The sequence below is a fragment of the Struthio camelus genome, chromosome 15 (assembly GCF_040807025.1).
Source record: "Struthio camelus isolate bStrCam1 chromosome 15, bStrCam1.hap1, whole genome shotgun sequence".
In the NCBI taxonomy this organism is placed as follows: domain Eukaryota; kingdom Metazoa; phylum Chordata; class Aves; order Struthioniformes; family Struthionidae; genus Struthio; species Struthio camelus.
Window position 1 is genome coordinate 22,662,025 of NC_090956.1, and position 72,089 is coordinate 22,734,113.

Sequence of the window (72,089 nt, forward strand, 5' to 3'; positions counted from 1 at the left end):
CTCCTTTCCCTCACCTCCTACAACTTACCACTGCCCTCCTCACACTTTCGGACTGGAGACGCCACTCTCCTCCAAAGCCTGCCTAACACGTACAGGCCCACACGGGGAGCACCATTGCCTCCACCCTTTTGGCCCTGACATCCACACGGCTCTCCCACAAGCACTCCAATCCTCCTTCCCCTCACCTCCTACAACCTACGACAGCCCTCCTCACACTTTCGGACTGGAGCAGCCACTCTATTCCTAAGCCTGCCTAACATGTGCAGGCCCACATGGGGAGCACCATTGTCTCCACCCTTTTGGCCCTGACATGCACACGGCTCTCCCACAAGCACTCCAATCCTCCTTCCCCTCACCTCCTACAACCTACGACAGCCCTCCTCACACTTTCGGACTGGAGCAGCCACTCTCCTCCTAAGCCTGCCTAACATGTGCAGGCCCACATGGGGAGCACCATGGCGTCCACCCTTTTGGCCCTGACATCCACACGGCTCTCCCACAAGCACTCACGCCCTCCTTTCCCTAACCTACTCCAACTTATGACTGCCCTCCTCACACTTTCTGACTGGAGCAGCCACTCTCCTCCAACGCCTGCCTAAAATGTGCAGGCCCACACGGGGAGCACCATTGCCTCCACCTTTTTGGCCCTGAAATGCCTACGGCTCTCCCACAAGCACTCCAATCCTCCTTCCCCTCACCTCCTACAACCTACGACAGCCCTCCTCACACTTTCGGGCTGGAGCAGCCAATCTCCTCCAAAGACTGCCCAACATGTGCAGGCCCACATGGGGAGCACCATGGCGTCCACCCTTTTGGCCCTGACATGCCTACGGCTCTCCCACAAGAACTCCAATCCTCCTTCCCCTCACCTCCTACAACTTACCACTGCCCTCCCCACACTTTCTGACTGGAGCAGCCACTCTCCTCCAAGGCCTGCCTAGCATATGCAGGCCCACACGGGGAGCACCATGACGTCCACCCTTTTGGGCCTGACATGCCTATGGCTCTCCCACAAGCACTCAGGTCCTCCTTTCCCTCACCTCCTACAACTTACCACTGCCCTCCTCACACTTTCCCATTAAGGCAGCCACCTCCTCCAACGCCTGCCTAGCATGCACAGGCCCACCCGGGGAGCACCATGGCCTCCACCCTTTTGGCCCTGACATCCACACGGCTCTCCCACAAGCAGTCACGCCCTCCTTTCCCTAACCTACTCCAACTTATGACTGCCCTCCTCACACTTTCTGACTGGAGCAGCCAATCTCCTCCAACGCCTGCCTGGCATGCACAGGCCCACCCGGGGAGCACCATTGCCTCCACCCTTTTGGCCCTGACATCCACACGGCTCTCCCACAAGCACTCCCGTCTTCCTTTCCCTCAACTCCTACAATTAACCACTGCCCTCCTCACACTTCCTGACTGGAGCAGCCAATCTCCTCCAACGCCTGCCTAACATGCACAGGCCCACCCAGGGAACACCATTGCCTCCACCCTTTTGGCCCTGACATCCACACGGCTCTCCCACAAGCACTCCAATCCTCCTTCCCCTCACCTCCTACAACTTACCACTGCCCTGCTCACACTTTCGGACTGGAGACACCACTCTCCTCCAACGCCTGCCTAACATGTGCAGGCCCACATGGGGAGCATCATTGCTTCCACCCTTTTAGCCCTGACATGCACACGGCTCTCCCACAAGGACTCCCGCCCTCCTTTCCCTACCCTACTCCCACTTGTGACAGTCCCCCTCAAAATTTCGGACTTGAGTAGCCACTCTCCTCCAACGCCAGCCTAACATGTGCAGGCCCACAAGAGGAGCACCATTTCCTACACCCTTTTGGCCCTGACATCCACACGGCTCTCCCACAAGCACTCACGTCTTCCTTCCCCTCACCTCCTACAACCTACGACAGCCCTCCTCACACTTTCGGACTGGAGACGCCACTCTCCTCCTAAGCCTGCCTAACATGTGCAGGCCCTCCCGGGGAGCACCATGGCGTCCACCCTTTTGGCCCTGACATCCACACGGCTCTCCCACAAGCACTCCAATCCTCCTTCCCCTCACCTCCTACAACCTACGACAGCCCTCCTCACACTTTCGGACTGGAGACGCCACTCTCCTCCTAAGCCTGCCTAACATGTGCAGGCCCTCCCGGGGAGCACCATGGCGTCCACCCTTTTGGCCCTGACATCCACACGGCTCTCCCACAAGCACTCACGCCCTCCTTTCCCTAACCTACTCCAACTTATGACTGCCCTCCTCACACTTTCTGACTGGAGCAGCCACTCTCCTCCAACGCCTGCCTAAAATGTGCAGGTCCACACGGGGAGCACAATTGCGTCCACCCTTTTGGCCCTGACATGCCTACGGCTCTCCCACAAGCACTCCAATCCTCCTTCCCCTCACCTCCTACAACCTACGACAGCCCTCCTCACACTTTCGGGCTGGAGCAGCCACTCTCCTCCCAAGCCTGCCTAACATGTGCAGGCCCACATGGGGAGCACCATTGCCTCCACCCTTTTGGCCCTGACATCCACACGGCTCTCCCACAAGCACTCCAATCCTCCTTCCCCTCATCTCCTACAACTTACCACTGCCCTCCTCACACTTTCTGACTGGAGCAGCCGCTCTCCTCCAAAGCCTGCCTAGCATGTGCAGGCCCACATGGGGAGCACCATGACGTCCACCCTTTTGGGCCTGACATCCACACGCCTCTCCCACATTCACTCCCGTCTTCCTTTCCCTCACCTCCTACAACTTACCACTGCCCTCCTCACAATTTCCCATTAGAGCAGCCAATCTCCTCCAACGCCTGCCTAGCATGCACAGGCCCACCCAGGGAACACCATTGCCTCCACCCTTTTGGCCATGACATCCACAAGGCTCTCCCACAACCACTCACATCCTCCTTCCCCTCACCTCCTACAACTTACCACTGCCCTCCTCACACTTTCTGACTGGAGCAGCCACTCTCCTCCAAAGCCTGCCTAACATGTACAGGCCCACACGGGAAGCATCATTGCCTCCACCCTTTTTGCCCTGACATGCACACGGCTCTCCCACAAGCACTCCCGTCTTCCTTTCCCTCACCTCCTACAACTAACCACTGCCGTCCTCACGCTTCCTGACTGGAGCAGCCGCTCTCCTCCAAAGCCTGCCTAACATGTGCAGACCCACACGGGGAGCACCATTGCCTCCACCCTTTTGGCCCTGACATCCACACGGCTCTCCCACAAGCACTCCAATCCTCCTTCCCCTCACCTCCTACAACCTACGACAGCCCTCCTCACACTTTCTGACTGGAGCAGCCGCTCTCCTCCAAAGCCTGCCTAGCATGTACAGGCCCACACGGGGAGCACCATGGCGTCCACCCTTTTGGCCCTGACATCCACACGCCTCTCCCACATTCACTCCCGTCTTCCTTTCCCTCACCGCCTACAACTTACCACTGCCCTCCTCACAATTTCCCATTAGAGCAGCCAATCTCCTCCAACGTCTGCCTAGCATGCACAGGCCCACACGGGGAGCACCATTGCCTCCACCCTTTTAGCCCTGACTTGCACACGGCTCTCCCACAACCACACCCGCCCTCCTTTCCCTACCCTACTCCAACTTGTGACAGTCCCCCTCACACTTTCTGACTTGAGTAACCACTCTCCTCCAACGCCAGCCTAACATGTGCAGGCCCACAAGAGGAGCACCATTTCCTCTACCCTTTTGGCCCTGACATCCACACGGCTCTCCCACAAGCACTCACGTCCTCCTTTCCTTCACCTCCTACAACTTACCACTGCCCTCCTCAGAATTTCCCATTAGAGCAGCCACTCTCCTCCAACGCCTGCCTAGCATGTACAGGCCCACACGGGGAGCACCATTGCCTCCACCCTTTTGGCCCTGACATGCCTACGGCTCTCCCACAAGTACTCCAATCCTCCTTCCCCTCACCTCCTACAACCTACGACAGCCCTCCTCACACTTTCTGACTGGAGCAGCCACTGTCCTCCTAAGCCTGCCTAACATGTGCAGGCCCACATGGGGAGCACCATGGCGTCCACCCTTTTGGCCCTCACATGCCTACGGCTCTCCCACAAGCACTCACGCCCTCCTTTCCCTACCCTACTCCAACTTATGACTGCCCTCCTCACACTTTCTGACTGGAGCAGCCACTCTCCTCCAACGAGTGCCTAAAATGTGCAGGTCCACACGGGGAGCACCATTGCCTCCACCTTTTTGGCCCTGACATGCCTACGGCTCTCCCACAAGCACTCCAATCCTCCTTCCCCTCACCTCCTACAACCTACGACAGCCCTCCTCACACTTTCGGGCTGGAGCAGCCAATCTCCTGCAAAGACTGCCCAACATGTGCAGGCCCACATGGGGAGCACCATGGCGTCCACCCTTTTGGCCCTGACATCCACACGGCTCTCCCACAAGCACTCCCCTCTTTATTTCCCTCACCTCCTACAACCTAGGACAGCCCTCCTCACACTTTCGGACTGGAGCAGCCACTCTCCTCCTAAGCCTGCCTAACATGTACAGGCCCACCCGGGGAGCATCATTGCCTCCACCCTTTTGGCCCTGACATGCCTATGGCTCTCCCACAAGCACTCACGCCCTCCTTTCCCTCTCCTCCTACAACTTACCACTGCCTTCCTCACACTTTCCCATTAGAGCAGCCAATCTCCTCCAACGCCTGCCTAGCATGCACAGGCCCACCCGGGGAACACCATTGCCTCCACCCTTTTGGCCCTGACATCCACACGGCTCTCCCACAAGCACTCCAATCCTCCTTCCCCTCACCTCCTACAACTTACCACTGCCCTCCTCACACTTTCTGACTGGAGACGCCACTCTCCTCCAAAGCCTGCCTAACATGTGCAGGCCCACACGGGGAGCACCATTGCCTCCACCCTTTTCACCCTGACATGCACACGGCTCTCCCAAAACCACTCCCGCACTCCTTTGCCTACCCTACTCCAACTTGTGACAGTCCCCCTCACAATTTCGGACTGGAGTAGCCATTCTCCTCCAAAGCCTGCCTAGCATGCACAGGCCCACACGGGGAGCACCATTGCCTCCAGCCTTTTGGCCCTGACATCCACACGGCTCTCCCACAAGCACTCCCGTCTTCCTTTCCCTCACCTCCTACAACTTACCACTGCCCTCCTCACACTTTCGGACTGGAGCAGACACTCTCCTCCAAAGCCTGCCTAACATGTACAGACCCACACGGGGAGCACCATTGCGTTCACCCTTTTGGCCCTGACATCCACACGGCTCTCCCACAAGCACTCCAATCCTCCTTCCCCTCACCTCCTACAACCTACGACAGCCCTCCTCACACTTTCGGGCTGGAGCAGTCAATCCCCTGCAAAGACTGCCCAACATGTGCAGGCCCACATGGGGAGCACCATGGCGTCCACCCTTTTGGCCCTGACATGCCTACGGCTCTCCCAGAAGCACTCCAATCCTCCTTCCCCTCACCTCCTACAACTTACCACTGCCGTCCTCACACTTTCTGACTGGAGCAGCCGCTCTCCTCCAAAGCCTGCCTAGCATGTGCAGGCCCACATGGGGAGCACCATGACGTCCACCCTTTTGGGCCTGACATCCACACGCCTCTCCCACATTCACTCCCGTCTTCCTTTCCCTCACCTCCTACAACTTACCACTGCCCTCCTCACAATTTCCCATTAGAGCAGCCAATCTCCTCCAACGCCTGCCTAGCATGCACAGGCCCACCCGGGGAACACCATTGCCTCCACCCTTTTGGCCCTGACATCCACACGGCTCTCCCACAAGCACTCCAATCCTCCTTCCCCTCACCTCCTACAACTTACCACTGCCCTCCTCACACTTTCGGACTGGAGACGCCACTCTCCTCCAAAGCCTGCCTAACATGTACAGGCCCACACGGGAAGCATCATTGCCTCCACCCTTTTGGCCCTGACATGCACACGGCTCTCCCACAACCACTCCCGCCCTCCTTTCCCTACCCTACTCCAACTTGTGACAGTCCCCCTCACAATTTCGGACTTGAGTAGCCAGTCTCCTCCAACGCCTGCCTAACATGTGCAGGCCCACAAGAGGAGCACCATTTCCTCCACCCTTTTGGCCCTGACATGCACACGGCTCTCCCACAAGCACTCACGTCTTCCTTTCCATCACCTTCTACAACTTACCACTGCCCTCCTCACACTTTCGGACTGGAGCAGCCACTCTCCTCCAAAGCCTGCCTAACATGTACAGACCCACACGGGGAGCACCATTGCGTCCACCCTTTTGGCCCTGACATCCACACGGCTCTCCCACAAGCACTCCAATCCTCCTTCCCCTCACCTCCTACAACCTACGACAGTCCTCCTCACACTTTCGGACTGGAGCAGCCACTCTCCTCCGAAGCCTGCCTAACATGTGCAGGCCCTCCCGGGGAGCACCATGGCGTCCACCCTTTTGGCCCTGACATCCACACGGCTCTCCCACAAGCACTCACACCCTCCTTTCCCTAACCTACTCCAACTTATGACTGCCCTCCTCACACTTTCTGACTGGAGACGCCACTCTCCTCCAACGCCTGCCTAAAATGTGCAGGCCCACACGGGGAGCACCATTGCCTCCACCTTTTTGGCCCTGACATGCCTACGGCTCTCCCACAAGCACTCCAATCCTCCTTCCCCTCACCTCCTACAACCTACGACAGCCCTCCTCACACTTTCGGACTGGAGCAGCCAATCTCCTGCAAAGACTGCCCAACATGTGCAGGCCCACATGGGGAGCACCATGGAGTCCACCCTTTTGGCCCTGACATGCCTACGGCTCTCCCACAAGCACTCCAATCCTCCTTCCCCTCACCTCCTACAACTAACCACTGCCGTCCTCACGCTTCCTGACTGGAGCAGCCGCTCTCCTCCAAAGCCTGCCTAGCATGTGCAGGCCCACACGGGGAGCACCATGACGTCCACCCTTTTGGGCCTGACATCCACACGCCTCTCCCACATTCACTCCCGTCTTCCTTTCCCTCACCTCCTACAACTTACCACTGCCCTCCTCACAATTTCCCATTAGAGCAGCCAATCTCCTCCAACGCCTGCCTAGCATGCACAGGCCCACCCGGGGAACACCATTGCCTCCACCCTTTTGGCCCTGACATCCACACGGCTCTCCCACAAGCACTCCAATCCTCCTTCCCCTCACCTCCTACAACCTACGACAGCCCTCCTCACACTTTCGGACTGGAGCAGCCACTCTATTCCTAAGCCTGCCTAACATGTGCAGGCCCACACGGGGAGCACCATTGTCTCCACTCTTTTAGCCCTGACATGCACACGGCTCTCCCACAAGCACTCCAATCCTCCTTCCCCTCACCTCCTACAACCTACGACAGCCCTCCTCACACTTTCGGACTGGAGCAGCCACTCTCCTCCTAAGCCTGCCTAACATGTGCAGGCCCACATGGGGAGCACCATGGCGTCCACCCTTTTGGCCCTGACATCCACACGGCTCTCCCACAAGCACTCACGCCCTCCTTTCCCTAACCTACTCCAACTTATGACTGCCCTCCTCACACTTTCTGACTGGAGCAGCCACTCTCCTCCAACGCCTGCCTAAAATGTGCAGGCCCACACGGGGAGCACCATTGCCTCCACCTTTTTGGCCCTGACATGCCTACGGCTCTCCCACAAGCACTCCAATCCTCCTTCCCCTCACCTCCTACAACCTACGACAGCCCTCCTCACACTTTCGGGCTGGAGCAGCCAATCTCCTGCAAAGACTGCCCAACATGTGCAGGCCCACATGGGGAGCACCATGGCGTCCACCCTTTTGGCCCTGACATGCCTACGGCTCTCCCACAAGCACTCACGTCTTCCTTTCCCTCACCTCCTACAACTTACCACTGCCCTCCTCACACTTTCTGACTGGAGCAGCCACTCTCCTCCTAAGCCTGCCTAACATGTGCAGACCCACACGGGGAGCACCATTGCCTCCACCCTTTTAGCCCTGACTTGCACACGGCTCTCCCACAACCACACCCGCCCTCCTTTCCCTACCCTACTCCAACTTGTGACAGTCCCCCTCACAATTTCGGACTTGAGTAGCCACTCTCCTCCAACGCCTGCCTAACATGTGCCGGCCCACAAGCGGAGCACCATTTCCTCTACGCTTTTGGCCCTGACATCCACACGGCTCTCCCACAAGCACTCACGTCGTCCTTTCCTTCACCTCCTACAACTTACCACTGCCCTCCTCACAATTTCCCATTAGAGCAGCCACTCTCCTCCAACGCCTGCCTAGCATGTACAGGCCCACATGGGGAGCACCATGGCGTCCACCCTTTTGGCCCTCACATGCCTACGGCTCTCCCACAAGTACTCCAATGCTCCTTCCCCTCACCTCCTACAACCTAGGACAGCCCTCCTCACACTTTCGGACTGGAGCAGCCACTCTCCTCCTAAGCCTGCCTAACATGTGCAGGCCCACATGGGGAGCACCATGGCGTCCACCCTTTTGGCCCTGACATCCACACGGCTCTCCCACAAGCACTCACGCCCTCCTTTCCCTACCCTACTCCAACTTATGACTGCCCTCCTCACACTTTCTGACTGGAGCAGCCACTCTCCTCCAACGAGTGCCTAAAATGTGCAGGTCCACACGGGGAGCACCATTGCCTCCACCTTTTTGGCCCTGACATGCCTACGGCTCTCCCACAAGCACTCCAATCCTCCTTCCCCTCACCTCCTACAACCTACGACAGCCCTCCTCACACTTTCGGGCTGGAGCAGCCAATCTCCTGCAAAGACTGCCCAACATGTGCAGGCCCACATGGGGAGCACCATGGCGTCCACCCTTTTGGCCCTGACATGCCTACGGCTCTCCCACAAGAACTCCAATCCTCCTTCCCCTCACCTCCTACAACTTACCACTGCCCTCCCCACACTTTCTGACTGGAGCAGCCACTCTCCTCCAAGGCCTGCCTAGCATATGCAGGCCCACACGGGGAGCACCATGACGTCCACCCTTTTGGGCCTGACATGCCTATGGCTCTCCCACAAGCACTCAGGTCCTCCTTTCCCTCACCTCCTACAAATTACCACTGCCCTCCTCACACTTTCCCATTAAGGCAGCCACCTCCTCCAACGCCTGCCTAGCATGCACAGGCCCACACGGGGAGCACCATTGCCTCCACCCTTTTGGCCCTGACATCCACACGGCTCTCCCACAAGCACTCACATCCTCCTTTCCCTCACCTCCTACAACTTACCACTGCCCTCCTCACACTTCCTGACTGGAGCAGCCGCTCTCCTCCAAAGCCTGCCTAACATGTACAGGCCCACATTGGGAGCATCATTGCCTCCACCCTTTTGGCCCTGACATGCACACGGCTCTCCCACAAGCACTCCAATCCTCCTTCCCCTCACCTCCTACAACTTACCACTGCCCTCCTCACACTTTCGGACTGGAGCAGCCACTCTCCTCCTAAGCCTGCCTAACATGTGCAGGCCCACATGGGGAGCACCATTGCCTCCACCCTTTTGGCCCTGACATCCACACGGCTCTCCCACAAGCACTCCAATGCTCCTTCCCCTCACCTCCTACAACCTACGACAGCCCTCCTCACACTTTCTGACTGGAGCAGCCACTCTCCTCCTAAGCCTGCCTAACATGTGCAGGCCCACAAGAGGAGCACCATTGCCTCCACCCTTTTGGCCCTGACATCCACACGGCTCTCCCACAAGCACTCCCGTCTTCCTTTCCCTCACCTCCTACAACTTACCACTGCCCTCCTCACACTTTCCCATTAGAGCAGCCAATCTCCTCCAAAGCCTGCCTAACATGTACAGACCCACACGGGGAGCACCATTGCGTTCACCCTTTTGGCCCTGACATCCACACGGCTCTCCCACAAGCACTCCAATCCTCCTTCCCCTTACCTCCTACAACCTACGACAGCCCTCCTCACACTTTCGGGCTGGAGCAGCCAATCTCCTGCAAAGACTACCCAACATGTGCAGGCCCACATGGGGAGCACCATGGCGTCCAACCTTTTGGCCCTGACATGCCTACGGCTCTCCCACAAGCACTCCAATCCTCCTTCCCCTCACCTCCTACAACTTACCACTGCCCTCCTCACACTTTCTGACTGGAGCAGCCGCTCTCCTCCAAAGCCTGCCTAGCATGTGCAGGCCCACATGGGGAGCACCATGACGTCCACCCTTTTGGGCCTGACATCCACACGGCTCTCCCACATTCACTCCCGTCTTCCTTTCCCTCACCTCCTACAACTTACCACTGCCCTCCTCACAATTTCCCATTAGAGCAGCCAATCTCCTCCAACGTCTGCCTAGCATGCACAGGCCCACCCGGGGAGCACCATGGCGTCCACCCTTTTGGCCCTGACATCCACACGGCTCTCCCACAAGCACTCACATCCTCCTTCCCCTCACCTCCTACAACTTACCACTGCCCTCCTCACACTTTCGGACTGGAGACGCCACTCTCCTCCAAAGCCTGCCTAACATGTGCAGGCCCACACGGGGAGCATCATTGCCTCCACCCTTTTAGCCCTGACATGCACACGGCTCTCCCACAACCACTCCCGCCCTCCTTTCCCTACCCTACTCCAACTTGTGACAGTCCCCCTCACAATTTCGGACTTGAGTAGCCAGTCTCCTCCAACGCCTGCCTAACATGTGCAGGCCCACAAGCGGAGCACCATTGCCTCCACCCTTTTGGCCCTGACATGCACACGGCTCTCCCACAAGCACTCCAATGCTCCTTCCCCTCACCTCCTACAACCTACGACAGCCCTCCTCACACTTTCTGACTGGAGCAGCCACTCTCCTCCAAAGCCTGCCTAACATGTGCAGGCCCACCCGGGGAGCACCATGGCCTCCACCCTTTTGGCCCTGACATCCACAAGGCTCTCCCACAAGCACTCCAATGCTCATTCCCCTCACCTCCTACAACCTACGACAGCCCTCCTCACACTTTCGGACTGGAGACGCCACTCTGCTCCTAAGCCTGCCTAACATGTGCAGACCCACACGGGGAGCACCATTGCCTCCACCCTTTTGGCCCTGACATGCCTACGGCTCTCCCACAAGCACTCCAATGCTCCTTCCCCTCACCTCCTACAACCTACGACAGCCCTCCTCACACTTTCTGACTGGAGCAGCCACTCTCCTCCAAAGCCTGCCTAGCATGTACAGGCCCACACGGGGAGCACCATTGCCTCCACCCTTTTGGCCCTGACATCCACACCGCTCTCCCACATTCACTCCCGTCTTCCTTTCCCTCACCGCCTACAACTTACCACTGCCCTCCTCACAATTTCCCATTAGAGCAGCCAATCTCCTCCAACGTCTGCCTAGCATGCACAGGCCCACACGGGGAGCACCATTGCCTCCACCCTTTTAGCCCTGACTTGCACACGGCTCTCCCACAACCACACCCGCCCTCCTTTCCCTACCCTACTCCAACTTGTGACAGTCCCCCTCACAATTTCGGACTGGAGTAGCCACTCTCCTCCAACGCCTGCCTAACATGTGCAGGCCCACAAGAGGAGCACCATTTCCTCTACCCTTTTGGCCCTGACATCCACACGGCTCTCCCACAAGCACTCACGTCCTCCTTTCGTTCACCTCCTACAACTTACCACTGCCCTCCTCAGAATTGCCCATTAGAGCAGCCACTCTCCTCCAACGCCTGCCTAACATGTACAGGCCAACACGGGGAGCACCATTGCCTCCACCTTTTTGGCCCTGACATGCCTACGGCTCTCCCACAAGCACTCCAATCCTCCTTCCCCTCACCTCCTACAACCTACGACAGCCCTCCTCACACTTTCTGACTGCAGCAGCCACTCTCCTCCAAAGCCTGCCTAACATGTACAGGCCCACACGGGGAGCACCATTCCCTCCACCTTTTTCGCCCTGACATCCACACGGCTCTCCCACAAACACTCACGTCCTCCTTTCCCTCACCTCCTACAACTTACCACTGCCCTCCTCACACTTTCGGACTGCAGCAGCCACTCTCCTCCAACGCCTCCCTAACATGTGCAGGCCCACACTGGGAGCACCATGGCGTCCACCCTTTTGGCCCTGACATCCACACGGCTCTCCCACAAGCACTCACGTCTTCCTTTCCCTCACCTCCTACAACTTACCACTGCCCTCCTCACACTTTCGGACTGGAGCAGCCACTCTCCTCCAAAGCCTGCCTAACATGTACAGACCCACACGGGGAGCACCATGGCCTCCACCCTTTTGGCCCTGACATCCACACGGCTCTCCCACAAGCACTCACGCCCTCCTTTCCCTAACCTACTCCAACTTATGACTGCCCTCCTCACACTTTCTGACTGGAGCAGCCACTCTCCTCCAACGCCTGCCTGAAATGTGCAGGTCCACACGGGGAGCACCATTGCGTCCACCCTTTTGGCCCTGACATGCCTACGGCTCTCCCACAAGCACTCCAATCCTCCTTCCCCTCACCTCCTACAACCTACGACAGCCCTCCTCACACTTTCGGGCTCGAGCAGCCACTCTCCTCCAAAGACTGCCTAGCATGTGCAGGCCCACATGGGGAGCACCATGACGTCCACCCTTTTGGGCCTGACATCCACACGCCTCTCCCACATTCACTCCCATCTTCCTTTCCCTCACCTCCTACAACTTACCACTGCCCTCCTTACAATTTCCCATTAGAGCAGCCAATCTCCTCCAACGCCTGCCTAGCATGCACAGGCCCACCCGGGGAACACCATTGCCTCCACCCTTTTGGCCCTGACATCCACACGGCTCTCCCACAAGCACTCCAATCCTCCTTCCCCTCACCTCCTACAACTTACCACTGCCCTCCTCACACTTTCTGACTGGAGACGCCACTCTCCTCCAAAGCCTGCCTAACATTTACAGGCCCACACGGGAAGCATCATTGCCTCCACCCTTTTTGCCCTGACATGCACACGGCTCTCCCACAACTACTCCCGCCCTCCTTTCCCTACCCTACTCCAACTTGTGACAGTCCCCCTCACAATTTCGGACTTGAGTAGCCACTCTCCTCCAACGCCTGCCTAACATGTGCAGGCCCACAAGAGGAGCACCATTTCCTCCACCCTTTTGGCCCTGACATGCCTACGGCTTTCCCACAAGCACTCCAATCCTCCTTCCCCTCACCTTCTACAACTTACCACTGCCCTCCTCACACTTTCGGACTGGAGCAGCCACTCTCCTCCAAAGCCTGCCTAACATGTGCAGACCCACATGGGGAGCACCATTGCCTCCACCCTTTTGGCCCTGACATGCCTACGGCTCTCCCACAAGCACTCCCGTCTTCCTTTCCCTCACCTCCTACAACTAACCACTGCCGTCCTCACGCTTCCTGACTGGAGCAGCCGCTCTCCTCCAAAGGCTGCCTAACATGTGCAGACCCACACGGGGAGCACCATTGCCTCCACCCTTTTGGCCCTGACATGCCTACGGCTCTCCCACAAGCACTCCAATGCTCCTTCCCCTCACCTCCTACAACCTACGACAGCCCTCCTCACACTTTCTGACTGGAGCAGCCGCTCTCCTCCAAACCCTGCCTAGCATGTACAGGCCCACACGGGGAGCACCATTGCCTCCACCCTTTTGGCCCTGACATCCACACCGCTCTCCCACAACCACTCCCGTCTTCCTTTCCCTCACCGCCTACAACTTACCACTGCCCTCCTCACAATTTCCCATTAGAGCAGCCAATCTCCTCCAACGTCTGCCTAGCATGCACAGGCCCACACGGGGAGCACCATTGCCTCCACCCTTTTAGCCCTGACTTGCACACGGCTCTCCCACAACCACACCCGCCCTCCTTTCCCTACCCTACTCCAACTTGTGACAGTCCCCCTCACAATTTCGGACTTGAGTAGCCACTCTCCTCCAACGCCTGCCTAACATGTGCAGGCCCACAAGAGGAGCACCATTTCCTCTACCCTTTTGGCCCTGACATCCACACGGCTCTCCCACAAGCACTCACGTCCTCCTTTCCTTCACCTCCTACAACTTACCACTGCCCTCCTCAGAATTTCCCATTAGAGCAGCCACTCTCCTCCAACGCCTGCCTAACATGTACAGGCCCACCCGGGGAGCACCATTGCCTCCACCTTTTTGGCCCTGACATGCCTACGGCTCTCCCACAAGCACTCCAATCCTCCTTCCCCTCACCTCCTACAACCTACGACAGCCCTCCTCACACTTTCTGACTGCAGCAGCCACTCTCCTCCAAAGCCTGCCTAACACGTACAGGCCCACACGGGGAGCACCATTCCCTCCACCTTTTTCGCCCTGACATCCACACGGCTCTCCCACAAACACTCACGTCCTCCTTTCCCTCACCTCCTACAACTTACCACTGCCCTCCTCACACTTTCGGACTGCAGCAGCCACTCTCCTCCTAAGCCTGCCTAACATGTGCAGGCCCACCCGGGGAGCACCATGGCGTCCACCCTTTTGGCCCTGACATCCACACGGCTCTCCCACAAGCACTCACGCCCTCCTTTCCCTAACCTACTCCAACTTATGACTGCCCTCCTCACACTTTCTGACTGGAGCAGCCACTCTCCTCCAACGCCTGCCTGAAATGTGCAGGTCCACACGGGGAGCACCATTGCGTCCACCCTTTTGGCCCTGACATGCCTACGGCTCTCCCACAAGCACTCCAATCCTCCTTCCCCTCACCTCCTACAACTTACCACTGCCCTCCTCACACTTTCTGACTGGAGCAGCCGCTCTCCTCCAAAGCCTGCCTAGCATGTGCAGGCCCACATGGGGAGCACCATGACGTCCACCCTTTTGGGCCTGACATCCACACGCCTCTCCCACATTCACTCCCGTCTTCCTTTCCCTCACCTCCTACAACTTACCACTGCCCTCCTCACAATTTCCCATTAGAGCAGCCAATCTCCTCCAACGCCTGCCTAGCATGCACAGGCCCACCCGGGGAACACCATTGCCTCCACCCTTTTGGCCCTGACATCCACACGGCTCTCCCACAAGCACTCCAATCCTCCTTCCCCTCACCTCCTACAACTTACCACTGCCCTCCTCACACTTTCTGACTGGAGACGCCACTCTCCTCCAAAGCCTGCCTAACATGTACAGACCCACACGGGGAGCACCATTGCCTCCACCCTTTTGGCCCTGACATCCACACCGCTCTCCCACAACCACTCCCGTCTTCCTTTCCCTCACCGCCTACAACTTACCACTGCCCTCCTCACAATTTCCCATTAGAGCAGCCAATCTCCTCCAACGTCTGCCTAGCATGCACAGGCCCACATGGGGAGCACCATTGCCTCCACCCTTTTAGCCCTGACATGCACGCGGCTCTCCCACAACCACTCCCGCCCTCCTTTCCCTACCCTACTCCCACTTGTGACAGTCCCCCTCACACTTTCTGACTGGAGTAGCCACTCTCCTCCAACGCCAGCCTAACATGTGCAGGCCCACAAGAGGAGCACCATTTCCTCTACCCTTTTGGCCCTGACATCCACACGGCTCTCCCACAAGCACTCACGTCCTCCTTTCCTTCACCTCCTACAACTTACCACTGCCCTCCTCACAATTTCCCATTAGAGCAGCCACTCTCCTCCTAAGCCTGCCTAACATGTGCAGGCCCACCCGGGGAGCACCATGGCGTCCACCCTTTTGGCCCTGACATCCACACGGCTCTCCCACAAGCACTCACGCCCTCCTTTCCCTAACCTACTCCAACTTATGACTGCCCTCCTCACACTTTCTGACTGGAGCAGCCACTCTCCTCCAACGCCTGCCTGAAATGTGCAGGTCCACACGGGGAGCACCATTGCGTCCACCCTTTTGGCCCTGACATGCCTACGGCTCTCCCACAAGCACTCCAATCCTCCTTCCCCTCACCTCCTACAACCTACGACAGCCCTCCTCACACTTTCTGACTGGAGCAGCCACTCTCCTCCAAAGCCTGCCTAGCATGTACAGGCCCACACGGGGAGCACCATTGCCTCCACCCTTTTGGCCCTGACATCCACACCGCTCTCCCACATTCACTCCCGTCTTCCTTTCCCTCACCGCCTACAACTTACCACTGCCCTCCTCACAATTTCCCATTAGAGCAGCCAATCTCCTCCAACGTCTGCCTAGCATGCACAGGCCCACACGGGGAGCACCATTGCCTCCACCCTTTTAGCCCTGACTTGCACACGGCTCTCCCACAACCACACCCGCCCTCCTTTCCCTACCCTACTCCAACTTGTGACAGTCCCCCTCACAATTTCGGACTGGAGTAGCCACTCTCCTCCAACGCCTGCCTAACATGTGCAGGCCCACAAGAGGAGCACCATTTCCTCTACCCTTTTGGCCCTGACATCCACACGGCTCTCCCACAAGCACTCACGTCCTCCTTTCGTTCACCTCCTACAACTTACCACTGCCCTCCTCAGAATTGCCCATTAGAGCAGCCACTCTCCTCCAACGCCTGCCTAACATGTACAGGCCAACACGGGGAGCACCATTGCCTCCACCTTTTTGGCCCTGACATGCCTACGGCTCTCCCACAAGCACTCCAATCCTCCTTCCCCTCACCTCCTACAACCTACGACAGCCCTCCTCACACTTTCTGACTGCAGCAGCCACTCTCCTCCAAAGCCTGCCTAACATGTACAGGCCCACACGGGGAGCACCATTCCCTCCACCTTTTTCGCCCTGACATCCACACGGCTCTCCCACAAACACTCACGTCCTCCTTTCCCTCACCTCCTACAACTTACCACTGCCCTCCTCACACTTTCGGACTGCAGCAGCCACTCTCCTCCAACGCCTCCCTAACATGTGCAGGCCCACACTGGGAGCACCATGGCGTCCACCCTTTTGGCCCTGACATCCACACGGCTCTCCCACAAGCACTCACGTCTTCCTTTCCCTCACCTCCTACAACTTACCACTGCCCTCCTCACACTTTCTGACTGGAGCAGCCACTCTCCTCCAAAGCCTGCCTAACATGTACAGACCCACACGGGGAGCACCATGGCCTCCACCCTTTTGGCCCTGACATCCACACGGCTCTCCCACAAGCACTCACGCCCTCCTTTCCCTAACCTACTCCAACTTATGACTGCCCTCCTCACACTTTCTGACTGGAGCAGCCACTCTCCTCCAACGCCTGCCTGAAATGTGCAGGTCCACACGGGGAGCACCATTGCGTCCACCCTTTTGGCCCTGACATGCCTACGGCTCTCCCACAAGCACTCCAATCCTCCTTCCCCTCACCTCCTACAACCTACGACAGCCCTCCTCACACTTTCGGGCTCGAGCAGCCACTCTCCTCCAAAGACTGCCTAGCATGTGCAGGCCCACATGGGGAGCACCATGACGTCCACCTTTTTGGGCCTGACATCCACACGCCTCTCCCACATTCACTCCCATCTTCCTTTCCCTCACCTCCTACAACTTACCACTGCCCTCCTTACAATTTCCCATTAGAGCAGCCAATCTCCTCCAACGCCTGCCTAGCATGCACAGGCCCACCCGGGGAACACCATTGCCTCCACCCTTTTGGCCCTGACATCCACACGGCTCTCCCACAAGCACTCCAATCCTCCTTCCCCTCACCTCCTACAACTTACCACTGCCCTCCTCACACTTTCTGACTGGAGACGCCACTCTCCTCCAAAGCCTGCCTAACATTTACAGGCCCACACGGGAAGCATCATTGCCTCCACCCTTTTTGCCCTGACATGCACACGGCTCTCCCACAACTACTCCCGCCCTCCTTTCCCTACCCTACTCCAACTTGTGACAGTCCCCCTCACAATTTCGGACTTGAGTAGCCACTCTCCTCCAACGCCTGCCTAACATGTGCAGGCCCACAAGAGGAGCACCATTTCCTCCACCCTTTTGGCCCTGACATGCCTACGGCTTTCCCACAAGCACTCCAATCCTCCTTCCCCTCACCTTCTACAACTTACCACTGCCCTCCTCACACTTTCGGACTGGAGCAGCCACTCTCCTCCAAAGCCTGCCTAACATGTGCAGACCCACATGGGGAGCACCATTGCCTCCACCCTTTTGGCCCTGACATGCCTACGGCTCTCCCACAAGCACTCCCGTCTTCCTTTCCCTCACCTCCTACAACTAACCACTGCCGTCCTCACGCTTCCTGACTGGAGCAGCCGCTCTCCTCCAAAGGCTGCCTAACATGTGCAGACCCACACGGGGAGCACCATTGCCTCCACCCTTTTGGCCCTGACATGCCTACGGCTCTCCCACAAGCACTCCAATGCTCCTTCCCCTCACCTCCTACAACCTACGACAGCCCTCCTCACACTTCCTGACTGGAGCAGCCGCTCTCCTCCAAACCCTGCCTAGCATGTACAGGCCCACACGGGGAGCACCATTGCCTCCACCCTTTTGGCCCTGACATCCACACCGCTCTCCCACATTCACTCCCGTCTTCCTTTCCCTCACCGCCTACAACTTACCACTGCCCTCCTCACAATTTCCCATTAGAGCAGCCAATCTCCTCCAACGTCTGCCTAGCATGCACAGGCCCACACGGGGAGCACCATTGCCTCCACCCTTTTAGCCCTGACTTGCACACGGCTCTCCCACAACCACACCCGCCCTCCTTTCCCTACCCTACTCCAACTTGTGACAGTCCCCCTCACAATTTCGGACTTGAGTAGCCACTCTCCTCCAACGCCTGCCTAACATGTGCAGGCCCACAAGAGGAGCACCATTTCCTCTACCCTTTTGGCCCTGACATCCACACGGCTCTCCCACAAGCACTCACGTCCTCCTTTCCTTCACCTCCTACAACTTACCACTGCCCTCCTCACAATTTCCCATTAGAGCAGCCACTCTCCTCCAACGCCTGCCTAACATGTACAGGCCCACCCGGGGAGCACCATTGCCTCCACCTTTTTGGCCCTGACATGCCTACGGCTCTCCCACAAGCACTCCAATCCTCCTTCCCCTCACCTCCTACAACCTACGACAGCCCTCCTCACACTTTCTGACTGCAGCAGCCACTCTCCTCCAAAGCCTGCCTAACACGTACAGGCCCACACGGGGAGCACCATTCCCTCCACCTTTTTCGCCCTGACATCCACACGGCTCTCCCACAAACACTCACGTCCTCCTTTCCCTCACCTCCTACAACTTACCACTGCCCTCCTCACACTTTCGGACTGCAGCAGCCACTCTCCTCCTAAGCCTGCCTAACATGTGCAGGCCCACCCGGGGAGCACCATGGCCTCCACCCTTTTGGCCCTGACATCCACACGGCTCTCCCACAAGCACTCACGCCCTCCTTTCCCTAACCTACTCCAACTTATGACTGCCCTCCTCACACTTTCTGACTGGAGCAGCCACTCTCCTCCAACGCCTGCCTGAAATGTGCAGGTCCACACGGGGAGCACCATTGCGTCCACCCTTTTGGCCCTGACATGCCTACGGCTCTCCCACAAGCACTCCAATCCTCCTTCCCCTCACCTCCTACAACTTACCACTGCCCTCCTCACACTTTCTGACTGGAGCAGCCGCTCTCCTCCAAAGCCTGCCTAGCATGTGCAGGCCCACATGGGGAGCACCATGACGTCCACCCTTTTGGGCCTGACATCCACACGCCTCTCCCACATTCACTCCCGTCTTCCTTTCCCTCACCTCCTACAACTTACCACTGCCCTCCTCACAATTTCCCATTAGAGCAGCCAATCTCCTCCAACGCCTGCCTAGCATGCACAGGCCCACCCGGGGAACACCATTGCCTCCACCCTTTTGGCCCTGACATCCACACGGCTCTCCCACAAGCACTCCAATCCTCCTTCCCCTCACCTCCTACAACTTACCACTGCCCTCCTCACACTTTCTGACTGGAGACGCCACTCTCCTCCAAAGCCTGCCTAACATGTACAGACCCACACGGGGAGCACCATTGCCTCCACCCTTTTGGCCCTGACATCCACACCGCTCTCCCACAACCACTCCCGTCTTCCTTTCCCTCACCGCCTACAACTTACCACTGCCCTCCTCACAATTTCCCATTAGAGCAGCCAATCTCCTCCAACGTCTGCCTAGCATGCACAGGCCCACATGGGGAGCACCATTGCCTCCACCCTTTTAGCCCTGACATGCACGCGGCTCTCCCACAACCACTCCCGCCCTCCTTTCCCTACCCTACTCCCACTTGTGACAGTCCCCCTCACACTTTCTGACTGGAGTAGCCACTCTCCTCCAACGCCAGCCTAACATGTGCAGGCCCACAAGAGGAGCACCATTTCCTCTACCCTTTTGGCCCTGACATCCACACGGCTCTCCCACAAGCACTCACGTCCTCCTTTCCTTCACCTCCTACAACTTACCACTGCCCTCCTCACAATTTCCCATTAGAGCAGCCACTCTCCTCCTAAGCCTGCCTAACATGTGCAGGCCCACCCGGGGAGCACCATGGCGTCCACCCTTTTGGCCCTGACATCCACACGGCTCTCCCACAAGCACTCACGCCCTCCTTTCCCTAACCTACTCCAACTTATGACTGCCCTCCTCACACTTTCTGACTGGAGCAGCCACTCTCCTCCAACGCCTGCCTGAAATGTGCAGGTCCACACGGGGAGCACCATTGCGTCCACCCTTTTGGCCCTGACATGCCTACGGCTCTCCCACAAGCACTCCAATCCTCCTTCCCCTCACCTCCTACAACTTACCACTGCCCTCCTCACACTTTCTGACTGGAGCAGCCGCTCTCCTCCAAAGCCTGCCTAGCATGTGCAGGCCCACATGGGGAGCACCATGACATCCACCCTTTTGGGCCTGACATCCACACGCCTCTCCCACATTCACTCCCGTCTTCCTTTCCCTCACCTCCTACAACTTACCACTGCCCTCCTCACAATTTCCCATTAGAGCAGCCAATCTCCTCCAACGCCTGCCTAGCATGCACAGGCCCACCCGGGGAACACCATTGCCTCCACCCTTTTGGCCCTGACATCCACACAGCTCTCCCACAAGCACTCCAATCCTCCTTCCCCTCACCTCCTACAACTTACCACTGCCCTCCTCACACTTTCTGACTGGAGACGCCACTCTCCTCCAAAGCCTGCCTAACATGTACAGACCCACACGGGGAGCACCATTGCCTCCACCCTTTTGGCCCTGACATCCACACCGCTCTCCCACAACCACTCCCGTCTTCCTTTCCCTCACCGCCTACAACTTACCACTGCCCTCCTCACAATTTCCCATTAGAGCAGCCAATCTCCTCCAACGTCTGCCTAGCATGCACAGGCCCACATGGGGAGCACCATTGCCTCCACCCTTTTAGCCCTGACATGCACACGGCTCTCCCACAAGCACTCCCGCCCTCCTTTCCCTACCCTACTCCCACTTGTGACAGTCCCCCTCACACTTTCTGACTGGAGTAGCCACTCTCCTCCAACGCCAGCCTAACATGTGCAGGCCCACAAGAGGAGCACCATTTCCTCTACCCTTTTGGCCCTGACATCCACACGGCTCTCCCACAAGCACTCACGTCCTCCTTTCCTTCACCTCCTACAACTTACCACTGCCCTCCTCACAATTTCCCATTAGAGCAGCCACTCTCCTCCTAAGCCTGCCTAACATGTGCAGGCCCACATGGGGAGCACCATGGCGTCCACCCTTTTGGCCCTCACATGCCTACGGCTCTCCCACAAGCACTCCCGCCCTCCTTTCCCTACCCTACTCCAACTTATGACTGCCCTCCTCACACTTTCTGACTGCAGCAGCCACTCTCCTCCAACGAGTGCCTAAAATGTGCAGGTCCACACGGGGAGCACCATTGCCTCCACCTTTTTGGCCCTGACATGCCTACGGCTCTCCAACAAGCACTCCAATCCTCCTTCCCCTCACCTCCTACAACCTACGACAGCCCTCCTCACACTTTCGGGCTGGAGCAGCCACTCTTCTCCCAAGCCTGCCTAACATGTGCAGGCCCACCCGTGGAGCACCATGACGTCCACCCTTTTGGCCCTGACATCCACACGGCTCTCCCACAAGCACTCAGGTCCTCCTTTCCCTCACCTCCTACAACTTACCACTGCCCTCCTCACACTTTCCCATTAAGGCAGCCACCTCCTCCAACGCCTGCCTAGCATACACAGGCCCACACGGGGAGCACCATTGCCTCCACCCTTTTGGCCCTGACATCCACACGGCTCTCCCACAAGCACTCCCGTCTTCCTTTCCCTCACCTCCTACAACTTACCACTGCCCTCCTCACACTTTCTGACTGCAGCAGCCACTCTCCTCCAAAGCCTGCCTTACATGTGCAGGCCCACATTGGGAGCACCATGGCGTCCACCCTTTTGGCCCTGACATCCACACGGCTCTCCCACAAGCACTCCCGTCTTCCTTTCCCTCACCTTCTAAAACTTACCACTGCCCTCCTAACACTTTCTGACTGGAGCAGCCAGTCTCCTCCAAAGCCTGCCTAACACGTACAGGCCCACACGAGGAGCACCATTGCCTCCACCCTTTTGACCCTGACATGCCTACGGCTCTCCCACAAGCACTCCAATCCTCCTTCCCCTCACCTCCTACAACTTACCAATGCCCTCCTCACACTTTCGGACTGGAGCAGCCACTCTCCTCCAAAGCCTGCCTAACATGTACAGGCCCACACGGGGAGCACCATTGTCTCCACCCTTTTAGCCCTGACATCCACACGGCTCTCCCACAACCACTCCCGCCCTCCTTTGCCTATCCTACTCCAACTTGTGACAGTCCCCCTCACAATTTCGGACTGGAGTATCCACTCTCCTCCAAAGCCTGCCTAGCATGTACAGGCCCACACGGGGAGCACCATGACGTCCACCCTTTTGGCCCTGACATCCACACGGCTCTCCCACAAGCACTCCCGTCTTCCTTTCCCTCACCTCCTACAACTTACCACTGCCCTCCTCACACTTTCTGACTGGAGCAGCCACTCTCCTCCAAAGCCTGCCTAAAATGTGCAGGCCCACCCGGGGAGCACCATTGCCTCCACCCTTTTGGCCCTGACATCCACACGGCTCTCCCACAAGCACTCACGCCCTCCTTTCCCTCACCTCCTACAACTTACCACTGCCCTCCTCACACTTTCTGACTGGAGCAGCCGCTCTCCTCCAAAGCCTGCCTAGCATGTGCAGGCCCACATGGGGAGCACCATGACGTCCACCCTTTTGGGCCTGACATCCACACGCCTCTCCCACATTCACTCCCGTCTTCCTTTCCCTCACCTCCTACAACTTACCACTGCCCTCCTCACAATTTCCCATTAGAGCAGCCAATCTCCTCCAACGCCTGCCTAGCGTGCACAGGCCCACCCGGGGAACACCATTGCCTCCACCCTTTTGGCCCTGACATCCACACGGCTCTCCCACAAGCACTCCAATCCTCCTTCCCCTCACCTCCTACAACTTACCACTGCCCTCCTCACACTTTCTGACCGGAGCAGCCACTCTCCTCCAAAGCCTGCCTAACATGTACAGGCCCACACGGGGAGCATCATTGCCTCCACCGTTTTAGCCCTGACATGCACACGGCTCTCCCACAACCACTCCCGCCCTCCTTTCCCTACCCTACTCCAACTTGTGACAGTCCCCCTCACAATTTCGGACTTGAGTAGCCAGTCTCCTCCAACGCCTGCCTAACATGTGCAGGCCCACACGGGGAGCACCATTTCCTCCACCCTTTTGGCCCTGACATGCCTACGGCTTTCCCACAAGCACTCCAATCCTCCTTCCCCTCACCTTCTACAACTTACCACTGCCCTCCTCACACTTTCGGACTGGAGCAGCCACTCTCCTCCAAAGCCTGCCTAACATGTACAGACCCACACGGGGAGCACCATTGCCTCCACCCTTTTGGCCCTGACATCCACACGGCTCTCCCACAAGCACTCCAATGCTCCTTCCCCTCACCTCCTACAACCTACGACAGCCCTCCTCACACTTTCGGACTGGAGCAGCCACTCTCCTCCAAAGCCTGCCTAACATGTGCAGGCCGACCCGGGGAGCACCATTGCCTCCACCCTTTTGGCCCTGACATGCCTACGGCTCTCCCACAAGCACTCCCGTCTTCCTTTCCCTCACCTCCTACAACTAACCACTGCCGTCCTCACGCTTCCTGACTGGAGCAGCCGCTCTCCTCCAAAGGCTGCCTAGCATGTACAGGCCCACACGGGGAGCACCATTGCCTCCACCCTTTTGGCCCTGACATCCACACCGCTCTCCCACATTCACTCTCGTCTTCCTTTCCCTCACCGCCTACAACTTACCACTGCCCTCCTCACAATTTCCCATTAGAGCAGCCAATCTCCTCCAACGTCTGCCTAGCATGCACAGGCCCACACGGGGAGCACCATTGCCTCCACCCTTTTAGCCCTGACTTGCACACGGCTCTCCCACAACCACACCCGCCAACCTTTCCCTACCCTACTCCAACTTGTGACAGTCCCCCTCACAATTTCGGACTTGAGTAGCCACTCTCCTCCAACGCCTGCCTAACATGTGCAGGCCCACAAGAGGAGCACCATTTCCTCTACCCTTTTGGCCCTGACATCCACACGGCTCTCCCACAAGCACTCACGTCCTCCTTTCCTTCACCTCCTACAACTTACCACTGCCCTCCTCAGAATTTCCCATTAGAGCAGCCACTCTCCTCCAACGCCTGCCTAACATGTACAGGCCCACATGGGGAGCACCATTGCCTCCACCTTTTTGGCCCTGACATGCCTACGGCTCTCCCACAAGCACTCCAATGCTCCTTCCCCTCACCTCCTACAACCTACGACAGCCCTCCTCACACTTTCGGACTGGAGCAGCCACTCTCCTCCAAAGCCTGCCTAACATGTGCAGGCCCACACGGGGAGCACCATTCCCTCCACCCTTTTGGCCCTGACATCCACACGGCTCTCCGACAAACACTCACGTCCTCCTTTCCCTCACCTCCTACAACTTACCACTGCCCTCCTCACACTTTCGGACTGCAGCAGCCACTCTCCTCCAACGCCTGCCTAACATGTGCAGGCCCACATGGGGAGCACCATTTCCTCCACCCTTTTGGCCCTGACATCCACACGGCTCTCCCACAAGCACTCACGTCTTCCTTTCCCTCACCTCCTACAACTTACTACTGCCCTCCTCACACTTTCGGACTGGAGCAGACACTCTCCTCCAAAGCCTGCCTAACATGTACAGACCCACACGGGGAGCACCATGGCGTCCACCCTTTTGGCCCTGACATGCACACGGCTCTCCCACAAGCACTCACGCCCTCCTTTCCCTAACCTACTCCAACTTATGACTGCCCTCCTCACACTTTCTGACTGGAGAAGCCACTCTCCTCCTAAGCCTGCCTAACATGTGCAGGCCCACACGGGGAGCACCATGGCGTCCACCCTTTTGGCCCTGACATACCTACGGCTCTCCCACAAGCACTCCAATCCTCCTTCCCCTCACCTCCTACAACTTACCACTGCCCTCCTCACACTTTCTGACTGGAGCCGCCGCTCTCCTCCAAAGCCTGCCTAGCATGTGCAGGCCCACATGGGGAGCACCATGACGTCCACCCTTTTGGGCCTGACATCCACACGCCTCTCCCACATTCACTCCCGTCTTCCTTTCCCTCACCTCCTACAACTTACCACTGCCCTCCTCACACTTTCCCATTAGAGCAGCCAATCTCCTCCAACGCCTGCCTAGCATGCACAGGCCCACCCGGGGAACACCATTGCCTCCACCCTTTTGGCCCTGACATCCACACGGCTCTCCCACAAGCACTCCAATCCTACTTCCCCTCACCTCCTACAACTTACCACTGCCCTCCTCACACTTTTAGACTGGAGCAGCCACTCTCCTCCAAAGCCTGCCTAACATGTGCAGACCCACACGGGGAGCACCATTGCCTCCACCCTTTTGGCCCTGACATCCACACCGCTCTCCCACATTCACTCCCGTCTTTCTTTCCCTCACCGCCTACAACTTACCACTGCCCTCCTCACAATTTCCCATTAGAGCAGCCAATCTCCTCCAACGTCTGCCTAGCATGCACAGGCCCACATGGGGAGCACCATTGCCTTCACCCTTTTAGCCCTGACTTGCACACGGCTCTCCCACAAGCACTCCCGCCCTCCTTTCCCTACCCTACTCCAACTTGTGACAGTCCCCCTCACACTTTCTGACTTGAGTAACCACTCTCCTCCAACGCCAGCCTAACATGTGCAGGCCCACAAGAGGAGCACCATTTCCTCTACCCTTTTGGCCCTGACATCCACACGGCTCTCCCACAAGCACTCACGTCCTCCTTTCCTTCACCTCCTACAACTTACCACTGCCCTCCTCACAATTTCCCATTAGAGCAGCCACTCTCCTCCAACGCCTGCCTAGCATGTACAGGCCCACACGGGGAGCACCATTTCCTCCACCCTTTTGGCCCTGACATCCACACGGCTCTCCCACAACCACTCCCGCCCTCCTTTGCCTATCCTACTCCAACTTGTGACAGTCCCCCTCACAATTTCGGACTGGAGCAGCCACTCTCCTCCTAAGCCTGCCTAACATGTGCAGGCCCACCCGGGGAGCACCATGGCGTCCACCCTTTTGGCCCTGACATCCACACGGCTCTCCCACAAGCACTCACGCCCTCCTTTCCCTAACCTACTCCAACTTATGACTGCCCTCCTCACACTTTCTGACTGCAGCAGCCACTCTCCTCCTAAGCCTGCCTAAAATGTGCAGGTCCACACGGGGAGCACCATTGCCTCCACCTTTTTGGCCCTGACATGCCTACGGCTCTCCCACAAGCACTCCAATCCTCCTTCCCCTCACCTCCTACAACTTACCACTGCCCTCCTCACACTTTCTGACTGGAGCAGCCGCTCTCCTCCAAAGCCTGCCTAGCATGTGCAGGCCCACATGGGGAGCACCATGACGTCCACCCTTTTGGGCCTGACATCCACACGCCTCTCCCACATTCACTCCCGTCTTCCTTTCCCTCACCTCCTACAACTTACCACTGCCCTCCTCACAATTTCCCATTAGAGCAGCCAATCTCCTCCAACGCCTGCCTAGCATGCACAGGCCCACCCGGGGAACACCATTGCCTCCACCCTTTTGGCCCTGACATCCACACGGCTCTCCCACAAGCACTCCAATCCTCCTTCCCCTCACCTCCTACAACTTACCACTGCCCTCCTCACACTTTCGGACTGGAGTAGCCACTCTCCTCCAAAGCCTGCCTAACATGTACAGGCCCACACGGGGAGCATCATTGCCTCCACCCTTTTAGCCCTGACATGCACACGGCTCTCCCACAACCACTCCCGCCCTCCTTTCCCTACCCTACTCCAACTTGTGACAGTCCCCCTCACAATTTCGGACTTGAGTAGCCAGTCTCCTTCAACGCCTGCCTAACATGTGCAGGCCCACAAGCGGAGCACCATTGCCTCCACCCTTTTGGCCCTGACATGCCTACGGCTTTCCCACAAGCACTCCAATCCTCCTTCCCCTCACCTCCTACAACTTACCACTGCCCTCCTCACACTTTCGGACTGGAGCAGCCACTCTCCTCCAAAGCCTGCTTAACATGTGCAGACCCACACGGGGAGCACCATTGCCTCCACCCTTTTGGCCCTGACATGCCTACGGCTCTCCCACAAGCACTCCCGCCCTCCTTTCCCTACCCTACTCCAACTTGTGACAGTCCCCCTCACAATTTCGGACTCGAGTAGCCACTCTCCTCCAACGCCTGCCTAACATGTGCCGGCCCACATGGGGAGCACCATGACGTCCACCCTTTTAGCCCTGACATGCCTACGGCTCTCCCACAAGCACTCACGTCTTCCTCTCCCTCACCTCCTACAACTTACCACTGCCCTCCTCACACTTTCTGACTGGAGCAGCCACTCTCCTCCAACGCCTGCCTAAAATGTACAGACCCACACGGGCAGCACCATTGCCTCCACCCTTTTGGCCCTGACATCCACACCGCTCTCCCACATTCACTCCAGTCTTCCTTTCCCTCACCTCCTACAACTTAGCACTGCCCTCCTCACACTTTCCCATTAGAGCAGCCAATCTCCTCCAACGTCTGCCTAGCATGCACAGGCCCACACGGGGAGCACCATTGCCTCCACCCTTTTGGCCCTCACATGCACACGGCTCTCCCACAAGCACTCCCGCCCTCCTTTCCCTACCCCACTCCAACTTGTGACAGTCCCCCTCACAATTTCGGACTCGAGTAGCCACTCTCCTCCAACGCCTGCCTAACATGTGCAGGCCCACAAGAGGAGCACCATTTCCTCCACCCTTTTGGCCCTGACATCCACACGGCTCTCCCACAAGCACTCACGTCCTCCTTTCCTTCACCTCCTACAACATACCACTGCCCTCCTCACAATTTCCCATTAGAGCAGCCACTCTCCTCCAACGCCTGCCTAGCATGCACAGGCCCACACGGGGAGCACCATGACGTCCACCCTTTTAGCCCTGACATGCCTACGGCTCTCCTACAAGCACTCACGTCTTCCTCTCCCTCACCTCCTACAACTTACCACTGCCCTCCTCACACTTTCTGACTGGAGCAGACACTCTCCTCCAACGCCTGCCTAACATGTACAGACCCACACAGGGAACACCACTCTGTCCACCCTTTTGGCCCTGACATCCACACGGCTCTCCCACAAGCACTCCCGTCTTCCTTTCCCTCACCTCCTACAACTTACCACTGCCCTCCTCACAATTTCGGACTGGAGCAGCCACTCTCCTCCTAAGCCTGCCTAACATGTACAGGCCCACATTGGGAGCATCATTGACTCCACCCTTTTGGCCCTGACAGCCACACGGCTCTCCCACAAGCACTCCAATCCTCCTTCCCCTCACCTCCTACAACTTACCACTGCCCTCCTCACACTTTCTGACTGCAGCAGTCACTCTCCTCCAAAGCCTGCCTAACATGTACAGGCCCACCTGGGGAGCACCATTGCGTCCACCCTTTTGGCCCTGACATGCCTACGGCTCTCCCACAAGCACTCCAATGCTCCTTCCCCTCACCTCCTACAACCTACAACAGCCCTCCTCACACTTTCGGACTGGAGCAGCCACTGTCCTCCTAAGCCTGCCTAACATGTGCAGGCCCACATGGGGAGCACCATGGCGTCCACCCTTTTGGCCCTCACATGCACACGGCTCTCCTACAAGCACTCACGCCCTCCTTTCCCTACCCTACTCCAACTTATGACTGCCCTCCTCACACTTCCTGACTGGAGCAGCCGCTCTCCTCCAAAGCCTGCCTAGCATGTACAGGCCCACATGGGGAGCACCATTGCCTCCACCTTTTTGACCCTGACATGCCTACGGCTCTCCCACAAGCACTCCAATCCTCCTTCCCCTCGCCTCCTACAACTTACCACTGCCCTCCTCACACTTTCGGATTGGAGCAGCCACTCTCCTCCAAAGCCTGCCTGACATGTACAGGCCCACACGGGGAGCACCATTGCCTCCACCTTTTTGGCCCTGACATGCACACGGCTCTCCTACAAGCACTCCCGCCCTCCTTTCCCTACCCTACTCCAACTTGTGACAGTCCCCCTCACAATTTCGGACTGGAGTAGCCACTCTCCTCCAACGCCTGCCTAACATGTGCAGGCCCACAAGAGGAGCACCATTTCCTCCACCCTTTTGGCCCTGACATCCACACGGCTCTCCCACAAGCACTCACGTCCTCCTTTCCTTCACCTCCTACAACTTACCACTGCCCTCCTCACAATTTCGCATTAGAGAAGCCACTCTCCTCCAAAGCCTGCCTAACATGTGCAGGCCCACACGGGGAGCACCATTGCCTCCACCCTTTGAGCCCTGACATGCCTACGGCTCTCCTACAAGCACTCACGTCTTCCTCTCCCTCACCTCCTACAACTTACCACTGCCCTCCTCACACTTTGTGACTGGAGCAGCCACTCTCCTCCAACGCCTGCCTAGCATGTACAGGCCCACACGGGGAGCACCATTGCCTCCACCCTTTTATCCCTGACATCCACACGGCTCTCCCACATTCACTCCCGTCTTCCTTTCCCTCACCTTCTAAAACTTACCACTGCCCTCCTCACACTTTCCCATTAGAGCAGCCAATCTCCTCCAACGTCTGCCTAGCATGCACAGGCCCACACGGGGAGCACCATTGCCTCCACCCTTTTGGCCCTGACATCCATCCACACGGCTCTCCCACAAGCACTCCAATGCTCCTTCCCCTCACCTCCTACAACTTACCACTGCCCTCCTCACAATTTCTGACTGGAGCAGCCACTCTCCTCCAACGCCTGCCTAACATGTACAGACCCACACAGGGAACACCACTCTGTCCACCCTTTTGGCCCTGACATCCACACGGCTCTCCCACAAGCACTCCCGTCTTCCTTTCCCTCACCTCCTACAACTTACCACTGCCCTCCTCACACTTTCGGACTGGAGCAGCCACTCTCCTCCAAAGCCTGCCTAACATGTACAGGCCCACACGGGGAGCACCATGACGTCCACCCTTTTGGCCCTGACATCCACACGCCTCTCCCACAAGCACTCCCGCCCTCCTTTCCCTACCCTACTCCAACTTGTGACAGTCCCCCTCACAATTTCGGACTTGAGTATCCACTCTCCTCCAACGCCTGCCTAACATGTGCCGGCCCACAAGAGGAGCACCATTTCCTCCACCCTTTTGGCCCTGACATCCACACGGCTCTCCCACAAGCACTCACGTCCTCCTTTCCTTCACCTCCTACAACTTACCACTGCCCTCCTCACAATTTCCCATTAGAGAAGCCACTCTCCTCCAACGCCTTCCTAGCATGCACAGGCCCACACGGGGAGCACCATGACGTCCACCCTTTTAGCCCTGACATGCCTACGGCTCTCCTACAAGCACTCACGTCTTCCTCTCCCTCACCTCCTACAACCTAGGACAACCCTCCTCACACTGTCGGACTGGAGCAGCCACTCTCCTCCAACATCTGCCTAACATGTGCAGGCCCACACGGGGAGCACCATTTCCTCCACCCTTTTGGCCCTGACATGCCTATGGCTCTCCCACAAGCACTCCCGTCTTCCTTTCCCTCACCTTCTAAAACTTACCACTGCCCTCCTCACACTTTCCCATTACAGCTGCCAATCTCCTCCAACGCCTGCCTAGCATGCACAGGCCCACACGGGGAGCACCATTCCCTCCACCCTTTTGGCCCTGACATGCCTACGGCTCTCCCACAAGCACTCCAATGCTCCTTCCCCTCACCTCCTACAACTTACCACTGCCCTCCTCACACTTTCGGACTGGAGCAGCCACTCTCCTCCTAAGCCTGCCTAACATGTACAGGCCCACACGGGGAGCACCATTGCCTCCACCCTTTTGGCCCTGACATCCACACGGCCCTCCCACAAGCACTCCCCTCTTCCTTTCCCTCACCTCCTACAACTTACCACTGCCCTCCTCACACTTTCCCATTAGAGCAGCCAATCTCCTCCAACGCCTGCCTAGCATGCACAGGCCCACACGGGGAGCACCATTGCCTCCACCCTTTTGGCCCTCACATGCCTACGGCTCTCCCACAAGCACTCCCATCCTCCTTCCCCTCCCCTACTCCAACTTACGACTGCCCTCCTCACACTTTCGGACTAGACCTGTAGCTCTGCTCCAACAACTTCCTAATATGTGCAGGCCCACACGAGCAGCACCATTGCCTCCACTCTTTTCGCCCTGCCATGCCTACGGCTCTCGCACAACCACTCCCGTCCTCCTTTCCCTACCCTCTTCCAACCTAAGACAGCCCTCCTCACACTTTTGGACTGTAGCACCAGCTCTCCTCCAACGCCTTCCTAATATGTACAGGCCCACACGGGCAGCACCGTTTTGTTCACCCTTTTCGCCCTGCCATGCCTACACCTCTCTCGCAAGCACTCCCGTCCTCCTTTCACTACCCTCCTCCAACTGTGGCACCTTTAAATCCTTAGGCCTCACTCAGAACATGTGCCTTGCTCGTTTTCCTCCCTTCCTCCAACTTACCACTGCCCTCCTCACACTTTCCCCTCTAGACCAGCCACTCTCCTCCAACACCTGCCTAACATGCACAGGCCCACACGGGGAGCACCATTGAGTCCACCCTTTTGGCCCTGACATCCACACGGCTCTCCCACAAGCAGTCCTGTCCTCCTTTCCCTACATTCCTCAAGCTTACCACTGTCCTCCTCACACTTTCGGACTGGAGCAGCCACTCTCATCTAACGCCTGCCTACCATGTAGAGGCCCACACAGGGAGCACCATCAAAAGGCCATTGCCAGGCACGTGTTTGCTGGTGGTGATTGTGGGAGGAGTTTTGCGTGAGGGAATGAGAGGCCAGGGCCAGGGATGTGTCTGCTGGTGGTGACTGTTAAGTGAGATTTGTGTGAAGGTGTGAGAGTTCAGTGCCAGGCACCTGCCTACTGGTCGTGATTTTGAGGTCCTTGTGCATGAGGGTGTGAAAGGCCAGTGCCAGGCATGTGTGTGCTGGTGGTGATTGTGAGGTCCTTGTGCGTGAGGGTCTGAGAGGCCAGTGCCAGGCACCTGTGTGCTGGTGGTGATTGTGTGGTGAGTTGTGCGTGAGGGCGTGAGAGGCCAGTGCCAGGCACCTGTGTGCTGCTGGTGTTTGTGAGGTCCTTGTGCGTGAGGGCGTGAGAGGCCAGTGCCAGGCATGTTTCTTCTGGTGGTGATTGTGAGGTCCTTGTGTATGAGGGTGTCAGAAGGCAGTGCCAGGCTCGTGTGTGCTGGTGGTGATTGTGAGGTGAGTTGTGTGTGAGGGCGTGAGAGGCCAGTGTGATGCATGTGTCTGCTGGTGGTTATTGTGAGGTCCTTGTGCGTGAGGGCATGAGAGGCCAGTGCCAGGCACGTGTCTGCTGGTGGTGATTGTGAGGTGAGTTGGGCATGAGGGCGTGAGAGGCCAGTGTGATGCATGTGTCTGCTGGTGGTGATTGTGAGGTCCTTGTGCATGAGGGCGTGAGAGGCCAGGGCCAGGCACATGTCTGCTGGTGGTGATTGTGAGGTGCTTGTGCCTGAGGGCGTGAGAGGCCATTGCCAGGCATATGTCTGCTTGTGGTGATTGTGAGCTCAGTTGCTCGTGACATCATCAGAGGCCAGTGCCAGGCATGTGTGTGCTGGGGGTGATTGTGAGGTCCTTGTGCGTCAGGGCGTGAGAGGCCAGTGCCAGGCACGTGTGTGCTGGGGGTGATCATGAGGTCCTTGTGTCTGAGGTCGTGAGAGGCCAGTGGGAGGCACGGGTCTGCTGGTGGTGATTGTGAGGTTCTTGTGCCTAAGGCCTGAAATGCCAGTACCAGGCACGTGTGTGCTGGTGGTTATTGTGATGTCCTTATGCGTTAGGGTGTGAGAGGCCAGTGCCAGGCATGTGTGTGCTGGTGGTGATTGTGAGGTCCTTGTGCGTGAGGGCGTGAGAGGCCAGGGCCAGACACGTGTCTGCTGGTCGTGATTGTGCGGTGAGTTGTGCGTGAGGGCGTCAGAGGCCAGGGCCAGGCATGTGTCTGCTGGTGGTGATTGTGAGGTCCTTGTGCATGAGGGTGTCAGAAGGCAGTGCCAGGCATATGTCTCCTGGTGGTGATTGTGAGGTCCTTGTGCGTTAGGGCGTGAGAGGCCAGTGCCAGGCATATGTCTGCTGGTGGTGATTGTGAGGTCCTTGTGTGTCAGGGCGTGAGAGGCCAGGGCCAGGCATGTGTGTGCTGGTGGTGATTGTGAGGTCCTTGTGCGTGAGGGCGTGAGAGGCCAGGGCCAGACACGTGTCTGCTGGTCGTGATTGTGCGGTGAGTTGTGCGTGAGGGCGTCAGAGGCCAGGGCCAGGCATGTGTCTGCTGGTGGTGATTTTGAGGTCCTTGTGCATGAGGGTGTCAGAAGGCAGTGCCAGGCATATGTCTCCTGGTGGTGATTGTGAGGTCCTTGTGCGTTAGGGCGTGAGAGGCCAGTGCCAGGCATATGTCTGCTGGTGGTGATTGTGAGGTCCTTGTGTGTCAGGGCGTGAGAGGCCAGGGCCAGGCACGTGTGTGCTGGTGGTGATTGTGAGGTGAGTTGTGTGTGAGAGCCTGAGAGGCCAGTGCTATGCATGTGTCTGCTGGTGGTGATTGTGAAGTCTTTGTGCGTGAGGGTGTGAGAGGCCAGTGTCAGGCATGTGTGTGCTGGTCGTCATTGTGAGGTTCTTGTGCATGAGGGTGTCAGAAGCCACTGCCAGGCACGTGTGTGCTGGTGGTGATTGTGAGTTGAGTTGTGAGGGCGTGAGAGGCCAGTGCCAGGCATATGTCTGCTTGTGGTGATTGTGAGGTTTGTTGTGCGTGAGGGCGTGAGAGGCCAGTGCCAGGCACGTGTCTGCTGGTCGTGATTGTGCGGTGAGTTGTGCGTGAGGGAGTCAGAGGCCAGGGCCAGGCATGAATCCTGGTGGTGACTGTGAGGTGAGTTGTGCGTGAGGGCCTGAGAGGCCAGTGCCAGGCACATGTCTGCAGGTGGTGATTGTTAAGTGAGACTTGTGTGAAGGTGTGAGAGTTCAGTGCCAGGCACATGTCTCCTGCAGGTGATTGTGTGGTCCTTGTGCGTGAGGGTGTCAGAAGGCAGTGCCAGGCACGTGTGTGCTGGGGGTGATTGTGAGGTCCTTGTGCGTGAGTGAGTGAGAGGCCAGTGGCAGGCATATGTCTGCTGGTGGTGATTGTGAAGTCCTTGTGTGTGAGTGCGTGAGAGACCAGGGCCAGGCATATGTCTGCTGGTGGTGATTGTGAAGTTTTTGTGTGTGAGGTCGTGAGAGGCCAGTGCCAGGCATGTGTCTCCTGGGGGTGATTGTGAGGTCCTTGTACATGAGGGCGTGAGAGGCCAGGGCCAGGCACATGTCTGCTGGTGGTGATTGTGAGGTCCTAGTTCCTGAGGGCGAGGGGTCAGTGCCAGGCACGTGTGTGCTGGTGGTGATTGTGAGGTCCTTGTGCGTGAGGGCCTGATAGGGCAATGCCAGGCACATGTGTGCTGGTGGTGATTGTGAAGTCCTTGTGCGTGAGGGCGTGAGAGGCCAGTGCCAGGCACGTGTGTGCTGGTGGTGATTGTGAGGTGAGTTGTGCGTGAGGGTGTGCGAGGCCAGTGTCATGCATATGTCTGCTGGTGGTGATTGTGACGTTATTGTGCGTGAGGGCCTGAGAGACCAGTGCCAGGCATGTGTCTGCTGCAGGTGATTGTGAGGTCCTTGTGCGTGAGTGCGTGAGAGGGCAGTGCCAGGCATATGTCTGCTGGGTGTGATTATGTAGTTATTATTTGTGATGTCGTGAGAGGCCAGTGCCAGGCACATGTCTGCTGGTGGTGATAGTGAGGTCCTTGTGCCTGAGGGTGTCAGAAGCCAGTGCCAGGCACGTGTGTGCTGGTGGTGATTGTGAAGTTGTCGTGCGTGAGGGCGTGAAAGGAAAGTGCCAGGCACATATCTGATGGTCATGATTGTGAGGTCCTTTTTCCTGAGGGTGAGGGGCCAGTGCCAGGCACGTGTGTGCTCGTGGTGATTTTGAGGTCCTTGTGCATGAAGGTCTTGGAGGCCAGTGCCAGGCATTTGTTTGCTGGGTATGATTGTGAGGTCCTTGTGCGTGAGGGCCTGAGAGGCCAGTGCCAGGCACCTATGTGCTGCTGGTGTTTGTGAGGTCCTTGTGCATGAAGGTGTCAGAAGGCAGTGCCAGGCACGTGTGTGCTGGTGGTGATTGTGAGGTGAGTTGTGCGTGAGGGCGTGAGAGGCCAGGGCCAGTCAGGTGTGTGCTGGTGGTCATTGTGAGGTGAGTTTTGCCTGAGGGTGTGAGAGGCCAGTGTGATGCATGTGTCTGCTGGTGGTGATTGTGAGGTCCTTGTGCGTGAGGGCGTGAGAGGCCAGTGCCAGGCATGTGTGTGCTGGTGGTGATTGTGAGGTCCTTGTGCGTGAGGCCTACCGGAAGATCCCAGGTCCTCATTGCCTCCTTAGGGAATTAGCGCCAATGAGCTGTAACATTCAGGTGCAGACTTGAGTGGGAAGTTTAGGTTGTAACAAGAGTGAAGTCCTCAGGTGACTGATGAGGGACATGACAGTGTTGGGGAGATGGGGAGGAAGGTTGTCCATACAGTGTCTGACCTCCAGGAAAGTGCTTTTCCTACATGCCCGTTACTGGAGTCTCCATCCTTCAGCTACACTCCCAAAGCCTCTCCATTTAGCTGTGCAATACTTGAAGAGAATTACAGGGAGAGATGCGATTTGTCAAGGCTTTTTGCATGTTAATGAGCCCCATGGTGTACTTGGTGCTGAGTCCATGAACCAGAGCGAGTGAGAGGAGACTGAGCAAATTGTTCCAGAAGCCCAAGTCAAAGCAAACCTCAAAGTTTCATGGAGCATTCATGAGTCCCACTGAGCCCATTAGCAACAAAGACTCACCGGGGGCTGATTCGAGCAGAAGATTATAATCACTGATTACAGGTAGGCAAAGGAAATGGGCAGGTGGCTCTGATGCCCCATAAACCCTTCCTGTGCTTTATCAAGCAAAATGGCCAAGCACAGACACCAAGCCCCTGGGAAGGGAGATCCTATCCATCCTTGCTGCCTGTTCCTTGAAACAGGGACTGACCCGCAGATCCCCTTGAAGTGACCTAGTGTTCAGCTAGCGCCCATCCCTTTAAAAGGCTAATTATTAGAAGAAAGTGTTCATGTGCTGGATGCTTTTAAAGCATCAGGAAGACCATCACTTTATTATTACTGCACCTCATAGACTCACACTTTTCATTAGCATACATTATGAAAGCCGGGTAATAATAGAGTTAATTGACATTTATTAGCAACAGTTAGATGGCTGCCTCATTCAGATTGTTGCTAGTGAAAGGAAAGTCTCATCTAACAGTCGTCTTTAGTGTAAGCAAAGGCTATATGGTTTAGTGGTTAGGCTTCCCAGTGGGACTTAGAATACGTCAGCTGTTCTCCATGCTGGGGTATTCGCTTGCTGCCTGGGAGAAGTTGGGTAAATCCTTCTCGTTCTTCAGGTTCTTGTATTTGAAATGGGGCTAGGGATGTTTCCCGTCCTTTTGCAAGAGCCTTTGGAAGAAAAGTACTGGAGGAGACATCTGTATTTATTCACTCCTTTCTTTGCCTTGCTCATGACCCCAGAGGACCAGGACGCTTGAAGAGGACTAGTGGGGTAGGATCAGCAAGGAAAGACCTATCCCAGGATAGATAAAGGATGGATCAATAGGACAGGAACAGACAGGAAATGGTGGCTAAATCAAAACGGGACTCAAAGTTTCTTATAGACTCACGTTCTCCTCCTGTATTTTGATGTGTAAGTAACTGATAGGCCTTTTACAGGATTTTTAAAACTTTTTGAACTAGCGCTGTTGTTCAACAGTGAGGTTGGGCATCATGTGCAATGAGACTGACCTGAAACTTAATGGGTAAGGATTTGCACATAAAACGCAGTGAATTCATTTTCTACTCTCCTAATTCTTAGTCTTCCCCATTAGCCACTAGAGATCAGCTTTTCATAGTACCTGGCAAAAGGTTGCTGTCTTGCGGGGTTAATGAAATTAAAAAGGGGCTCTGTCATTGAAATGATGGCATGCCAATGTCATTTTAAAGACAAGTTTAGGCAATGATTTCAGATTGTCTTCATGAGCCATGTGGATATCTTAAAGCTTTCAAAACTCTGCAGCTATAGTAGTCTGTGACTTGGGCCTAAGTATACATATTCTTGTAGGCTGTGCGCACATTGGTGCATAGTTTTGAACAAGCTTTGTGGGTTTTCTTTTAATTTCATTGCAATTTAAAGAGGACAAAAAAGCTGTACGCTGGTTCAAATGGAAGAGAAATAAAGTCATATTGGATCAGGACAAAAGATTGCCTAGGCACAGAAACCTTCCTCAGACAGCATGCAGTAGCAATTGCCTAGTGAACATCACCAGACCCTGTACAGCACGGCCCCTCCCTCAGTTTGCCCTCTCAGTTTTCAGCAGTTGCCAATTTTGAGACTTTTTAAAGCAAAGGCTTTTGCCATCCCCTACAATTGTCTCTTTTCTGACTTCAAGAGCCCAAGGTGGTTTTGTCTGGTCCGAGTAGAAATCCTCCACGATTCTGACAGTCTTTGTTGTATTTCTTTGCACTTTTCCTGTTTTGCTTTGTCTACAACTGCACCTGTGGGGTTTTCTCCAATAGTGGAGTTCTCTGCCGTGTTGTCCGCTCTTTCCTAATGACTCCTAACTCGGAGGTTTGTTTATCATCAAGCTGACATTTTATGATAACCATCCAGAATGATGTCATACTTTCCTGAGTAGTAATAGTTAATTTAGAACCACTCACTGTAGATGTTGGTTATTCCTTCCCAAGCACATTATTTTGCCTTTATCAGCGATTGACTTCATCCCCCATTTTGATGCATAGTCATTTAATGTCACAATACCCTTTTCAATGATTTGCAGTCAGTATGAATGTTGTCTTCCTTGCAAATTTTGAATCATCAGCACACCTCAGTACTTCCCTGCATAACCTCTTCTTACAGCCTACTTTCTTCAGGCCTTTAGCACGGGACATTGCTGAGGCATCGTGAAAATCGAGAAAGACCCAAGCTGCGTCACTGATTCCTGAAACCAAGAGTTCTTGCTAATGGTGTGGCTAATCTTAACATCCTGAAGCCAGAGTAGAGTTGATTCCTCCACAACAAATTACGTGTATCAACACATCTGCTAATTCTAATCTCTTTCAAAATTGACTGGACTATTATCTGTTCTGTTAGCTCTTAGAGTAGAGATTATCAATTTGCCCCAGGAGATATGTTTTAAATAGCAACCTGAAAATCCTTTGGGTGGAAAAGTTTCCCTGACAGGAAGGTTACACGGGCCAATCCTAAGGAAGCCAACGGTGTATGTTTAGGACTCTCTGCAGTGAAAGCCAATGCCAGAATGATTATCATCCAATAGCTTCACACCTAACACATGAAAACAGAGGGTGTTGCTGATTTCTGTAATACTTGATCGGATTCTCGATTTGAATGTCTTCTTCAAAAAAACTTTCAAAAGGCAGAAGAAGAAGAGTGTGTGCCAGGTAATGAATTATGCATGTGGTCTGCAATACAGAATTAAAAAAAAAAAAAAAACAACGTTTGACTAGAATAGCATTTGACCAAATTTATATCCCACCATAGAGATTGTTGCTGTGACCTTAGCTAGGGCCACCCTCTGGTTCCTGATCTCCTTTTACAAGGGAGGGAAAGTATGTGCAGTGTATAAGAGTGCTGAGTGCTTCTATTTATCTTTAATGAGTTTTCACTGTACAGATTAAACTGATACCTAGAATAAAAATTTCAGAAACATTTAAATAAGCTTGACAATTACATAGCTGGGCCTGGGTCACGAGCATCTTGAAGAGGAGATCTGAGACTTTGTGTTTGCTATTCTCTGGGACGCCAGTGCCTCGGGTACTCTTGTGTGTCTCAATACGACTAGAACCATCACAGGCACTGACTTTAAACCACAGTTTAGCCTCACATTCTTTAATGTATATTGCCTCAGTGTAAATCAGAAAAAAAGCTGGACCGCAATAGACAAAGAGTTATGCAGCGAAGAAAAGGGCCATTCCTTCCCTTTTTAGCAACCCTTTCCTTTCCTGTTTTTCTCTTTTGATTGCCAATGTTACTTTGGAGTCCATTTCCTTTCCTAGACAATTTAGCTGCATAGAAATGCAATGTGCGGACCCTGTCCTCGTCACTGGCATACAGTAGCACCTTTCAGCGGTACAGTGAGGGATATAGCAAGCGTTCATCATGTGTGCTTAGCCTTTTGTCACATGTTCACATCTATCCTTTTCCTTGTCCCTCCCATTTTTAGCTCTGTAATCTAACCAGCCTGGGGATAGACTTTGGCGAGTCTTCATCTTTTAAGCAGGAACTTCATTATAGTACTCTGTTTTTCACCATTTCGGTCACCTTGTAGGTTGATGTGGCTTAGCCACTGAGCTCGCTCCGGGAAATGACAAGCAGTTAGTATTTAGGAAAAAATGTACTTAAGAGAAGGAGATATTTATTTCCATGTATTCCTTAGCGTCCTAAAAAGAGGTCAGCCTACAGTATTCGTGCATTAGTCATTACAGAGTAGCTTTTTATCCCTTACACTTGTCATGAGGGCTAGGGAAGAGGAAGGAGCAGTCCACCTTGTCTGTTTCGTTATAGTTTGAATGTTGGAAGAGGTGAGAGAATGGGACTCTACATCTGTACTATGTACTCACATTGGAGAGAAAGGCTGTGCTTTCCCCTTGTAGGTGATGGATTTTGTGTTTCTTCATAATAGAATGCTCAGGATCACATTCATTAAAAGGCCTTGTTTTGTAAAAGCAGAAATACTTTGTGGTTTTCTTGAAATGTGTAATGGAAGCCTGTTGAGGGCAATGGCTGGCTGACTCACTGTAGTTGTTCATAAAGACTGAGGATGGGCACCCCCCACACCTGATGTCCTAGGGTTTTCCTGTAATGGCTACAACAGCACAGAGAGTTTCATGTGCTCCTTTTTCCCCTTGTAATCCTTTTTCAAAGCAGAATGAAAACAAATGGTGAAATACTGAAAACTGCTGCAAATTGGCTGGCTCTAATCAGCAGTTCTTGAGTTCAAACAACTGCCTTGCACTAACCTCTGACAAGGCTACGTTTTCTTTACCAAGAAAAGCTTCACCCTTAAGACAGAAATTCCTGCTGGTGGAAATGGACCATAGAGAACAATTGTCATTTCCCAGCCATGGTTTAACTCCGAGGTGCTGGTCCTGGGTCCCTGAGCATCTGGAAGAGGACATCTGAGACCTTGTGTTTGCTATTCTCTGAGTCGCCGGTGCAGAGAACAGATGGCAGGTCAGGCTCTTGAGGTGACCGTGTTACAGAGAAGACACTTTGCTGCCTTCAGCACTACTCGGCGTTCCCTCAAAACTGATGGCTTCGTGCCCAGGTAACAGGCAAAGTTGAGCGGCTACAAACTTTTCAGCCTATAAGTGGCATCAATTGTCTCTCTTCCCTGAAGTGGTCTGCACAGTTTAAATGTCACTTTGCAGCTTATGCCAAGGCATGAAAATCTAGTAGGTGCTTCACATGTTCTATATAACAATAATGAATATTTCAGCAGGAGTGTATTGCAGAGAGAGATTTCTGCAAGGTCAGTCAAAGTCAGCCTTCTCCTTATCCAGGTTTAGTTGTGGAATAGTTTGCAGGGACTACAAAGCAAGAAGCCCTCTGTGCCTGATATGGATTAGCTGTCTTGATCTTTCTTGCTCTATGGCCACTCTTGTGTGTCTGAATACCACTAAAACCACCACAGTGACTGTAGATTGGCTATTTTCACTTGATGCAGTCCTCTGATACCGAATGCCCACTTGCTATGCCTATCACATCTCTCAGTCCTGATGAGATTGTCAATGGTCCCTGGCAATACTCCTCAAGATTATTTGGCTAATGGGGCTTCTTACAGAGGTAACTTTCTTACTGAAAAGAAGTATGGAGGGGTTTTTTTTGGTTCTTTTGTTTTTTGTTAGAAGGTAATTTTTTTTCAGGTATTGGGCAACATTCTATTTTTGGCAAAACATAATTTCAGGGCCTCGAGTGGACACACCCTCGATATTGCCTCTTGTCCACTCCAAATCAGCAGTATCCGATCTATGCTGAATTTGCAAGTGTAATATATGGTAATTTGGATCACTGGGTAGAAACTAGGCATATCTTTGTGAATGAGAGAGAGAGAGAGAGACGTGTTTTGTTGTCAGATATTTCCATAAAGGCAGAATCAGTGTGAAAGTATTAGATAAGGTGGTGCCTCCCTCTGACGGCTTGCTTTTGCCTTCAGGCATTACTGCAGGCAAATTCATATTGGGCAGTTATGAAATATCACCAAAGCTTAATGCAACAGGATTTTCCTGGCCAATACTGGCTCAAGGCTTTCAGCGCTGTCAGTAGAATTGAATTTTGCCACCTTAAAGATGAGATGTGGGAGCCAGGCCTTCAATGCCCCTGCCAGAAGAAGGTGAAAGAGGCTGAGGAAGGAATGGGGCTAGCCCAGAGGATCAGGAACCCTGGAGCGATCGGTCTTGATTGTCCCACTGGCAGTGCCAGAACGGGAGAAGATGGGGTTGTGAATGCTGGCAGTGTCTAACCCCATCCCTGCCAGTAATCACCAACCCAGATATCCTCATCCCTTCTTTGGCCTGGCTCTCCAGAGCTTTGACATAAACAAAGCAGATGTCAAGCCCAAGACCTTGTTCAGGACCTAGCTGACTTTCTACCAGGTAGTCACATGAAGCTAAAGATGCGTAGAACTGCCTCCCGATGTAGGCTCCCAATATATTTACATGGTTTTGTTAACCCGTGAGTCCAGCCTCGAGCGTGCCCCAGGAAATCCAGGCAGCTTTCTCAGCAGGCTGCCTTAGCTGGGGCAGGCAGGATGTTGCTCTACTGCTGCCAGGCCTGAGCTGGCGCAGGCAGAGCTCGGCAGCCAGGTCCGCCCTGCCCTCTCTGACTGCAGAAGCACCATGGGAAGAGGCAGCCCTGGCATCTCTGCCCCTGCGATGTAGACTTGCACTTACCAGTTCTGGAAATCTGACCTCCCAACAATAACAATCAGCAGCCCAGACGGAAGGACTGAGTTCTGCAGTCAGTTCTCTTCAGTGCACAGCTGAGCAAGTGCTTTCAACAATTCTTATACAGTCTATCCTCCGTGACTAATGTTTTGTTAACAAATAGTTTGTTGTGCAGCTCATATGACTGTTAGGGGTTCCTAAAAAATACCTGAGCTGGTTTTACTAAATGCTTGTTACACTCCTACCTTGGCACATGCCAGCTGGGTATTTGGTGTTACAACATCGTCTTGTTTTTAAGGTAGAAGTGGAATCTGTATCTTGACCTGATTTCTCAGTTTGAGTCTGAACCACTTTTCTGCACAGTCAATCTTTATATTCCCGTTATTGCTGGGGTGCAAAGTTATTAAAATTAGGCATGGATTGTTCTTACAAACGCTCATGAACAGGAAATCAAATACTGCATAGGGATTAATTCTCTTCAGAATAGCACCTCTAAGCTGTTATTCCTTAAATTAATTCTCGAGCTGAAGTACTAGCTTTATGATATTTTAACATAGGACACAATTTACATGTGATTGACTTTCCAATTTCTCTTTCAGGCATGCAAAACAATGTGGTTCTGGTACAATATTTAAGTCATTCTTGTATGCCAGCTGGAAAGAAAAAACTATGTAGTCTTAAAACACGAACACACACACACACACACACACACACACACACACACACACACACACACACACACACACACACACACACACACACACACACACACACACACACACACACACACACACACAATTGCTGTAAGATGCTGTTTAGATTTATAATCTAAATTATACCATGAATTTAAGGTCCCACTCCATTCAGGCAAGTCATGGGACCAAGCCTATCGTTACAATAAGCTTATACATCAAACCTTGCTTTGAAAACAAATGGATGGACTGAAATATCCTTCTGGTTACAATAGTATTGAAATCTAGTATGCTTCACATAGTCTGGCTTCCCTCTGTTTAAAGTTATTAGCAAAGATGAATTTGGTTTTGTAGACATACTGTAGACATTGGAGACATAATTATCACTATGCACTCTGTGTCGCTATATAAAATGTTCCCATGAATTCAAGTATTTGCTTCAGGTTTCAAAATTGTACGTGTCCTAAGTGAATGTATAGCGGCACTGTTATTTAATTACATTTTTGCCATCATTCGACCAATATGGTTCCTATGGGATTATACTAAAGCCATTTTGGGAAACAATATAAAAATAGGAAATTATTCAGTGTAAAATTAGGGACTTTTCCCCTTTTTTCCCCATCATTTCTCTCTGTCATGGATAGTGGTGTTTCGTAACTTGTGTGGAGATATTTTTCTGCAAGAATAGAACTTGTTGATCAAACATTTTGGCAGCAACTCCCTCTTTTTTTTCCAAGTGCTCACACAGAGGGTAACTCTTTTGGGGAAGTCTTTGGAAGACAGCATTTCGATTTTGTCATTGTTAGAGTCATTGGGTGCCAATATCTGTGTGGTGGAGTCTAAATGTCCTTAAATCGTGAACAGTATACCCCGAAGATATTTTCAGTGCACAGTAAATCATTTTTATGTAGATCAGCTGTCAACTTCACAGTCTCACCCTTAGCTAGATTCTTTCTTATTTTCATGTCATGAGCAACAATAACTGAAGTGTCAGTTAGCTAACAAGTCTGCTTCTCATTGCCACCTAACTGAAAACTCACTGTAGAAAGCTGGTATTTACCAGTTTATTATTATTACTGTAGTCAGTCAGAGAAGGCAGCAGCTAAGATTTAGGAAATTCTCTGTGCCTGTGGAGAGCCCTGTTGTCCTCAGTGGGTCACAGCAGAAATCCACTTGTGCACGGTCTGACGCAGGGATGTGGTCATATACAGAATCTTTTTTAGCCGTGATTACCTTTTCACCAAGTGCACTGAAGGCCTATTCCATCTTTCAGCAGCATCAAAGGGATTAAGGGCAGGGGTTTAGTACTACCCATGTGATTCATTGAAGGAACCGATGGACAAGAGGAAATTAATTCCTTGTTGTTGCTTATTGAGTTTCCGGTAGCTGTGATGGGGTCTTATGGGATGTGGTGAGAACCCCATTGTGTCCATAGCTCTTTGCAGAATTGTGAACAACAGAATTGCATTTTTTGTGTAAGCCCAGAAAGTCTTTGCATCTTTTTTCTTTCCCTCCCGTCTTGCAGTAAAGGACTTTACCCCCAGGTAAATGCCCACTTGCATAGGCATATGTGTCCATGGTATTGATTTGACTTTCAAGATGGTATAGCTTCTGTTTTTCAGGTGGGTAACGGTAGGAATGGAATAACTGGGCCCTCTGTCTCAAGATAGGATCCTGAGATTGGCAATTTTGATGCAGATTTAGATAAACATCTCTAAGGAATGGCATAAATATAAACATTCTGCCTCAGAATGATGGCTGTGTTGAGGGGGGGTCAGCTGGGGGAGCTGTGTGTGATCCAGGTAGGCTTTAGCATCAGTATTCTTTCATAAGCCACAGGCCCGAAATATGCCATTGAACCAAGAATTTAAAGCCATTAAAAAACTGTAAGCTTAACTTGAAAACACAGGCCAATTCCTGCAGCTCATTCTGCGCCTGCGCCAGTCGTTAGATAAAACACAGTTGCTTAGTTCTCCTTCGCCGTGATTTCAGCTCATCCTCTTTTCTTCATCTGGGGGGGCGGAGGGGGGGGACGGGACTAAGCGCCCGTTGCTGGGACGTAGCTGGTGAGTTCATCGTTTGAATGTGACCCTGTGCACAGGCCCCCACGACTCCAGTGCCTCTGCCCTGCTCTGCGCCGTGCAGGGGCTCTGGCTGGTGAAGGGGGCCAACGGGGCCGTGGGGGGGCTCAGGTGCCCCCGCACCCACCTTGCCTCTTCCCTGTCTCTGCAGCCGAATCGGCAGGGCAGAGCGCGTGCCTCCACCGCAGCTGCTCCAGGATGTTTTCGGCAGGTCATTCCGCAGGCTTTTCGGCAGTTGAGATGCTGCAGGTTTTGAAGAGGAGTGGGCAGATGCCTTTTTTTTGCCCTTCCTGCCTCCGATACGGTAACCTCCAACAGGAGAGGCCTGCTGACACCAGTGTCTACAACGGTCATGATGTATTTTGCCCCTGTGAGAGACTGTATGCCCTAAATGTAAGGCATCATATACACATACAGCCATGTGCGTGCACATGCGTGTGTATGTGCAGCTGCCTGCAGTTCAATTTATATTCATGCCAAGTTTGGATTCTGTTTCATTGTGAGGCAATCTTGGTAGTCTTTCATCCCAAGGAGCTTTCTCAGGAAAGGCACTTTGTCATTTTCCATTTTGGAGTTTATGTTCTAAAGCATATTTTTAATGGATTCGCCTCTGTGGTTCCTGTGTGAAATTTTAGTCCGCTCATGTACTTTAGGAATCGTCTCAAAATGGTTTTCTTTATGCTCTGGAAACTCAGTTCTTAGACCCCCTCGAGGTCCGTCACACTGGTAACCTATTGACAACCAGCCCCTGCTAAGAACCTGGAAGTAGCTTCAGCTATTCCAACAGCATACAGGTTGATTTCATTTTGCATTTGTTTTTTAAATATTTGGCAGAGGGCTGGAAAAAATAATGCATTCGTGAAAATGATTCACTGAAATTACACTTGACTTTTCTATAATTTTATCAATGGCTGGATAAGATAATGTCTCTACGATATTTTATGTACTAGGAAGCCTAAGAATACAATGTGGGGGATGCTTCTTTGTTAGGAGTTGAGATCCCATCACGCTATATTTTGAAATAGGAGGCTTGTCTCATACCTGGCTACCTTATTAAAACTGAATTGAATTAAGATATTTTTTTCTTTTCTTACCTTTCCCCCCAAAGCATCAATTTTTCATGTTTCTTGTTCTCATTTTGGACGCTGCTTTCCAGAAAAGGAAGAGAGAAAAAGAGCAATTCTCTACCTATTCCTAGTCTTCAAATATGACTGTTTCTTTGGCAGTCCTTTCCTTTTTCTCTGCAATGTGGTTGAAACATCATTCAATATGTGCAGCTGGTAGGTCTCATGTGGAGAACAAAAATGCAGTGTAACAGAAAACTGAAACAGGAAATTTACTTCCTTTCTGAAGTAAAGGAAAAAAATGTCTTTTAACAGCAAGTCTTCATTTTCTCTTGCTACGTAAGGAAGTCCCTCCATGATTCTGGCATCCGCGGAAGAGGGGGAAGCCACATAATACTGATGTTAATAGATTCCTGTCAGGACTTTGTCTTACCTTTTACTTTCCCCCCTTTGGAAACATAGAGATAGATTGAACAAGATTTTGGGGAATAATGGCGTGTAGTGAGTCTGTACTGTTTTTGCAGGTTTCTTTCCCTCCATCTTCATCTTTTCAGGAAGTAGGAAGAAAGATCGAGTTCTGTCCTGTATTTTCTGCTTGAAAAAGCGGTGATGCACCTTGCTGCGGGAGTCTGATCTTTTAAGGAACAGCAGCTGCATTTCAGCAGCATTTTGTCTCTGCGTAGCCTACCAAAACGCTGCCGTTTCCCACACCCAGCTGCCGCCGCTCGCAGCTGATTTCTTGGACTGACAGGAGCAAGTCTAATAGCAACTCTGCTTATGGCAAGCAGGAGGTGGACACGGAGGGTCAGAGGTGGAACGTACTGGTCTCCTTGTTCTGCAGGGCAGATTTTCCCCCCTCCCTTCCTTGCTCGCCCTGTTTGCCACCAGCACGACATCAGGCATGTGGGCAGGCTGGGTGCTGCCTTTGTCCCCCCGCCTGATCCCCCTTTTTGACATGGCCACGGAGTCTGAGGGTGCAGTCGTTCGGTATCGAAGCAATCACTGGCAGTACGGGGAGAAAAAAGTACATGGACGTGTAGGAGGTGAAGGTTTCACACAGAATACCCGTGTATCCAACACAGCCTCATCAACAAGTGTTGAGGGAACTACTGTATTTCTCACTAACAAGAGCAAAACAAAAGCATGCTTGATGCGTGACAGTGCCATTTCATGTTAGCCTACAGTTGCAGCAGGAATACTAGGTTTCTTACTTTTTTATATAATTAACTACCATACCACAATTCTCCTCTATAATTGCCACACTTAGCTATAGGATTTCCTACTGGTTGAATGATTTGCCTCATCCCTTGCATTTTTGCTTGTCGGCTCCCTACTGTTACTACATTAGAGGCTTGTACGGTTTAGACACTTTTTCCTGCAGCTTTGCTGTTCTCATTTACTCTTTGCTCAGCTGATGAAAATAAGAGCTCTGCGCTCAGAGTGAGCACTCTGCTTTTGTTACGTGTTGAACAGTGCTTCACGTGTAGCAGGTCTTTTGTTGATACCCGCAATGGACTTTGCGCAGAGGTACATAACTCTGCTTTATGCCGCACTACTTTTTCTTTTTTAAAACAAACAGCTATACTAATAGTTGAGGAAATAGTTTTAACGATAATGTCAGAAGTGTAGGTAGACTGGGATTTCATGAAATTCAGAATACAACTTGGCCTTTCCACCCTTTCTTCACCCCATTGCTGCAGACATAGTATTATGCCTTGGGATGTGGGGAATAGAATATAACATAACGTTGCTTTGCTAAAGGTGAGGTATAGGATCCCACAGATCCGTTCATTAAGATCCTGGATGATGTCGGACAAGGATCTCTTTATGTCAATAAATTTGTTAAATAAAATGCTGGGAAAAATACCAAGACTGGTTATGAGCTGGCTGTATTGTATAAAAGCAACCTCTTTTTGTAGAGAGGGGCTCAGGGGTTGACATGAAACTCTAAACTTGCAGATTGACCTGAAATTCCATAGGATATGGCTGACAAACTTCCTGAGGGCTATTTTGAGACTCCCTATCTTAAAGTGCAACATATGCCAGCGAGTACAGTATTATCAACACTCTTATTTTGCGTTTGCAATGATGGTGCAAGTGTTGGCTGTCTTTATAATGGCAAATCGTCTAGGTTAATTTCCAAAAGAAAATATTGACGGGACAGTGGACGGCCGCATGAAGTTGGAAAATTGTCCCATAGCTATATCGTGTGGTGAACATGTGGTTAATTATCCATTTAGTCCTGATCTCAAAAGGAGATGGTAACTTGTACATGAATGAAGTGTGTGACAGGTACACCTAATTTAACTAATCTGCTGTGTAACACAAACCAAGTAAATAGTCATTTAGCCTATCTCTGAGGAGCAGCAAGTGTCAGATTCCTGACATGTACGCCCACGCAAAAGAGCAGATGGCATTGGCAAGGCCGGTCCGGAAGTAACAGCAGGAGAAAGTGCCTGTGCGCCTCTGTATGCTGCAGTGGGTGGTGACCTCGATCATATTCTAGCTGCAAAACTACCCAACCACTTGCACAGGGTTCCTACAGTTTGCACTGTCCTTTCTGTAGGACTTGGGTGTTGTTCGGGGAGCAGCTGGAGCCTGAGGAGGGTGTTCAGAGGCGTCAGCATTCAGAGCAGCTTTCACCTAATGCCCCTCCGAGCCCCAGGAAACCTGGCCACCCCTCAGGGCGCTCTCTGCAGCTTGTGTTTTGCTCCTCCCTCTGTGCTTTGTCCTGTTGAGCCGTTTCCTCTGTCGTGCACAGGAGTCGGTCGTGGTCTGTTGAGGTAGTTGAAGCCGAGGCCAGGGCCTAGTCTTCTGCCTGGGTCCTTTGAGAAGTGCCACATCTCGATGGACCAAGACTTTCTCTTCCAAGAAGCCAAGCCCCAAAGTGAAGTCCCTCCAGCTGCAGTCTTTATTACAGATGATAGCTGGGTGTTAACTGTAACACTGAAATACTCCAAGTCTTTTCGATAGAATTCTGGGCAGGATGGCAACTGCGTGAAGAAGGCCCTGCAGCAGCTCACGCGGGCCTTCGTTCGTGTTGGAACGTTGTCAGGCCTTTTACACAAGGCTACTGCTCTTATTCCTCTCCTGTAACTGCTTGAAAGCTGTTACGCTCTTGTGCTAAGCGCAGCTGCTTTCTGCTAGCTTTCCTGCTTAGAAAAATGTTGACTAGAATATCATGCTTTTCAGAAAAGAAAAGCCCCAGACCCAAGGTCACATCTTGCTGTAACCTCAAGTCACTTTGGCGGTGTTATCCTAGCTTGTGTAGCACAAACATCAAACATGAGGCTCTTAAGGCTTCTTTTATAGATATCAGTAATTACTTCTCCCTGCCTATGCATAGGTTGTGTCCAGTAGTAAAGCATACCACGGCCGCCTTCTGCTAACATGATAGTTGTTGATGTTTATTACAGCTCTTATTCCTTGCTTGCGCTTGTTGTTTAAACATGGCAAATCTTTTTCTGGTAAGCATGAACAACAGTGAGCAATGACAGAAGACGGGCTTTCTTTAGGAAAAATGCAGCAGGAGTTAAGCAAGGCCAGCCTGCTTTGACTCCTTGAACTTTGGCTCCTGGGACAGCACCTATGTTTTATTCACCTAACCCTGTGAGTTGTTCCGCTACAACTTTTTCCAGTTGCTTGAATGTACATAAGGCTATTGCCTAACATGTGCATTTTTAAATGTAATCATGTGCTTACTAGGCACCATAGTGTTTATTTGGTTTTGAGACTTTGTCTGAATATGGTGGATGGAGGAAGAAAGTGAGCAGCTTCTTGTTTGGTTTAAATATTCCTGCAGATGAGCTTCCATGGAGGGAAGGGTGTTTTGGCAGGACAAGTTGTGTGCGTGTGTGTATATAGCTCAATTAGACCTATATAGAATTCTCTCTCTCTCTCTCCACTAGAGAAGGCTAAATCAGCTCTTCCCTCCTCTCCCCAGTGTCCTCTTGCCACCACGTGCAGGCCATGGCAGGGCCCTCTCCACAGCTCTCTCAGGGACCAACAAGAAGTGGGCGATCCCTAGACCACAGCCACCACCAGCTGCAGCCAAATAGTTACGGCATGCTCTTGGGAGAGGGCCGCCCTGGCAGCAGGGGCTGACACCCAAGGCCTGACTCCTGAAGTGTGGCCTTCAGGCCTCTCCAATGCTCGCATGCTGTCAACGGCAGAGTTCCCACCACACCCAGGAAGGATCCACACCAGTTGGGGGATTTGGTTTACTTCAAGGGAACAAAGATTCCTGTGTGCTGGCACAGCTGACACTCAGTGATTCTTCTTCTCCTTCTGGCTCTGGAGACTGCCCTTCTTCCCAGGGCTAAGGAGGGAGAAAGGAAGAGGCTGTGTTATGCACAGGCAGAAAGGCAGAGAAATACTGCAGACTGCTTCAGGCCATGCATCTTTGGATGTGCTTTTTTGATGGTGCTTCCAACCTTGCCGCCCCTGTGTCCAAAGAGGGTCCCATGGGCCTGGGGCTGAGTCCATTGGAGTCAAGACTAGGAGCTGACCTATGCCTTGGCTCCAACATTCAGGGAGACGTTTGAAACGATGCAAACACTGGAGGGATCCTGTTGTGCTCAGCTGCTCAGGACTTGTAGGTCCCACACTGCAGTCCTCCTCTGAGCACCCAACAGCTACCCCTGGGATGGAAGGGAAGTCTGACGCAAGGCCAGGGTGGCTTGCTCCTGATGAAATGGGCCTGCACCAGCACTGACACCTTCTCTCTCTCACTCTGGCTGAGAGCCCTCCTCCCCCAGGCACCTCCCTTTTGCTCCCATTTGCAGCCACAGCCCGTCTCCCCCCTTCAAAGGAGTACTGGGCATTTGCTTGGGGCTACAGAGAGGAGCTTGGTGTCACCGTTGAACCCAGGTCAATCCCATATCAGGAAAAGTCACAGGATGCTCTGTGCAACCCCGTGACTCTGGGATTGGCAATCTGACCCCCTCACTGCATCACTGCCACTCAGTTGTCTCAGGCTTTTCCTGGAGCTGGCACACACGCACCTTGTCTTGTTTCCCCCGTTGCTTGGCCAGCCTTTTTGCCTCCTCCTCTATGCAGGAGAAGTAAACATTCACTATCACTTCCTTCCCTGGCCCGATGGGGTACTTGATAACCTCTTGAATGCTTGGCATTTCTTCAGGCAGCTTCTCGCTACTCGTGCTTTTTTGACTGCTTCGTGGCCGGATTGAGCTTGCCTGAACCCGTGGCTGGGTTCCAGTTCTCTGCTGAACCTGCAAGACAATTCCACACAGGTTTTGGCTCCACTTCCAAGGCCACTCAGCTGCTCTCAACATGCACCTCTGAAGCAGCCAGTGACTGCAGGACCTGGGCAATCACCAGACCCCTTGGTCTCGCCTGCCCTCAAGCACTCCAAAGGACAACTGCTGCCCCAGGAAGGAATGCTGCAGCCCCAGCTGGACAACAGCAGGAGGCACCGCAACATGCCCCAGGCTATGCCACAGCCTGACCAGGGCTCACTGCCTGTCCCACTGGCGCTTCTCGCTCCGTCTCACATCTCTCCTGGCATCATAAATGAGCCAAGGGAATTGCCACTTGCAGAGCGGGAAATCTGCACTGCAGTCTGGCTAGGGAGGGAGGAAGGGGGCAGCACAGGTACAGCACGTCTGTTTTTCCCTGAAGGGAAGGTTATGTATCACCCTCTCCTCTGACCCCTGTCTTGAGCCCTCCCCTCAGCACTGTTTTGCCCTGAAGCGAGTGCCAGCAAGCCGGAACACCCCTTTTTTCTTCTGCCCAATCATCTAAACGAGCATGGAGCTGAACAGGAACTCTCCAGCTTCTCCTCCAGAAAGGCCCAGCAGTTACATTTCCACCAGAAACAGGGCCCAGGCGGGGGCATCTTCTGGTGTGTTCACAGAGAACACAGTAGCAACAGATGTCTTGCAAAAACAGAGCGCAACTGGCGTCTTTGAATCAAGCCCTGGACAAAGTCAGTCGGGGTCAAAGAAACACCCTGGAAGGGGTCTGCCACAGCCACTGCCCATAGGACGATGCTTTCCCGTAATTCAGGCTGGCACAAGAAGTACCTCAGTCAGGAGCCCCTACCTGTCCTGCCCTCTGAGAGCCTTCAGTCACCTCCCACGTAGGTGGCGATCTGGCTTTAGGTGGTAGCTTCTTTCCGGCTAGCACTGCCTGCCATTCGCAAAGGAGGGCCTGAAGCACGCTGCAAATACACACCGCGGGGAGGTGGTATGAGCACCAGGAGGACTTGGGCCTCCTACCCGTGCTCACATGCCAGCCACCTGCTTCTGTAGCAGGAGGCAGTTCTGCAAGAGAAGGACATGTTTTCGACTGACTGTGCCCACATCAAGGAGACAGAGATCAGCTGATCAAATCTCAGGAGGCCCACACCAAGGCTTTCTCTCCATGCAGCCAGGAGAGCAGCAGGGTCATCAACAAGGACAGGCTCCAAGACACACCCTTACCCCCTCTCCTGCCAATTCCATTAGCTGCTGCTCAGTGGTCCCAGACACTGTGTGGGTAGGCATGGAAAGAGGAGTCTAGCTGGGCACCCAGCGTCAAAGAAGGAGAAAGGCATCAAGGGAGCAAAGCATTCCTGCCATTTTCCTATCCTTGGCACTCTCTTGTGCCAGCCACAGAAACAGGCTGCCATAGAAAAGAGGATGTTTCTTGGAAAGTTCATAAAAGCAAAACAGTAATAATAGGCACTTCTCTGTCATCGGGACTTCTCCATTCTTCAGTCACGCATGTCCCACACTGCAATCCTCCTCTGAGCACCCAACAGCTACCCCTGGGATGGAAGGGAAGTCTGACGCAAGGCCAGGGTGGCTTGCTCCTGATGAAATGGGCCTGCACCAGCACTGACACCTTCTCTCTCTCACTCTGGCTGAGAGCCCTTCTGCTTCTCTCCTCCCCCAGGCACCTCCCATTTGCTCCCATTTGCAGCCACAGCCTGTCTCCCCCCTTCAAAGGAGTACTGGGCATTTGCTTGGGGCTACAGAGAGGAGCTTGGTGTCACGGTTGAACCCAGGTCAATCCCATATCAGGAAAAGTCACAGGATGCTCTGTGCAACCCCATGACTCTGGGATTGGCAATCTGACCCCCTCACTGCATCACTGCCACTCAGTTGTCTCAGGCTTTTCCTGGAGCTGGCACACACGTACTCTGTCTCTCGTTTCCCCCGTTGCTTGGCCAGCCTTTCTGCCTCCTCCTCTCTGCGGGAGAAGTAATCTTTCACTGTCACTGCCTTTTTGGCGGAGATGTGGTACGTGACAATTTCATTCAGCTTTCGCCTGTCCACAATTTCCATGACCTTCTGAAGCTCTGTCTTCACTTTCCTGCTTCGTGGCCGGATTGAGCTTGCCTGAACCCGTGGCTGGGTTCCAGTTCTCTGCTGAACCTGCAAGACAATTCCACACAGGTTTTGGCTCCATTTCCAAGGCCACTCAGCTGCTCTCAACATGCACCTCTGAAGCAGCCAGTGACTGCAGGACCTGGGCAATCACCAGACCCCTGGGGTCAAGGTCAATGAGCCAAGGGAACTGCCACTTGCAGAGCGGGAAATCTGCACTGCAGTCTGGCTAGGGAGGGAGGAAGGGGGCAGCACAGGTACAGCACGTCTGTTTTTCCCTGAAGGGAAGGTTATGTATCACCCTCTCCTCTGACCCCTGTCTTGAGCCCTCCCCTCAGCACTGTTTTGCCCTGAAGCGAGTGCCAGCAAGCCGGAACACCCCTTTTTTCCTCTTTCTCCACTCCTTTTTTCTTTCACCCAATTAGAACCTACCTGTCCTGCCCTCTGAGACTCTTCAGTCACCGGCCATGCAGCTGGCCGTCTGCCTTCAGAAGGTTGCTTCCTCCCAGCTGATGCTGCCCTCCATGCAGAACACCCTGGGATGGCCGGAAAAGCACTGAAAATACACACCGCAGGGGAGGTGGTTTGAGCCAGGGGGAGTTGGGCCTCCACCTCGCGCTCACAAGCCAGGCACATGCTTCTGCAGCAGCAGGACATGGGTTCAACTGACTGGCCCCATCGGAGACAGAGATCACCCCCTGCGACATCACACAAAGGTACACAACATGCCTGAAAGCAAGCTCAGGGGGCCCACACCGAGGCTTTCTCTCCATGCAGCCAGGAGAGCCGCAGGGTCATCAACAAGGACAGGCTCCAAGACACACCCTTACCCCCTCTCCTGCCAATTCCATTAGCTGCTGCTCAGTGGTCCCAGACACTGTGTGGGTAGGCATGGAAAGAGGAGTCTAGCTGGGCACCCAGCGTCAAAGAAGGAGAAAGGCATCAAGGGAGCAAAGCATTCCTACCTCCTCAACTAGGCTGCTCACTGCCGCTCGACTAGCCCAGACACGTTGTTGGGAAAGGATTCAACGACAGCAGGGACAGAGGCTCTCTCTCGCTCTGCCTGGAACCCTCCCACCTCTCCCAGCCCCTGCCCACACACACTCCCCTGCGCACTCACAGCCCCCAACTCCGCTTGACTTGTCAGGACTCCTTTGGGGACACAGAGAGGTGCCTGCCAGCAAGCTGTGGCCACACTCGGCTTGTGCCAGCCACAAGCTGAGATTTCGCGTGAAGGAAAGGGCTTTGAGCTCACTAAATTAGGCCGGAACTGTGAGAACAGCCCCTGCTCCCTGGCCTTGGTGAGCCAAAGCTCAGACAAACGCCTCCCTCTTTCCAAGGCTTTGCAAGAGCATGCAGATTTTTCCTCAGCCTCAGAAAATGTCCTTGCGACTCCTAGCTCTGCGTCAGCAGAGAGGAATCATGCGGTTTACTTTTGTCTACGGGGAAGGAAAAAGGCCCTCCTCTTTGGGAAGGAGGATTTGTGCGCTGAGTTTCCCAAAGGTCTGTAAGCTGGAAGCAGAGTCAGGAGAAACAGGAAGCCAACAGGAGGCTCTCCCAAGGGCTGGCTCTGTGCTGCCCATCCAGCAAGAGATCACTCACTAGTCATCGTGGCACGGGATAAAAGGCATGCAGAGTTGCTAGGGGCACTGCGTCCAAGGCAAACACCTCCCTCCAGGACCAACAAGGCTACAGGCGCACCCTCACGCACAGCTCCAAGCACCTCACCTGCCATGAGGCTCTTTCTCCTTGGCTTTCTCCCCCTTTCCTTCCTCCATGCTAGCAGCCACTAGTTTGGGTGCAGGCTGCCTCTCTCGCAGGAGGAGGCGCAGGGCAGCAACATTTCCTGGACGCAAGAGACAAGAAAACCCTTCACAACAGCACTGGGGTGACCATCTGTGCAGGAGTGACGTGCAGCTCCGCTCCAGCCGGGGAGAACGCTGTGAGGCCTCCATGGCATTCCTCTGAAGCCGTGTAGCCCAGGCACTCTTAGGCCCTTCCTCACGCTGGCTCCCGTCCAACTCTTCATTTTCACCCTGCAACATCTTTTCTTGCCGGAGGGCTTCTCTACTGCTCTCTCCTGGCCACACTAGGAGCAGCAGGGCTCGCGGAGATGTCTCGGTGACCTAACAGAGACTCTCTGGGGCAATAACTTCACACTGGGGCAACAGAGCCTGGCATCCTTCGATGGATCTCACGTTACCTCTGGGGATGGTAGTCAAGCTAAAGGCTTTGGTTTGGGAACGTGGGTGAGAAAATCACAAGCCGGGGGTCAAACTGCCTGCTCGGAAAATCCAAGGAAGTCTTGGCACACATCCCCAGACTTCTGACCATCTACTCGAGGGGACTTTTCCCAGTAGAAGAAAATCCTTGGATTCCATGAGCTAGGTCACGCCTTCCATTACCATTCTGCTCCAGGCAGAACTGAGAATTCGCAGGGATTGTCCTCAGCTGTGATTCCCTTCTTCTCCACCTCCTCCCATGGAAGAGCCCTTTGCCATGTACATTAGGGCACGAGTCCAGTGGGGAAGTTTAGCCGGGAGGGACCAACTGCACTTGAGAGTGTTGGCTTGCCATGAGCTCTTGCCCCCTCAGGAGTCACTTGGGACTTCCCATCATGGTGAGCAGCGTTACATCTAGTGCCTCATGCTATCCGAGCCACTGCGCTGGAGCCGTGCCTCCAACGTCCTGCCAAGGAGGACACCAGGACAAGGTACAAAACCCTGCCAGGAATCAGCTGCTCCATTACCTTTCTCAACACCGGCATCATCTTTGGCCTTCTTATCTTCCCGGGTCAGCTTCACAGCGCTCACAGGTGGTTTTCTGGGGGAAGTCTCCAGCTTGTGCCTGGAAACAGCACAAAGGCAGCACTCTGAAGGAAGGGCACCACATTTCCATGCAGCATGTCCTTTGCAGCTTATGTTAATTAGGGCCGCACAGACGCATGTCAGAGCTGCGAGGAAGCCCATCCTTTCCCAAAGTAGAATATGCAGAATAGGCCGGTTGTAGGAAGCAGAGTGACCCAGTGAAGACCTCCAGTGCCCGGAGGGGCACAAGCTCCCTCCTCTGGAGGCTGCCCCAGGGCTTCCCTGGCTTTCCTGTGAGAAAGCTTCTACTCAGCTCTCCAAGCCAAACCCTCCAGGCTGCCACTGCAGACTGTCTCCCAGCTCCTGCCCGTGCTCAGGTCCAGGCGGAACAGACTAGGCTCCTTTCCTCCAGCTTTCCACCACCGTTTGAAATTCCAAGCTGACCCTCCATGCCCCTTGCAGACCCTCCATGCAGCCAGGAGAGCCGCAGGGTCATCAACAAGGACAGGCTCCAAGACACACCCTTACCCCCTCTCCTGCCAATTCCATTAGCTGCTGCTCAGTGGTCCCAGACACTGTGTGGGTAGGCATGGAAAGAGGAGTCTAGCTGGGCACCCAGCGTCAAAGAAGGAGAAAGGCATCAAGGGAGCAAAGCATTCCTACCTCCTCAACTAGGCTGCTCACTGCCGCTCGACTAGCCCAGACACGTTGTTGGGAAAGGATTCAACGACAGCAGGGACAGAGGCTCTCTCTCGCTCTGCCTGGAACCCTCCCACCTCTCCCAGCCCCTGCCCACACACACTCCCCTGCGCACTCACAGCCCCCAACTCCGCTTGACTTGTCAGGACTCCTTTGGGGACACAGAGAGGTGCCTGCCAGCAAGCTGTGGCCACACTCGGCTTGTGCCAGCCACAAGCTGAGATTTCGCGTGAAGGAAAGGGCTTTGAGCTCACTAAATTAGGCCGGAACTGTGAGAACAGCCCCTGCTCCCTGGCCTTGGTGAGCCAAAGCTCAGACAAACGCCTCCCTCTTTCCAAGGCTTTGCAAGAGCATGCAGATTTTTCCTCAGCCTCAGAAAATGTCCTTGCGACTCCTAGCTCTGCGTCAGCAGAGAGGAATCATGCGGTTTACTTTTGTCTACGGGGAAGGAAAAAGGCCCTCCTCTTTGGGAAGGAGGATTTGTGCGCTGAGTTTCCCAAAGGTCTGTAAGCTGGAAGCAGAGTCAGGAGAAACAGGAAGCCAACAGGAGGCTCTCCCAAGGGCTGGCTCTGTGCTGCCCATCCAGCAAGAGATCACTCACTAGTCATCGTGGCACGGGATAAAAGGCATGCAGAGTTGCTAGGGGCACTGCGTCCAAGGCAAACACCTCCCTCCAGGACCAACAAGGCTACAGGCGCACCCTCACGCACAGCTCCAAGCACCTCACCTGCCATGAGGCTCTTTCTCCTTGGCTTTCTCCCCCTTTCCTTCCTCCATGCTAGCAGCCACTAGTTTGGGTGCAGGCTGCCTCTCTCGCAGGAGGAGGCGCAGGGCAGCAACATTTCCTGGACGCAAGAGACAAGAAAACCCTTCACAACAGCACTGGGGTGACCATCTGTGCAGGAGTGACGTGCAGCTCCGCTCCAGCCGGGGAGAACGCTGTGAGGCCTCCATGGCATTCCTCTGAAGCCGTGTAGCCCAGGCACTCTTAGGCCCTTCCTCACGCTGGCTCTTCATTTTCACCCTGCAACATCTTTTCTTGCCGGAGGGCTTCTCTACTGCTCTCTCCTGGCCACACTAGGAGCAGCGGGGCTCGCGGAGATGTCTCGGTGACCTAACAGAGACTCTCTGGGGCAATAACTTCACACTGGGGCAACAGAGCCTGGCATCCTTCGATGGATCTCACGTTACCTCTGGGGATGGTAGTCAAGCTAAAGGCTTTGGTTTGGGAACGTGGGTGAGAAAATCACAAGCCGGGGGTCAAACTGCCTGCTCGGAAAATCCAAGGAAGTCTTGGCACACATCCCCAGACTTCTGACCATCTACTCGAGGGGACTTTTCCCAGTAGAAGAAAATCCTTGGATTCCATGAGCTAGGTCACGCCTTCCATTACCATTCTGCTCCAGGCAGAACTGAGAATTCGCAGGGATTGTCCTCAGCTGTGATTCCCTTCTTCTCCACCTCCTCCCATGGAAGAGCCCTTTGCCATGTACATTAGGGCACGAGTCCAGTGGGGAAGTTTAGCCGGGAGGGACCAACTGCACTTGAGAGTGTTGGCTTGCCATGAGCTCTTGCCCCCTCAGGAGTCACTTGGGACTTCCCATCATGGTGAGCAGCGTTACATCTAGTGCCTCATGCTATCCGAGCCACTGCGCTGGAGCCGTGCCTCCAACGTCCTGCCAAGGAGGACACCAGGACAAGGTACAAAACCCTGCCAGGAATCAGCTGCTCCATTACCTTTCTCAACACCGGCATCATCTTTGGCCTTCTTATCTTCCCGGGTCAGCTTCACAGCGCTCACAGGTGGTTTTCTGGGGGAAGTCTCCAGCTTGTGCCTGGAAACAGCACAAAGGCAGCACTCTGAAGGAAGGGCACCACATTTCCATGCAGCATGTCCTTTGCAGCTTATGTTAATTAGGGCCGCACAGACGCATGTCAGAGCTGCGAGGAAGCCCATCCTTTCCCAAAGTAGAATATGCAGAATAGGCCAGCTCCTGGCGGACGGTTGTAGGAAGCAGAGTGACCCAGTGAAGACCTCCAGTGCCCGGAGGGGCAGAAGCTCCCTCCTCTGGAGGCTGCCCCAGGGCTCCCCTGGCTTTCCTGTGAGAAAGCTTCTACTCAGCTCTCCAAGCCAAACCCTCCAGGCTGCCACTGCAGACTGTCTCCCAGCTCCTGCCCATGCTCAGGTCCAGGCGGAACAGACTAGTCTCCTTTCCTCCAGCTCTGCCCCACAGAGTCCAAAAGAAGCCAGAGTAAGCCTGGAGGTCACTGGGAACCAGCCATTGGAAAGCATTAGTCCCAGATCACTTCCTGAGCAGCCTGCACTAACCCTGGCAGCACAACGCTCCCACATATGCAGTGAGAAGCTGCTTGCCTGGTCAGCCAGAGGCTAAGGAGCAAACAAACATACTCACATTGGAAAGACAATGACGCAGCCAGAACGAGTCTGGGAAGCAGCTGTTTCGCTGCCTGAGAGGACTGCATCGCTCATCTCTGGCCTCTGCAAAGAGGAGAGAGACATGTGAGATGCGGCCAAGAAAACGTTCTCTTTGTTCACGTGGGCAGCAAATATTGCCAGTGTTCAGAGAAGAAGCCGCCTCTCCGAAACTCTGAAACCAACCTCCCTCTTTCTCACGGCCGCCCCCCAAATTCTACAGAAGAGCAGCTGCAGGGCAATACGGGAGAAGGGCAAATAACACTAGCAGGCTTTTGGCAAGGGCAAGAATCAAGAGCCTCACTCAGGAGAGCAGCTCTATCCTAACACAGAAGCCAATGGAGGCAAGCACAGCTGAAAGCCTTTCCCTAGCCTGCATTCCTGGCCCCTGCTTTTACCCCTTACTGCTTGTGCTGCCTGCTCCTGAGCTGAGGACAAAGCACTCACAGGTAGGTTTAAGGCCAAAGTCTCTCCAGAGACTCAAAGGGCTGCATCTGCAGCATGGAGGAACAGACACACACGGCCCATCCTTTCCCCTGCCCAGTGGGTAACAACTGTGAGTGCCAAAATTCTGGTGTGAGTGCCAAAATTCTGCCGTTGAGCATCCTGGTCTGGGACCCACTGCAACAAAGGCTGGAGAAAAGGCCTTGGCCCAGAGAATGCACTGAAAGGACACCACGGACTAGGACAGAAGGAAAAGATAAGAGCTGGGCACCAGGGCTAGGCTACAGCCTGCTTGCATCTCTGGCTTAGCCCTCGAGGGGCTCAGCTCTGCTTCCACAGCTACGCTTTCCAGCTGCACCTGAAAGCCCAGGCTGAAGGACAAGTCTGTACTAGAGGCCTGGGCAAGGGCATGGGGCTGGAACAACTGTGCCAGTGACACACAGCAATAGTGTTCCACAGCTTCAGGTGAAACTGCTGAACTCTCTGCCCCACAATCCCATACATGGCCAAAGGAGGCATGGAGTCAAATGTGATCCTAACACCGAGGGGTGCTAACACCTGGCTCTCTGGAAGACTTCTGGAGGAAATTTCATGGGAAAAACTACACCGGATATGCCCTTCTCTTGGACTTGTTCTCTGAGCATTCAAAGACAGCATCCTGGGCTGGACAGCAATTTGGTCGGACCCAGGACAGCTACTCCCACAGTCTTCTACGTCGCTGAGTCCTCTCAATGCTCCAGAAGAACTGTGCAGGGAGCTGGCATTACTCTAGACGAGCACTGTCCACGTGTCCAGAGAGGTTGTGGCAGGCCAAGAGAAATTCATGCACTTTGACTTTGCTAGGGTTTCAAAAGAGTAAAAAGCAGTGCTGGAGAAATGGAAAACTTACCCCAAGAAGAGCTTCCACCAGTTGCTCAGGCCCGTTCAGCCTTTGCAGAAGGCCTTTGTAAAATCTCATTTTCACCTCTGTGCCTTGAATGACAAGCATGCCAAGGCCCTTCAAAACAAGGGCAACGTTCTTCCCACTTGCAAGGCAGCGAGAGAAAAGGTACATGGTCTCTTCTATGCAAGCCTCCACTCTTTGCCGAGGAATGGAGAAGGCTGAGGCTACACGAGCATACTTCAGCGGCTCAGCTTGCTTATGACCTAGGCAGCAACAACAGAGCAACACAGTCACCAGCAGAGCACTTCAGCAGGCTAAAACAGAGTGTCAGCAACTTGAAGGTCTTCCAGCAAGACAGTGCTGCAGAGCTGTCTTCTTCAACCCTCTGGCAAAGCCTACAAAGGAGGCTGAGGTCATCCCTCCCTGGCAGAAGTTCAAAACTCTGGGCAACCTCATGGGCCTCATGGGCCTTCCCTGCCGAAACAGAAAGAAAGGATCCTAGCCATCTCCCGTGGCCAGGAGGCAGGACGGCAGGACAAGGAGAGCAGAAAGGGGGCCAGTTCCCAGGAGAAGGGAGTGGTCGCACTAATTGTGCCCACACCCTCCGGCCATGCCAAGTTTGACGTAGCTGTGCCACATCACAGTGGGCGCAATGAAGAGGGAAAACACACGGACTGCACAACAGCCCTTAACCTTACAGGCTCAATCTTAATTCATCTTCATTAGTAATTAAGATTAATTCATCGTAATCTTCACCGTAAGCTTTCTGGCCACCTCCAGGCCCTCAGAATTGTGCGGCACCACCCCTACCTCCCCCACCCCCCGCCACTTTTGAGGCCAGAGGCCTGTCCCCGAGGAATGCCAGGCTGATGTCCACAGCACAGAGGAGATGGAGTCATTTGCACGCAAAGGACCACTCCTGACACAACTCAGAGCTCCTGCTGCCCCACAGCCATCACTGACCTCACACTACAGCTGCACAGCTCCCAGCACTGACCAGCAGTCACAGCACAGCTGGCCTCTGAGGGCTTTTCCTACACACTACGCTTCCCATCTCTGTTGCAAGGCTCTCTGCAGCTGGCTTTGACCCACTTCTCAGCAGAAGCGGCTCCTAGAGCCAGCAGCAACACTGCTCTTTGCCCTTACAAGGTCTGCGGTGGCATACGCATGGAACAACAGTTCCTAACTACATCAGATTAAAAGTGGCAGCTCCAGCCAGCTGTTAAAGCAAGAGAGAGACAGAGAGAGAGAGAGAGAGAGAGAGAGAATCAGTCTCCTTTGAGTCTGCGTGATGATGTCATGATAGCAAGAAAAAACAGAAGCTGGTCTCAGGATCTGGTGAAGGAATTCTAGATTGCTAACAGGCACGGCTAAGCAGCAATTATCCACCTCCCCCCCCCACACAGATGTTGCAAGGGGAAGCACAAGTTTCAATCTGTCATCTTACCAGGAACGTAAGCCTTATCATCGGTGAGGCCGTGAAGCTCCGCCAGATTCTTTGAAAGGCGAAATGTGGGTCTGCGAACAGTCAGCAGACCATTCTTTCCATTTGCGACCTGTTCTGTAACTACACTGAAGGTCCCAAGTCGAATAATTCTCACGTCCTGCAAACAGAAGTGAAGAGAAGAATTAGAAGCACGAGAGATGGACAAACGGACTGAGGAATTGCCAGAGCATGGCCATGGTGCTATGTGCTCTGCCCACTCCTGGCATACAAAGGGGCAAGACAGAGCCCTCTGGAAAGCTTGGGCAAAGCCTTGGGGAAGTCCTTTGGAAGAACATGCCAGATGTTTTCCTCCCCCTCCTCCTCCCTCTCTCCAAAGCTCAAGGAAATCATCCCTCACATCCAGAAGATCCATCAAAGGGTTTCCAAGAACGGGGATAACCTCAGAAAAACGTGCCAGGCTCCCCCTTTGGCCTTTCACTCTGCCAGGGGGGATTAGAGAAGGCTCAGGAAGCCTCCGACCCTTCCTGCACCTGAAACTGGACTGGAGAGCTGGCATCTCACTTAAGGGAGAAGTTGCTCTGTGGCACATCTCTCATTTGCAGCAGCCTTCTCCAGGGGGTTTCCTTTTGTTTTCAAAGGCAGGGGCAGAACAATTGCACCCAATGGCACAGAGCTATCAGGATTGCTGAAGCCATCTGGGGTGGAGGGGAGGAACAGGATGGCAGACCCACCTTGTTCAGCACCAGCTGCTCCGTAATGTAGGCTGACACACCGCCCCAGATACGCAGGCGCTCTGGAAAGCAAGGGAAAGGCACGTCATACTCTGGGGTGGCTAGCTCACAGCCGTTCAGCACGCGCCTAACCAAGGAGAGCGCAAGAGCAGGCGTAACCAAACAGCACCCCCCTCCCCAAACTAACCCCATCCCTGACAGGGGCTGCAGAGCTGAGGTGAGCACTCCCTTTAGGCTGCAACCTGTCATCTGACCCCAGCAGAGGGCTGCACCTGAAAGAGGCATGGAGAGGCATGGGCATGGAGAGCCTGCCGGCCAACATCTGCAGTGCCTCTCCCAGCTCAAAGCTTGCTCTGCTAGTCTGGAGGCACAAAGAGATCCCGGGGGGAGGACTACAGGCAGAGGCTGGGCTCCCACACGGAAAGCCCAGCTGAACTGAGGAAAAGCCCGAGGACTGGTTGCGAGAGCGTGCGGTTCCCACAGTCTCGCCAAAGCCCAGCAGGAGCTGCAGGACACTGCAGCCTTCCTCAGAGGGGTCTCCTTTCCTTCCAGATGCAGATCTCAGGGGGCGGCACCCTCCCTAGGGATATTGTCACTGGATTTCCACCCCACAGAGGTCAGTGCTGTGCCTGCAGGAGTCCAGGGGCTCAGGGCATCCCCAGGGGGCTCCCCTGCAAGGCCAGGGATCCCCCGTACCGGATCCCCACATGCACAGGCTCTGCACGACCAGCAGAGCAGCTCCAGCTCCTTCCCACAGCTGACAGCAGCGGCAGAGGCAGGGCCAGGACCCAGCAGCCCTGGCAGCCACATCGCCCCCTGCACCAGAAGGGACCATCAGTCAGGGCTCTTGGGGCTCCCACCAGCCCATTCAGCCACCCCCACAGCCCCAGGGCTTCCTCAGCCATGAACAGAGTTCAGACTCTCAACAACAGCACTCCTGAAGGAGCTCCCAAAGGCCTTACCCCAGAGGGGGAGTGTTGGCACCCCTTGCCCACGTTGTGTCCCATGGCCAGCATCCCAGAGCTCCATCTTTGTCCTCCTCACTCTGGCTTAACCCTGGCAGTGGGAGGGTGCCTTGCAAACGCCTCCTCTCCGCTCTCCTCCTCCACACACCAACCGCAGCGCCCACGCTGCCCTGTGGCCTCCCCTCGGTGGCTCCCGCTCAGGCCTTGGCAGCTCCTGGCAGCAGAGCGGTGCCGCTCCACCAGCCTTGCCAGACCGTGTGGGGAGATGCTGGGGCCGCGTGGGAGGGGGGACTGCTGCTGTGACACGGGATGTCCCCTGTGACCACAGCCCGTGTCACAGAGGGGGCATGGCCCCCCCCTCCGCCCCAGGGCCCCTGGCCAGGGCTGGCCCTGCAGCGGGCAGGGGCTGCACAAGGCAGTTGTGGGGGCTGCTCCTGCCCCCGCAGAAGCTATGTCTCAGGGACAACCCCACCAGGGGTCCCAGCTGGGCTGGACACTGCTGCTGCCCTCACCCCGGCCATATTCCCAGTGCAGGAAACCTGGCTGCGAGGGAGAGCAGTGGAGCACTGTGCCGCGCTTGCCCCACTGGGACACAGCACAGCCTGCTGCTGCCAGCAAGGAAGCACTGACACCTGACCACACTCGAACCTCTAGCAATTACTTGGCATGGCTCAAAACATTGTTCTTGGGGCTTGAACAAACGGTTCCTTCCCTTGCCAGTTAGCTTGTTCAGAAAACTGGCAGGTAACTGCTGTTAAGCACCGTTAACCTGGAGAGGTGTTTTTGGCCTACTGACTGCAGCACTTTAGGACCTGAGATGGAAGGAAACTGATCTGTGAGGGGGACAAACTGCCCCCAAGGAAGTCCCTGGGGGAGGGCAGCCTTCAACCCATCCACACGGGGCACACTGTTAGCAGGTTCCCTGTCCATAGCGTTAGGCAGGAGAGGCAAGGATGGTGGAGAGGAGAATTGCCGGGCTTTGAGAGCGTAGGCACGAGTGGAAACCCGTCTGCAGTGTGCGCCCTGCTCCTGCAGCACCCCTGAATGTAGCCAGCATGGGTCTTTCCTCAGTGCAGTGGTGGGATTCAGCTGGTGGCACCAGGTCCATTGGAGATGCCCTGGGGTGTCTGTCCAGCAGCCACTTGCAGGTCCTGCCAGCTGTGCACGCTTCTGCTGGACACCCAGACATCTCACAGGGCCCTGGAGGAATATGTTTCGACCATTGAGTACCTGCCCTGAATTACGCTACATGCCCACAGTGCAGGGATGTACGTGTGCCTAAGCTTCCTAAGGAATGGAGATCTCATAAATACAGTGGATGGAGCCTAGAAAGAGACTTCGCTCTCCACATTGCAGTCGCTTGCACATGGCTTGGATCACCTCTGGCACCTCAGATGTCACCTGGCGTTTCCACATGAGCAACTGACTCCTGCCCTCTATCGCCTTTTGACTAGAACAGCAGCATAGGCAAGGAGCTTGCACGCCTGCACCTCTTTTGTGCACATCGCAGCTTAGGGAAGAGGAATCCCACAACCCACTCCTGTGGGTCAGTGGCGTGCATGGGATGCAGCTGACTGTCCCTCCAGCTCAAGAGCTTCTCACCCAGAATTCGATGCCCAGGTTGACTCAGTTGCATCACTACCCTGAGCATGGGTAAATGGCCTCCCTTCTCAGCACTGTCTGAGTGTCCTGTCCATTTAGGGGACAGAAAGGGAGACGTCCAGAGGGGGATAGCTCCACTTCTGTTAGGCACCCCCTCCCCGCCCCGAGAGGAAAAATGACACAACTTTCTAGAGGTTCTAGAGTTTTCCTCTATTGTGTAGAGAAGGAAAGGAGGCGATTACTTTCGTCTGCTTCAAAGCACATTCCCCAAGAGGAACCCTGTGGCCTTTCAGGAACACGCAGCCTCAGAGCCCCGCGGACATCTCGAGGAAGCCCAGGCACAGAGAAAGTCACGCGCCTTCAGCTGGGCCCTCACTCCTGAGCCAGGCCAGGCTCCTAGCACAGAGGGAGCTCACAGCAACCTGGTGGCACTGCACAGAGACAGCTCTGTCCAGGAGCAGCTCCTCTGCCAAGAGCAGCAGGGCTGAGGGCCCTGCCAGCCAGCGCTGAGATAAGATGAGACAAAAGAGAGGCAAGGTAAACGCAGTCTGGAGGGAGGGAACAGCTGAGAGCGCACTCTGGCAGAAATGTGCACAGCCCTTTCAGTGGGAAGTCTCTGGCTGCAGGGCAGTGCTGCTGAGGTTACCAGAGGGGTCTTCAAAAACTAGCACATCAGCACAGATGGGCTCCTCCATGAGAGCTCTCTCGGCCTCTCCGGTGGGCAGCAGGTGGTGCTTTGGGGCAAGCATTCGCTGCCACGTCCTCAAAGGGACGGGGCATCAGGGCTATACCCAGTATGCTCTGGTCCCCCACAGCTAAGGCAACACTGTGCATCAGCAACAGCTTACTCACGTCCTACTTCCACAATAGGGCCCGTGAAGCAGCAGTGCCAATAGAGCTGTATGCACCAGCTCACCAAATCCCTGTGTATTACAGACTGTTCTGGCTGCACTGCTTTTACATCTGCACCAATTATTGGCCTCATCACACATGTCCCATAAACAATTAAACTAGCCTACTGAAGGACGGTGTGGAGCCTAAAACCACATTTGTGACTGACCCTTGCATGGTGAGGTCACAGCTGCAGACACTTGGTGACAGGGTAAATGCAAGTTTGGGGGCTGGGGGCTCCCGCGGGGCCAGAGGCGGCCCAGGCCGGGCCGGGCCTTCCCCAGCAGCTGCTCGCAGACAGCCGGGCCGGGCCGGGCTCCGGCTGCCCCCACGCCCACGCGGAGCCAGTCGCTCTGCCCGGCCCTCAGCCCTCGGCCCCAGCTAAAGGCTCTGGGCGCCTCGGTGCCGGGAGACGCTGCCCGGCGCAGGACGAGCCGCCTCTCGCCCCCTCGCTGCCCGCTGCACGGCCGCAGGGCCCGAGCCCAGCAGGGAGGGGGCGGCAACCCTGGCCGCAAGGGCCCCGCCCCGCCCGGCGGGCGAGCGCCAGCAACGCGCATGCGCCGAGGGAGCCCCGCGCCTCCCCCCCTCCCGTTTCGCCCTGGCGCCAGCCCCGGCGCACGCCAGCCCCGCCCCCCCCCCGTCGGCCCAGCCCCGGGAGGCCCCGCGCCGCGGGAGCCAATGGGGGAGCGTGGGGCGGGGTCACTTCTGGCGCGGGGGCGGGGCCTATGCGGCCATGGCTGCCGCCGGCTGCTGCTGGGCTCCGGCCCGCGGCGCCGCCTCCTGCCCCGCTCGAGGCTCGGGGGAAGCTGCCGCCGCGGCGCCGCCCGCCGCTTGCAGCTGCTGCGCAGTCAGCCCGGAGCCCCGCTGCAGCCTCTGCTACGCTGGCGTGCCCCGGAGGCGCCGGCTGCCTCCCGCTGGCTGGGAGAGCCGGGGGCGAGCGCGCGGGGAAGGCGCCGGGCTGCGCTGGGGCTGCGGGAGTTGTCCTCCGGGCCAGCACCTGTGGGGAGACGCTGCTGCCGCCGCTGCTGCTGCCGCCGCCGCCGCCGCCACCACCCGGGAGCTGCTGCCCGATGGCCGAGCTCTGCTCAGGGCAGCCGTGCGCGCCTCGGCAAGGGAATGGAGAACAAGCAGCTCCGCTGTGGCTGGGGGCAGGTGCTGCTGGTGACCGCCCAGGGGAAGAGTGGTGCTTTCAGCTGGCGCTGTAGCCTGGCAGCTGCAGAAAAGCCTCAAGCTTGCTTCGCGCCCCTCCTCCCCCAAGATGCCCTGAGTTCCCTGAGAACATCCTCTGGAGAGAAATAGCCCCTTGCAATCTTCTGTGCTGTCTGGGCTGCAGAGCCCATGTACCAATGGTTGCCTGTTGGAGCTGAGCTGGCTGGTGACTGGGCTCCCAGAGCTGATCAACCTCCATTCTCTGTCATGTTGACTTGAGAGGACACGTAAGGCCTGGGGTGCAGAATACTGTATTCCCCAGCTGGTTGCTATGGGGATGGAGGTCTGATTTTCATCCTGATCTGAATGTTTCTGCTGCTGCCATCTGCCACACAACTGACTCCTTCCTGACAGGAAGTATATTAGGGGCTCAGCCATAGCAAGCCTGGGTCAAGTAGAAATCTTGACAGTGCTGGGAAGCGTAGGTCTCCCCAGAGCCCAGTCAGACAGGACAGGAGTGAAATCATTCCTCAGTGTAGGCCAGGACTCGGAAAGGTGGAGCCAGAAGAGGTTTTAAACATTAAGACTGACATTCTCTTTGTGATTTCTCTAGTCAGACTGCTTCCTTAAGGCCTTTCTCGTAAGATGAGCAAGGCTGTAATAGCTTAGCAAAGGCAGTTGCTCTGGTGTAGATCATGCACGGGCAGTGAGCTTGTGCTTGAGTGGACTGTGAAAGCTAGAGTTGGGAAACAACCTTATGCTTCCTTCTTGAAAAGCAGCAGATTTGGAAGCTGGCCTAGGATACCTTGAAAGCTACACAACACAACCACAAGCTTTCATGTGCCTTAAGGAAAGCTTCTGGTGAAGTGTCCGGACAACACAGCCTTTATGAATGGTGTGGGTCTACATAAGGACATGGGCTTCTGCACGGGCTTCACCTTTCCTGTTATATTTAACCCTAGACTCAACCCCCGTTGAGCATTTTTGAATGATACTTCCAAGTCATGAAGAAAAGCATGCACCTTTCCTTTTTGCAGAGGCAGCATGAGTCAAGGTAGCTGAACGGAAACTTGCTCCAATAAAGAAGTAGCACCCACTCAACTGATGAACTGGTGTCACACTGGGTTCATGTTCACTTAGGGTGGCTGACAGATTGCCTAGAGCAAAGCTCCTCTTCCCCCAGCAGTTGCACTCTGTGCTCCGCCAAAACCAGCATAAACTCTTTCATCAGCCAAATGGATAGCAGTATTTTTGCTGTCTGTGCTGGGCCAAGTGTGTAGAGGCCAGGAGAAGACAACCTGCTCCTGCTGGACGTGCAGAAAGAGTTGGATGGCAAGGGTAAGGAGTTGTTATTCCCTGTGGGGAAGAATAACTCCTTCCACCGTTATAGGCTAGAGGTCAACTAGCTGGAAAGCAGCTTTGCAGAAAAAGACCTGGGGGCCCTGGTGGACACCAAGTTGACCACAAGCCAGCAATGTGCCCCTGCGGCAAAGGAGGCCATGATCATCCTGGGCAGCATTAGGAAGAGTGTTGCCAGCAGGTCAAGGGAGGTGATCCTTCCCCTCTGCTCAGTGCTAGTGAGTCTACACTTGGAGTGCTGGATCCTGTATTGGGCTCCCCAGTACAAGAAAAGGCATGGACCTACTGGCACAAGTGCAGCCACAAAGATGATTAAGGGCTTGGAGCATCTGTCCTACAGAGAGAGGCTGAGAGAGCTGGAATTGTTCAGCCTGAAGCAGAGAAGGCACATGGGGGATCTTATGTATATCAGCATGTATAAATACCTAATCGGGGAGGAGTAAAGGAGACGGAGCCAGACTCTTCCTGGTGGTTCCCAGTGACAGGACAAGAGGCAATGGGCACAACTTGAAACACAAGAAGTTCTCCTTAAACCTAAGAAAAAAAAAATTACTGTGAGGTTGGTCAAACACTGGAACACGTTGCCCTGAGAGGCTGTGGAGTCTCCATCCGTGGACAGGTAACTCTGGCAGCCGCAGCTGTAGAAGAAAAGCACCTCAGGATCACTGCAACTTGCAGAGGAACAGCACAAGCCCGGGACCTAGAACAAAGTTGCCAAAGTTTCTTCTGAGGCAAATTGACTCTCAAACTCTATCCAGGAGTAAAGGTGCTGAGCTCCCTAGGTTGCTCAGCAAGACAGCAAGAGGAACAGTCTGCTTGGTCCTGAGAGCACTGGGGAGGCTGCACCTCGAGTGCTAGGTCCAGTTCTTGATTCCCCAGGGCAACAAAGACATGGACTTCCTAGAGCGAGTCCAGCAAAAGCCTAAAAAGATGTTTGAGAGACTGGAGCATCTCTCCCGTGAGGAAAGGCTAAGAGAGCTGGGACTGTGCAGCCTGGAGAAGAGAAGACTGAGGGGGGATCTGCTCAATGTCTAGAAGTATCTGAAGGGAGGATGTCAAGAGGATGAGGCGAGAATCTTCTCAGTGGTGCCCAGTGACAGGATGAGAGGCAATGGGTACAACTGAAACACAAGCAATTGTGTTTCCATAGGAGAAGACTTTTGTACTGTGAGGTTGATCAAACACTTCAACAGGTATCCCAGAGAGGTGGTGGCGTCTCCATCCTTGGAGGTATTCAAACCTTGAGTGGAAATCCTGCTCTAGGTGGCCCTGCTTTGAAAAGGAACCCTGCTCATACCTATCTTATAAGGAAGCTTTTTGGAAGGTAGGAAACATTTTGAACCTGACTGGGATGTTCACATGTCCATCCAGCAGTCAGGCACTGTGACACTTGTGTCCAGATGTGAGGTCCCAGACTGATCATGATGGCCTGGAGGACAAAGGATGCCAGCTAGAAGTCCTCCCCCTGCCTCCTGGGCTCTTCTTAAGTTGGTGACCATTTGCAGAGTTTGGCTATGCCTTCTTGTATCCTTTTGGAGCTGCCCGTTGCCACTGTCTCCCTCCAGTCCCACCTCTGTGATGCCTCAGGAGTCATCCCTGTTCTTTCTCTCCATATTGGGGTGTCTTGCGAAACAGCAGGCAGAGGTGCTGGGATCATGTGGACCTGCTGCGCTGAGCGCTGTTAACACGGGCCATTCTGAGAGCTCTTTCCCAGCTGCATGCTCCTGTGGGTGCCTCTGCGCACAGACAAGTCCCAGTCATTCTCCATCTACACCAGCTTGAGCCTTTTTCTTACAAACCTATATGGAGAGAGGAGCCTTTCTGAGACGGGGGGGGGGGGCGGCGGCGGCGGAGCAGGATGCAATGAAAGGGGGCAAAGTCCATGGTGCTTCCGCACCATGGGGATGGGCCCTGTGCAGCCTGAAGGCCCCCGGGCACTTGGTTTGGGGGTGGTCGTGTTCAGTCTGAGGGCCATGAGAGCACCCAGAAAGGCAGCTGGGCTCTGGTGAGCAGCAGAGCCCAAAGTGCAGGCCTGGGGGGGCAGACAGAGGGGTTAAGGAGACCTGAAGCCCTGGAAAGTGAACTGGTGCATGAGAAGGGTGTGTGGGGACCACACAAGAGGGCAAGTGGAGGCTGCCCAGGAAGGGCTGGCCCTGCACCAAGCGGGAGGGACCATCCTTCCCTCATGGGGTTGGCAGGTGACAGCAGGGCCCTTTGTGATTGTGCTGCTGTGACATGTGCCCATGTCACAGTCAGGCGCTGGCCCAGCCTCAGCCCAGCAGTGTCCGGGAGGACAGGACAGGGTCAGAGCAGGAGTGTGCAGGGCTTGTGGAGGAGGACCCTGAGCACAGCCTTTCCCTGCTGCCCCCAGGCAGCCCTGCAGGACCAGGGCATTTCCCTAAGGCTTCCCTGGCTCCCGGCCTGCGTAAGAAGGATGGGGGCGGGGGGCACGTCTGTGGGGTCCAGGGTATTTAAGCAGGTGGGGGGAGATGGTGACGCAGGGCTGGGGATGATGGCGCCCACAGCCACCACTGGCCCTGCAGGGTTAAGGTTTCCCAGGAAGAGCTGGGCACCCACCACCAGCAGTGCTAGGGTGACACCAGCATTGCCTGGTGTGGCCCAGCATCTGAAATGTCTTGGGAGGGACCGCCCAGGAGCAGCCCAGCCCTGCTGTCGGCCATAGCAGGGGTGCCAGGGCCCAGCACAGCCGAGGACAGACAAGGACACTCCAGCATTGCTGGCATCACCCCCCCCCAGGACCCTCCACCAGCTTTGCTTGTAAGAGGCATTCCTGAAAGTGGTGCCTTGGCAAAACGTGTTGGCATCTGCCCAGTGAAGTCCTTTTGTCTGGAAAAGGACACGTACCTGAGTTCTCCTGTGCGGTCCTTTG